This window comes from Cheilinus undulatus, linkage group 20 (genome assembly GCF_018320785.1).
Source record: "Cheilinus undulatus linkage group 20, ASM1832078v1, whole genome shotgun sequence".
Lineage (NCBI taxonomy): Eukaryota > Metazoa > Chordata > Actinopteri > Labriformes > Labridae > Cheilinus > Cheilinus undulatus.
Window position 1 is genome coordinate 41,184,925 of NC_054884.1, and position 72,089 is coordinate 41,257,013.

The following is a 72,089-nucleotide window of genomic DNA, read 5'->3' on the forward strand; positions in this document are numbered from 1 at the left end:
TGAGTTGTTGTGAGTCGTGTTGCAGTTTTCTTTTCACACTCCTTTTGATGTTCTTTTTTTCTTGTGTTGAATGATCTGCCTGTCTCCCCGACGTATGTGTTATTGCAAGAGTTGCATGGAATTTCGTCTATGATGTTGCACGTGTTTTCCTGCTCAGTTTTGTCCTTTGGGTGTACCAGGAGTTGCCGTAATTTGGTGTGTGGTTTAATGGCCGTGTCGATCTTGTGTTTCCTCATGATACGTTGAATGGGTTCTGTTATCCCGGATGTATGGTAGTGTGACTGTGGTTTTATTGCTGTCTTGGGTTTCTTGTTTTTGTTTTGTTTGTTGTTGTTTTTTTGTTTTCTGTTTGTTTTTGACCTGTTGTTTTCCTTCATGATGGCCCATCTGGGGTACTGGCAGCGTGTGAGAGCCTGCTGTATGTGCTGTTCCTCCTGTTGTCTGTCCTCTTCCTCTGTGATGAGACCGGTTCGTTCAAATAAAGTCCTGACAACAACATTTGTCTGGACACAGAAAGTGAAAAATGTAAGTTTGAAAGGTCAAAATATGAGGTCAAATTTGGAATCATGAATTTAAAAGACAAAATATGACTTAAGAAATGTGAAAAGTTTAAACTGTGAGTTTTATAGGTCAAAATATTGTAATGAAAGCCAAAATTAGTAGTTGAAAGTGTCAAAATAGGTCAATTCAAAATGATGACTTTAAAAGTTAAAAATATGACTTAGATTTAAAATTGGGAGTCTAAAAGGTTGAAATATAATATAAAAAGTAAAAATTATTAATTTAAAATGTCAAAATATGAGATTAAAAAGCCAAAATAAGGAGTTAAAAAGGTCAAAATATGATTTAAAATTTAAAATGGGAAATCTAAAAGATAAAAATGTGACATATGAAGTCCAATTATGAGTTGAAAAGGTCAAAATATGACTTGAAATTTAAAACTGGTAGAAATATTCAACGTTTTTATTATAATGAAACTGAGTAGGGAATAAATAATTAGTTAAAACAGACTTTTGATTTTATATAAGGACCTTATTTTTGCAGTTGACCTTCATGGCCACCGTAGCACTGGTCTTGACTTCCTCTTTGCGGTTTTATGGGTTTTATGCATCCGGCCGCATGGTGGCATTAATCCCCGCTGCGCATGCGCTTTATTTGAAGCAGGAGGAACGGACCGTTAATGAAATCTGTGCCGTCTTTGTTAGTCCACATTTAGAGGATATATCTCCTGGTAAAGAAGGCTAGTGAGTGACTGGTCCAGGTTTGTATCGTTACATGACTGCCCGTTGGTTTTACCCGGTTAAACTGACGTAAAGCTGTCCGTTTCCAGCGTTAATACGTGATCACGTCTAAAATGTCGTAGTCCCGCCTCTACCCTCTGCCGTGGAGACTCTTCAGCGTGCTCTGTTAAAGGTAGGAGACGACTTTGTGTTTAAACTACACTTATTTACGGTGTTTTTACCGAATATTCACGGTTAGAAAGCTAAAGCTACCATTAGCATACAGACCGTCCGTTTGTCGTGTTCAGTGCTGGATTTCATTGGTCCGTTGCGCCGTCATGTTTGCTGAAGCTCAACGCTGATTGGCTAGAATCTGACAGACACACGCCTGTGCGTTTAAATAACTGAATACACCTGTGAGGTGACTCAGCGTTAGTGCTACATTAATTCTGGATTATTCTATAACCTGACTGGTGGAAATCATAAATATCCCGATTTATAATTTATTTATCTTTAATTCGAAAATGTAGGTGAAAACATACAGTTTAAAAAGATCAAAAACAAGGCAAGAAAAACAATACCTTACCTATAAAGAATACTAAGGCGTCTCAGTTTACATGATCAATATTATTAAATATATAATATATAATATATAAGTCCATAATCCTAAAGTATTATTATTATTATTATTAGAACTGAAATCTAAAGATTGTCTCATTTTTACCATCAGTGCAGAAACATTACAATCAAAAATATAAATATTTTGGTCAAAATTTTCTCAAAGATACAGGCATGCAAACGAATATAAAGCCTACTGGTCCAAAAGCAGGCTAGTCTTCCAGGTGTAAATCACTTTTTAAACTGTTGTCTTAATCTAAATAGACAGGCAGTGGGTAAGTATAGCATGGTTGGTAAATCCAGATTAATTTATATAAAAACACAGAGTACAACAGTAAATGCAGATTAGTAATAAACCTCAGTGCTCCAGAGTATTCTGTTTCCAAAGATTTAAAGCTGTGGTGAAATACACTGTAGTCCAAAAGAGGCTGAAAATGGCAGCAACAACTCGTCTTTTTGTGTATTTAAAGAAAAGGGAAACTAGTTTTTGAAATAAACCCAGGATGATTTCTGACCTTAATTTCCAAATCAGTGTTACTCAATCCTGCTCGACCAAAGAGCCAAACTGTTGAAAAATATCTTTGCTAGAGCCTCAATCTAAGTGGGGAAAAGTGGCAAAAACAGCTTAAGTAGCAATAAAAAGACATTAAAGGTGGAAAAAAATGGTTAAAAAAAAGGGGGCAAAAACGTGACAAAAAAATGAGTGGAAATTGACTAAAATGGGCAAAAAGCAGTGAAGTGGCAAAAATGGGCAAGAAATAGGAAACAAGTGGTATTTAATGGCAAAAGGTAGCTGAAATGGGTAAAAAGTGGTGAAAAGGGGCAAAAATTGAGAAAAACAATGGCAGAAAGTGGCAAAAATGGGCAAAAAATAGGAAACAAAGGTATTTAATGGCAAAAAATGGATGAAAAGTGGGGAAAAGGACAAAAAGAGAAAAAAACGGCAAAAAGAAGTGGCAAAAATGGGCAAAAAATGTGAGAAAGGTGGTATTTAATGGCAAAAGGTAGCTGAAATGGGTAAAAAGTGGTTAAAAAGGGCAAAAATTGAGAAAAAGTGGCAAAAATGGGCAAAAAAATAGGAAACAAGAGGTATTTAATGGCAAAAAGTGGGTAAAAAGTTGTGAAAATGGCAAAAAGAAGTGGCAAAAATGGGCAAAAAAGGGAACAAAGTGGTAGGCTATTTAATGACAAAGCTTAAATGGGCAAAAAATTAACAACAAAAATTACAAAGAGAAGTGGCAATAATGGACATAAAGTAGAAACAAGTAGTAGGCTATACAATGGCAAAAGTTAGCTCTATTGGGCCAAAAGTGGGAAAAAATTTTGAAAAGGGGCAAAAAAGTTTCCCTTTAAGGTTTTCTGGGGGAATAATATTTAAAATTAAGACGCCAAAGAGCCACACGGTGAGTATCACTGCTCTAAATACTGATGTAATCACAGAATTCTGTCTTAAAATTGCAATTGTGACTATAATCTCAAAATTCTGACTCTTATCTCAGTATTGGAACTTTTTAATGTCTCAGTTTTGTCTCTTCTCTCAAAATTACTATGTTCTCAGAGTTCAGATTATAATTTCAAACAGGGCGGGGAAATTAACTGCAAATGAGATTAAATCGCAGTATGGCCTGCTGCAATTTTCAAATCGCAGACAGTGCAATATTTCTTTGACTTGAAATTTGTGGCATAATACCATTTCTTTTTTTTTTCTTTGCAGCGTAGAATTTATTTTTTTACATGTCATGCGATAATTTTAGTGGCATATTTTTTAAATAATGTACACAAAGATCTAGCCTAATTTTCTTCATTTTTGTATGTTTTCTTATTAAATATGAGAATAATCTTAAAATGATCACTCCCTTTAATTCACCATTCATATCCAATTTGCAAAATGATCAAAATCATCACAATAACATATTTTTTCTAAATTGTCCAGCTGTAGTGTAATCTAATATCGTGTTGATTTTGTATAAAAGGAATTTTTGCTTGTTTTTTTTTTTTTTTTGAAAATACATGTGATGAGGGACTTTTAAGAAATAATCACATTAAATTGCAATTGCAAGATTGGTCAAAAAAATCGCAATTAGATTATTTTCCCAAATGGTTGAGCCCTAATTTCAAAAGGTCTGACTTTAATCCAGAAATTCTGATTTTAGTTTCAGAAATCTGACCTTAATCTCAGAATATTTACTATTATCAAAAGTTCTTTCTGTCAGAATTCTGATTTTAGTCTCAGAAGTTTGACTTTTTATTTCTCTGAATTCTGACGATAATCTCACATTTCTGTCTGAAATCTCAAATTTCTGACTGTAATCTCAGAATTTGGACTTTAATTTCTAAGACTCCAGACTTGTTTCAAACTTGTGATTTTAATCTCAGAATTCTGACTTTTTCTCAGACGTCTTAGATTAAAGGTGGAACTTTGACTCTAATCTCAAAATTCAGACGTTAATATTAGAATATAGACTTAGCATTAGTCAAGACCCCACTATCTGGGACCAGAGAGTGCACCGAGACCAAGAGAAGACCAAGACTTATGGGGGTCAAGACTGAGACAAGCTGAGGCTGAGACAAGACCACAATAAACCATAATCATGAATCCAAAAATCAATGTAAAAATAATCATAAAGTCTAACAGTAAAAGAGCACTCTCTCTTTAATTTTAGTTATTTTTAAAATAAATCTGTCAGATGTTTTCGAAGCCCCACGACTCTAAACCCTCATGTCTGTCTGCTCTGATGGCTCCCTCTGCAGGTCAGCAGGGGTCCCTGCAGAGTCCATAATTAGCTCGAGCCGAGGGCTGCTGGGTAATCCAGAGAGGCTTACAGAGGCTGAATAGAGTTCATCACAGAACAAGTGATCTGTACACCTGCTCACCTGTCCGTCAACACACGGTTCACCTGCAGCCACAGGTGAGTTCTGCTCTGTTTGGGTCTGATACAGGGTTTATTGATCCTGAATTTAGGAATTGTTGTCTGATAGTAAAACATGGATGAGAGCTGCACAGTAGATCGGAGTTCTCTAGGTACTGTGGTGTGAGGATTCAGGACAAACACAAGGCAGTAGTCTGAATTTCTCACAGTGAATAAGAAGAATTATCTCTGCGTCTCACTCAGCATCAGCACATTTCACCTGTTAAACCATGGCCTGAGTTTTACATCTGGTTATTTAGATTCAGTCAGAAGGAGCTCAAGCTAGGGCTGGGTGATGTGGACCAGAAATCATTTTTAGGTTAATGGTGATGCACTAAATGCCTGTGTCTGGATATTTTCCTCTCTAAAGAATGACTGTGGTCGGTGCTATTCCAGGATCATCAGCAGTGACGGTTTTAGCAAAAATAAAGCCATAGTGAGACAGAAGTCATACACAGTCAGTACTGGGCGTTTATTCCTGCAGCCAAACTCCTGCACGCTGTCTGAACTGCACATAAACACTGACGCCTTTGTGTCTGGTTGTCAGTGTTTCTGCAGTGACATGCTTTGAGTTCAGAATGATCAGATCTGTTATTTAGATTATCAGTGCTATCAAAAAGTACAGAAACATCATGGTCAGATCTTTAACTCCAGAGAGAGCAGAGTCTTTAAGGCAGAAATATGCAGCCAACTTTAAAGAAGTGGATGTAACTGAGGAGCTAGAGTTTCTCCGTACCCATCCGTCCAGTCTTACCCACTAGTGCTGCAGGATTTGGTAACAATGTGCGATTGTACTGAACAATATTGTGATTTGGGCTGGGCAATTAATCACAAATTAGATTAAATCTCAACATGGCATGCTGCAATTTTCAAATCAGAGACTGTGCAATATTTCTTAATCTGAAATTTGTGACAAAATAGCAGTTTAAAACTTTTTTTTACAGCAGAGACATTATGCATTACGTATCATGCGATCATTCTAGTGACTTATTTTTAGAAGTGTACAAAACAATCCTATTTTCGTCATTAGGGCCTGAGCACCGACTAAGGGTCGGTGAGGACCCTCTTGGATTTCATTTGTCCAAAGAATTCAGGCAATTCGAGGCTTGTTTTTGGGGCTTCAGTATATGTAAAAAGTCCATCTTTTTTTCCTCAAAAATCACCCCCTTCAGAAATAGTGGTGGTGGAACAATGCAAGTCCGCCACACAGTTTTTCTAGAGGGTGCCATAAGTGAGATAGGGCCGTGGGTAATACCTATGTGTATGAAAATCAGTACACATATGTATCACAATGAGACGAAAAGAAAATTACATTATGACCATCCTCTAAAACGTAGAGGAACCGAACTACAGACGCCGAAAGGTCAAAATTTGGTGTCGTTTGGCCTTTTTCACTGATGGACACTTGAACAATCTCGTCCGAGGGCTTTCATTTGATTGACTCCAGAATTTCTTTACTCAAACTAGACAACCTTGAGATCCAAAGCTGTGCTCTTGGTGAGTTTTCCCCATAGGGCGGCGATGTTATCGGAGCACAAACTTAAACTTTGTTTTTGTCAGTTTTCAGCTGTGAAATTACACTGATATTGCCTTTTAAGTTTTTAGTGTTTATTTCAGTCATCACCAAACTTCACAAGGATAAACGCACATTGGTCCTGAATACATCCATGCATCAATATCATCACTTTGTCACAGCGCCCCCTTCTGTCAGTCGAACATTCGCTCCACTGATTTTTCATGTGATGTAAACAAAAAATGAGCCCCAGCACACTGATCTGCTCAGGGTTATTATTTTTGGTATGCATGTAGGTTGTCATCAGACCTACATAAAAGCTTCTCGGACCCATGTCAAAATCCCAACAGGAAGTCCACCAGCTTCATTGCAATTACACAATATGACTTTTGATGGTGCCAAATGACTTTTACCTCAACTTACTTTTCAAAAACGTCATCTTAGTTCTTCAAAATTCTCTAACAAGACAACAGTGACTCATTGAACATGCCTACATACAAAAATAAAATCATAGTGCCCCTAACTGATAACAGGAAGTGGAAAAAATGAGTCCTGTCTCCGCTGATTTTGTCTTTGTTGCCGCCAAAAAAAAAATCAGCCACCGTTCAACCCAGGCTTCTGAATTTTTGTGTGCATATAGGTCATCATCAGACCTACAAAAAAGCCTCTTGGACCCATGCCCAAATCCCAACAGGAAGTCCACCAGCTTCATCGCAATTTCACAATAAGAAGTTTTTGATGTGTCAAATGAATGTAACACCTTCTAACTTTTTAAAAACTTCATTCTATGTTCCTCAAAATTCTCTAGCAAGACAACAGTGTCACATCGAACTCACCTACATACAATTAAAAAAACACATCATAGTGCCCCCTACTGAGAATTATGTGTAACTCTCATACTGAACATGTGATTGCCTTCAAATTTCCCATATATAATCAAGGTCATAGTTTTATCTTCTTATCACTGATTTCAACCAACCAAGTTCAGATTTAGATAGAAACGCCCCAATATTTGTTCCCAACACTGACATGACATGTATTTAAGTATTTATTCCTTTATCTATTTAATTATTCATTCTCTTTTCTTATTCACAAAATAATGTCTTTTCCTCCTGAGCAAAATCTAAGGTGGAATAAGTGTGTGGTAACAGGGGGTTTCTTAAAGGTGCAGTGTGTAATATTTAGCCTAGTAGCATTTAGCAAAACAAGCTTGGTTAAAATGAAACATAACATTTATAAGTGGATTGATCTAAATTAGTGTTGACATCTGATAACACATTTTTTAAATTTATGTTTTAAATTAACTCAGAATAAGCCTTTTATTCATACATAGGGAGGGTCCCCTCCAAGGACGCTGCCATCTTGGATTTTTGCATTTTGCCTGTTTCTATGGCACCATAGAAGGAACCAAATAACAGTTAAGCATGTATTGATTTTTAAACTTCACTGGTTCCCACAGTTATCACCAGAGAAATGAGCATCACACTCCAGAATTGACTGTTAGATGCTGATAGTCCCAATTTTACACACTGCACCTTTTCAACTGAAAGTTAGGCAGTTGCACAATGAATTTGGCATATTTGAGAATGCTTTTATTTTGAAATTCTGTATTAGATCTCCTGGTTACTGCGCCGGATATATTGTGGGATTTTCAACTATCACTCAAAGGTGGAATGAGTCTGTAACAGGGGTTTCTTCATTATTTCGATTGAAATTTGGGCAGTAACTCACTGCACGAGTTTGCTAACACCCCACTATAACAACACGGGGGCCGATGGCATGCGCCGGGGTGCGAGGGCCCTTCAGTGCTGCTGGCAGCCCTGGTCTTTTATTGCATCTTGGCTACACAGAAACATGTGACAACGATACAAAGACGTCTAGTGAACCACAGCGCTAATGCTAGCAGAACTGTGAGGAGGAAATATCCTCCCTTTATTCTGAGCTGTTTTGTGCGGTGAGGGGATGCATCGCTACAGGAGACACGCAGAAACATCTTCTCTGCCAAGATGAGCTTTGTGTGTGGCTCTCTGCTCTGGTTTTAACAAGGAAAGTGGTCCAGGCGTTCCTACAGCAACATCCAAGCTAACTGCTAATGCGCTAGCAGGCCCTGAATATACCGGACAAGCCGACAGAAATGATGGGAAACCCCGTACCAAAGCAGACCAGGAGTGGAGGGAAAAACACGTTTTCTGTCGTGGAAAGCTTTCAGTGTTGCTCTCTGTGCGTGTTTTAATGAAGACGTCCATTTCAGACAAAAGAGCTGCTGCAGCTAAGTCCACGCTAATCACTCCACTAGCAGGCCTTGTACACAACCACACGCAACAACCGAGCCTTTCCCCGTAACTATCACACTCTCATGCTGAAGCAGAAACATCGTTCCCAACATGAAAAGCTTCTAGGGTTGTTTTTATTCTTTGTCGTACAGAGACGTGGTCTAGTTCTAGTAAAAAGGACGCAATGCTAAGCTAAATCTGAGGTATTTCTATCAGTGGAGGCAGCCATTACTGACAGCGTTCAGTACAAGCAAACCCAACTGTGTATGTATGACTCTGAAAGTAGCATCACTCACTCAGTCACTCAGGTTCCTGGTCCACTTCCTGGTCAGGGTCTCTCTGTGCATGTGAGGTCTCTCATGGTACTCCAGCTTCCTCCAAATACTAAATACATGCTCTTTAGGTTAACTAGTCACTCTGATTGGCTGTAGGTGTGTGGTGGACCATAACAGCTCTGCTGCAACAAAAAGTCCCAGACTGGTATTGGGACTCATATTTTAGGTGTGCACAGGATTTGCTGCAATGAAGGCTGGCCTTCCACCAGAAGACTTTGCTAAAACTCTTTAAAGACTTTCTAAACACTAAGATCTGAGACCCTCTCACACCTAAAGACCATCTGTCAGCCAGTCTCTGAGTTTTTAGTCTCACACTAAGATTCTGCAGAGACTGGGGGTCACTGACTAGAAGACCAGAAGAAAATCCCTTTAGAAAAAAATTAGGCAAATTTAAAATTTACTGCAGCAACCAAAGAACTTTCCCAGAAACCCTTCAGAATAAAAGTAGTGGAAGCTTCTAGAAGCAGAGCTGCTGAGAAGGTGGGTGTTTTAAGTGAAATGTTTTACATTTACTGTCATATTTCTGGGTCTGTTTCCTTAATTCTCTCTATCAGGTGTTGAGGATAGCGGGCAGGTATGAGTGTCAGGTGTGTGCATGTGTTTATTTATGGGCGGGGCCTATGCAGCTCTAACAGGAAGTGCTCCAAGTAGGTTTACGGTGAGCTCAGAGCATGCTGCTGCCACACGGCTCGCTGCATGTGTGTGTGTGTTTCCTGTGTGTGTTACTGTGTGTTCGTGATGTGACGGTGTAGAGGATGAGCGTCTGTGACGATGGCGAGGAGCTGCAGAGCTGGGGCTGGACTGACCTGTGGGTATCCCCCTCCTCCTGTCTTCTGTCCTCTGTGTGTGTGTTTAGAGCCGCTGTGATCAGGTTTAAAGTCTGCTGCTCCTATCAGACTGCTTTAATCGCCGTAGACACTGACGTGGCTCCTGTTGGGCTCTTTCTAGACTCTTCCTCTATTTCTCTGTAAATCTAGACCAGGATCCAGGCTGTTAAACAGAATAGATCCAAAGTCCACCCCCTGTGCGAGTATCACAGAAGGCGGGATTACTCCGACAGATCAGGACTGAGACCCTGCAGGCTTTAGCTCATGTCTCTGCTGATTACTGAGTATTGATTGGATAATTATTCACTCCTCTGAGTGTAACTACAGGCCAAAGGACTCACTTTATACTCTGTTTATGAAGGATCATCTGTGTCACTGTCTCAGACTAGTGCTGCGTGCTGATAGGCTGATTCTGAGTGTGTTTACATTGACTTTAGTGTCCCGTTATTAGGACCGGGCAGTTACAGCAAAAATCAGGATTTATTTAAGATTAAGATTGAGCGACTATTCCACCCTAAAAAGATAAAGTAGCTACAACGTTGTCTTTACAGTTTTGTGCTCCTGTAGTAATTAAACCAGAGGTGGACTGGTTCCAGTGCTACTACAGCTCCCATGATGCAATGCAGAACAAAAACAAAGCATAGTGGCTACATTTACATGAGAGCTTTAATTCCCCTTTAATTCAGAATTAAAATTAAATCCTCTTTAAAAAGATTAAAAATCACCTTGTAAACACCGAATTCCGAATGAAATTGACCATTCTGAATTAAACTTAAATCCGAAGTAAGTGGCTGGTTTATTCTGATTTTAAATCTGAATAGAATAATTCCTCGATCATGTGTACGTTCATTCCGCTTTAAATTAATTCCGGTCATTCTGCGCACGCTCGTTCCCTTGTCCTGTCGGGATGACGTACATATTCCAGGCTAGCAGGCAAATATTCCAGGATGGCCGCCCAAAGCAAGCGTTGGACTCAGGCCGAGACTATTTATGAAATAAGAGCCTTAGAAGATATGGATACATTGAAAAGAGCGGATGGACGGAAGCAGACGGAGTTTGTTTTCTTCCAATCCGCCCACTGTCCAATCAGAACCCTTCCCAACCCCCAGACCTTAAGCAGAATTGAATAAAGGCGATTAAACTTGTTTTCCATGTAAACCTCAATTCAGAATTACTATTTCCATGTAAACACGAAGGAGAATACTTTAATTCCGAATGATTTAATTCTGAATAATTAATTCAGAATAAAAAAAACATCACGTAACCGTGGCCAATGTTGCTCTGTGTCCTCTTCTGTTTCCATCTCTCCTTTTCTCCCTCGCCTTATTCCTCCTCCTCCTCCTTTTCTACTCCTTTACACTCCTTCTTTTCCTCCTCCTCTTTCCTCTCCGTCCTCTTCCTCTCCTTCCTCTCTCTCTCCTCCTCTTCCTACCTCTCCTTCCACTCTCCGCTCTTTCCTCCTTCCTCTCTCTCCTACTCCTCCTCCTCCTTCCTCTCCTTCCTCTCTCTTCTCCTTCTTTCCTTTCTCTCCTCTCTCTCCTCCTCCTTCCTTTCTTTCTACACTCTCTCTCTTCCTCGTCCTTCCTCCTCCCCCTCCTCCTTCCTCTCTCTTCCTCCTCTTCCTTCCACTCCTTCCTCTCTCCCTTCCTCTCTCTCCTCCTCCTCCTTCCTCTCACCCCCCCTCTTCTCTCCTCTCTCTCCTCCTCCTCCTTCCTCTCACTCCTCCTCCTTCCTCTCTCTAATCCTCCTCCTTCTTCTCTCCTTCCTCTCTCTCTTCTTCCCTCCTTTCCTCTCTACCCCTCCTATTCCTTCCTCTCTCTCCTCTTCCTTCCTTTGCTCTCTCCTCCTCCTCTTCCTTCCTCTCTCTCCGTCTACCTCTTCCTCCCTCCTCTCTCCTCCTCCTCCTCCTCCCTCCTCTCTCTCTTCCTCCTCCTCCTCCTTCCTCCCTCTCTCCTCCTCCTCTTCCTTCCTCTCTCTCTATCCTCCTCCTCCTCCTCCTCCCTCCTCTCTCTCTTCCTCCTCCTCCTCCTTCCTCCCTCTCTCCTCCTTCTCTTCCTTCCTCTCTCTCTCTCCTCCTCCTCCTCCCTCCTCTCTCTCTTCCTCCTCCTCCTCCTTCCTCTCTCTCTCTCCTCCTCCTCTTCCTTCCTCTCTCTCTCTCCTCCTCCTCCTCTCTCTCTTCCTCCTCCTCCTCCTTCCTCCCTCTCTCCTCCTCCTCTTCCTTCCTCTCTCTCTCTCCTCCTCCTCCTCCTCCCTCCTCTCTCTCTTCCTCCTCCTCCTCCTTCCTCCCTCTCTCCTCCTTCTCTTCCTTCCTCTCTCTCTCTCCTCCTCCTCCTCCTCCCTCCTCTCTCTCTTCCTCCTCCTCCTCCTTCCTTCCTCTCTCCTCCTCCTCTTCCTTCCTCTCTCTCTCTCCTCCTCCTCCCTCCTCTCTCTCTTCCTCCTCCTCCTCCTTCCTCCCTCTCTCCTCCTCCTCTTCAGCTCCAGTTACTCCTCTGCCTTGTTGGACTCGGAGAAGGAGCAGCACGTTGATTGGTTCATGCAGACTGGGATCATGTCCAGACGCAGCCTGCGGCTCGATAACGGCCTTTTGGACCGCACTCTGCCGCACAACAGCGCCTCCTTCAGCGTGGGAGGAGCTGAGTGGAGGAGCTCCAGGTAAGGAGAAGTCTCTCTCCTGCATTAACAGACTTAGTGTTTGGATTCTCCTCATTTCTTCTTCTCCTAGGTCGCTGAAGTCTCGGCGCTCCCAGCAGCTCTCGGTCTCCTGCTCCGAGTCTCTCCTCCACACGCCTCGTAAACAGAACGTCCACTCGCTCCACAACAGCAGCCTCCACAGCGTGGCCTCCGACGCCTCCCTCATCTCCTCGCTGCTGGACGAGTCCTCCATCCAGGAGACGACGCTGGTCGACACGCTCTGGGGTAAAACTCTGCTCCTGCGCTCGTTTAGGTCTGGGCGGCCCTTTACTGCGTGTTTTTGCTGACCACAGCTAGCCTGAGAGGGCACAGTTTGGTCTTTGGCAGTAGAACTACACTACCCACAATGCTAGAGTGTCACAGTGACATCTTTGATTGGTGGAGCTCCCTGTTACCGTGGAGATGTTAACAAAACTGCTAACACTGGCTGTCAGCTGTTGGTGATGAGAATGCATGCTGCTAAACTATGAAACATTTTAATTTTGATGACTCCTGATGAGAAAAATACCAAAACTCTGAAAAACGACATGTTTTCCTGCAGATAAATCTATTTGAATCTCTGCATCCTCACTGTATAGCACTTCAATACAAACTGTTCTGAAAAAGCTTTTTAAATAAAGTTTACCTTGGCATAAATAATTTTGAAAGTTACATTTCTGCAGGTATTTTTTCACCTTTTAGTCAGGACAGAGACTGTGTTTGATGGTTTTCTCCTCTGTTCTTTCAGGTTTGGATCAGGATGTAGATCCTAAAGGTGAGTGCCTCCTCCTCCTCCTCCTCCTTCTCCTCCTCCTCCTCCTAACAATAACATCAGTTTACCACTGGACATCTATAAAACTGCAAGATAAGGCTGGGCAATTATGGCAAAAAATGAGGATCAAGATTAATCTAACTTTTTTCCTTGATTATGATTACTGAATGATTATCCCACCCTGGACTCCATTTCTGCTGTGAAAAAGTCTATTTTAAAGTTTAACACTTGAGTCTTCTGTACTTCAAGAACAAAATTATGTGGCTGTATCTATAAGGGGGCACTGGTTAGACTGGGTTAAAAAAATCAAATCTCCAATATGATATCGATTCATATAATCCAGAGGTCAATCTATTAACAGATGCCTTCTCCTCCTCCTGGCCTCTACAAGCCTTTAGACCAGTGTTACTCAACCCTGCTCAAACCTGTTGGAAGATACCTTTTCAAGAGCCACAACCAAAGTGGAGAATAATGGCAAAAACGGCTTGGAGTAGCATTAACAATAAGTTCAAGGTCAAAAAGAGACATAAATGGATAAAAGGGGGTAAAAATAGAGAGGAAAAGGGGAAAATGGTCATAAAGTAGCAAAAATGGTTGAAAAGTGACAAAAAAATAAGTTACAGTTGGCATAAACCAGTCAGAAAATGGCAAAACCGTGGCCACAAAATGAGTTAAAGTGACTAAAATGTAACCTTGCAAAGCAGATGGATATGCCCGTTTCCTTGTTTTTCACTGGTGAATCCATCTTGCAAAGCTCCCATCTGAACCGTTTGGGCCCGGTTAGAAAGTGACAGGACCAATCAGCGACGAGGAGCAGTGCTTTCAGGCGCGGCAGAGTCGTGACGTAAACAAGCAGCAGCAAGAGCTGGTGCAGTTATGGAGGAAGAGATTAGCGTGGATGCTGCTAAAGAGCCAGTTTTATCAGAACTTGACAACATTTCTTTGTTAAAAGAAGAACAAAGAACAGCAGTGAGCTGTTTTCTTTTCAAAAACAACTAAAGTCGAGTACTGACATGTCTATAGTCGCCATGTTTCGATAGTGGCTGCATCATGTGTTTTGTTGCTCTGATTGGCCTGTAGAGATGTGACAGACAGAACATTGACCCCATCACGCTCCAAGTTTTTTTCAAAGCCTCTGCCTTTTCTCAAACTTTTCCTGTTGAAGCTTCTTCCCAGATGGATGTGTTTCACACATCCATCTGGGAAAAAATGTCTAAAAGTGGCGAAAAGAAGTGGGTAAAAAAGAGGAAACAATTGGTATTTAACGACAAAAGGTAACTTAAATGGGGGAAAAGTGAAAAAAAAATGGTGAAAAAGGGCAAAAATTGGATAAGAGTGGCATACAGAAATGGCTAAAATGGGCAAAAACTAGGGAAAAATTGGTATTTGATGGCAAAAGATAGCTTAAATGGGTGAAAAGCAGAAAAAATGATGAATAAGGGCAACAAAGTTTCCCTTTTAAGGTTTTCTGGGGGAATAATATTAAAAACTAAGACATTAAAGAGCCACACGTTGGCTGTCACTGCTTTAGACTCTGATTTGAGATTTTAAACACCCAGACTTTATATTTTGAACACTGAAGCATGTTATCGATATGAGCTGGATGTCTCCTCCTCAAACGTAAACCTGAGGAGTTGATCTCTGGACGGAGAGCGCTTAAGCCGCCGCTGTTACAGACTGGGCTGACTCACAGACACGATACACGCCATGGTCTGGGGTGTGATGAAGAAATAACTGAAGTCCACCTTCTTTAGCTGGTCCAACTGAGATTTATTCACTGTGCTGTGGAGAGAAGAAGCTCACAGCGTGGCTGCTGAGGTTCTCTTCTGCTGAGCAGGTGTGAGAGGATTCTTTAAAGCAGGTTTGGATGTGACAAAATGCTGATCACAAGAGGATGCAGTCAATAGGAAGATACAGTCGACAGCCAACATTTGCGTTTCCATATTTCCTGGTGAGGTGGCTGAGAGACTGTGCTAACGAAAGGGAGTGAAGAATGCTCAGGAGAAAGTCGTCTGACTGAGAACATTTGGTTTCTGATTAAATCACCAGGTGAAACCTGGACGTAGAGCTAGAGTTCACTTCCACAGCTGAGTGCTGCCTCACTGTTTCTGTTAAAGCCCCTATACTAGGTACAATATACAGTACAATATTATCACCATATTTTGGCCACAAATTCTACATTATTGCCATTTTAAACATTTTGCATCACACTGAGTGGTGTTGAGTGAGGCGAGGCCTCGTGTTTGTCGTATCTCTGCAGTATTTTATTTTCATGCATCACTGCTTACAAACCCAGAGTGCCATGTCCGTCTCGTTCCTGCCTTGCCTGCATTCCCAGGGCTTGACGCTAACTTTTTTCCCCAAGGAGCACATGTGCTCCTAAGTTGAAAAAGTTAGGGGCACAATGAAAATTGATCAAATAATGTGTTTTCCGTAATAAATGTGATGCAGATAGACATTTACAAGCAAAATTATTCAATGAATTTGTATACAAAATGTACAGAAAGGTAAAATCATCAAGTTTTGAAAAAGTATTGCAATTTAATTTTGTCTTTAATGTTATTAATTTTTAGAATATCTTACAGTAATCAGGGGAACAAGAGCTCCAGCTATCCTAAAACATTCTCCAGGCCCTCTGAATATTAATAATAGTTAACGTAAAGGAGCCCAGGAAAGGTTTTTTTGTCATTAAGGATTAAACTTGTATGTCCTACTGGTCACACCAGCGGTGGAGGACGCACTAGGATGGCCTCCAGGGGCTTCAGTTGACGTTAACATGACGTCTTCGTCACCTTCATCGTTGCCCTCCTTCTCAGCGTCAACTGCCCCAACTTCAGTCGGAGTCCGCCTTCTGAAGAAGTGACTAATAGGTTTCATTTTTGCGTGTTTTGTTAACTAACTTGCCTTCTTTCTGTTCTCACTCACCGACTTTGAGGAAAGTTCGCAGGCTTCCGCTGACAAGCAGATCACGTGATGCTTCTCTATGGACCACGCTGGTTCAGCACAGTAAACTCTTCCCTCCTGCTCCCTCTTTCTCCTCTCCTCCATGGATCTCTCCTTTTTATGCACACCTGTGCCCCTAAATGTTATTTTTTTACAGTTCGCACACACCTATTTTTAGGCACAAGTGCAAGTGATACGCTTGCACTGTTGAGCCCTGATTCCTAATATTCTGTCCCTGGTGCTGCCATATTTGTTCTTTCTGCTGCACTGTGACCTTTGCCTCCGCTGACCTCACTGGACAAACGGTGCCACAGCTCCATCAAGTGGACAGAGAGCAGTTGGTTTTATTTTCCAGTATCATAGACTTCAGTTCATATTAGCAATTAATGTGAGGAAGATCGATACTTGGCGGACGTGAATCAATACGATATCACCGTACGTCCTTCCTGTTTTCCTCTGTTTCACTGTCACACTAACACACGGTCCCCGCTGAATGAACTCTAGTTATTTAGAAAATGAAAGTTATAAACTCTATGCTCATGTAGATTTTCTCTACAGTTAGCATAATCTGACATCGACAACGACCTAAATTATAGATACCATGATGCACCTTTCTTGTAATAAGTGCTGTGGGCTTTTTCATTTTATTTATACAGCACAGGCAGACAGACGGGCAGAAGTCTATGATGGAGGGACGGATAAACATGACACACTGCATCACCTAGATCTGAAAATGTGGCTATTACTACTACGCTGTAAGCATAAGCTTCTGGTGGTGTGGTCAGGTATGCAGACCTGCTGATGTAAGCAGTTTTCATTGGTCTGACATGCCACTCTAAGCCAGTGGTACTCAGCCAAAAAGCCACATTGTTGAAAAATACCTTTGCAAGAGCCACAATTGAAGTGGGGAAGCAAAACAGCTTGAAGTAGCAGTAACAGTAAGTTAAAGGTGGAAAAAATGGTCAAAAAGCAACAAAAATTGGTAAAAATGGGTGAAAAGGGGTGAGGGTGGGGAGGGAAAGTTGAAAAGGGGTCAGAAAGTAGGAAAAGAGTAACAACGAAATATCAGTTTTGGGTGACATAAAATGGTCCAAATGTGGCAAAAAATGAGTGAAAAGTGACTAAAAAAGGCAAAAAGCAGTCAAGAGTGGCAAAAAAGAGAAAACGAGTGAAATTTATGGCAAAAGGTGGCTTAAATGGATGAAAAGTGGCAAAAAATGGTGAAAAAGGGAAACTAATACATAAAAGTTGCAAAAAGAAGTGGCTAAAATGGGCAAAACTAGGAAAAGTATGGGATTTAATGACAAAACATAGCTTAAATGGGTGAAAGTGGCAAAAATGGGTAAGAAGTTGCATTAAAGTGGAAAATGGGCAAAAAGTAGGAAAAAGTGGTATTTGATGGCAAAATATGGCTTAAATGGGTGAAAAGTGGCAAAAAATGTTGAACAAGGGGCAAAAATGGGATAAAAGGCAAAAAGACGTGGCTAAAATGGGCACAAGTTAGGAAAAGAATGGTATTTTATGACAAAAGGTAGCTTAAATGAGTGAAAATTGGGAGAAAATCGTGAAAAATTGGCCAAAACTGTCTCTTTTGTAAGGTTTTCTGAAGGAATAATATTTAAAATGAAGACATAAAAGAGCCACATTGAGCTCTAGAGCCACACGTAGACTATCACTGGTCTAAGCTCAGTGGGACTTCCCTCTGATAGCTTCCTGTTTGAAGGTACTGTTGATGGATTGTTGGGTGTTTTCTTGGTCTCATGATGTTAAAATGTAAACAGCGTGATGAAGAGGACTGTTTGAAAACTAACTGGCAGTGAACTAAACATTTAGTGGTCGATTCATGTATCAGATCAGCTTGTACGAGAGCAGCAGTAAGTACCCAAACAAGAAACAGCTGGACATGTGCATTCAAAAGTTAAGAGAAGTTCAGAGTAAGTTCACCTGTACAGGTTATCGTACATTTTAGGAGCCAGATATCCCTAACTTTTAGTGAGTAGTGTATATGAAACACATCTGGGCCCAAGGGCATGGCAAAGAAGTACAAGTACGCCTAAAAACCACTCAATTGCAGAGTGTTTGCAGCTAATGCTGATTTTTAAAAGGATTTCTCCTCCTGGTCTGCCACAGAGAGCACCGTCCTCTCAGAGCAGCGCACCGCCATCGAAGACCGCACTCTGATTGGTTCAGACGGCCACTGTCCCAAACACGCCCCGCACACGCTCGGCAGGGTTTTCTGCAAAGACTGCGAGGAGAAGTCCGACAGGAAGGAGTCCACGTTCTGCTCCCCCTCCGCCCCCCAAGAGCCCGAAGACCCGGAAACTTCCATCATCTACAGCCGAGACCGCATCCGTAAGGGCCACATAGGTAAGACTGTAGATTTAGAGAGTCAGTCTCAGGTTCTTCAGTTTTTATATGTTGTACAGTTCAACTAATTCACTCTAAAGGAGGTTTGTGCTCCTTATTCAACACCCCAGTGATGGATGAACTCCTCCCGCAATGACCTTCATAAAAATCCAACATCATGTGATCTAACATCGACTTGGTTTCTCTCAGCAGCAGTGAGAAAGTCTTTCAGATCCAGACCTCATCTTTGACTAACCACAGCTCACCTTGGATCTTTTCTTTGTTTGTGACATACGTGTGTCGACCTGCAGGCATGCTGGCGTCTGTGTGGGACAGGTCAGCAGCCGGCGTGATCTCCCTGCTCGCTCTGCTCCACCATCACATGATGCTGCACAAACACGCAGATCTGACAGGTAGCAGAGCTACCAAACATTCAAACCTCTGTACCAGTAAGGCGAAAATTCACCCAAACATTGGGAGAACTTCCTGTCCTGTTGACTTTCTCTCTACATTCAGGCTGAGTCCACAAAGGCAGGTGTTTTTGAAATAGAGATTTTTTTACTCCATTTAAAAGAATATTATAATCCTCAAAGGCAAGGAAGGAATGTTTAAAAATTAAAGGATGAATTATTCCTCAAAGGCATGGGTGGAATGTTTAACCTTTAAAGGATGAAATAATGTTCAAAGGCAAGGATGGAATGTTTAACCTTTAGGGGTCAAAATAATGTTCAAAGGCAAGGATGGAATGTTTAACCTTTAAAGGATGAAATAATGTTCAAAGGCAAGGATGGAATGTTTAACCTTTAAAGGATGAAATAATGTTCAAAGGCAAGGATGGAATGTTTAACCTTTAAAGGATGAATTATTCCTCAAAGGCATGGGTGGAATGTTTAACCTTTAAAGGATGAAATAATGTTCAAAGGCAAGGATGGAATGTTTAACCTTTAGGGGTCAAAATAATGTTCAAAGGCAAGGATGGAATGTTTAACCTTTAAAGGATGAAATAATGTTCAAAGGCAAGGATGGAATGTTTAACCTCTAAAGGATGAAATAATCTTCAAAGGCAAGGATGGAATGTTTAACCTTTAAGGATGAAATAATGTTCAAAGGCAAGGATGGAATGTTTAACCTCTAAAGGATGAAATAATGTTCAAAGGCAAGGATGGAATGTTTAACCTTTAAAGGATGAAATAATGTTCAAAGGCAAGGATGGAATGTTCTCTAATCTAAAGACTGCATTATCCTCAGGGCAGAGGATGGAATGTTGGTGAAGCTGGGGATGTTGGGGACCTAATAGCTGGGCATAAATGTCTTTTTCCTCACCTAAACAGAGTTTTTTTCATCCTTCCCCTTGAAGCAGTTCTCCTTTAGAGGGCGCTGTTCGTGTGTTCAGCAGCCATGCTGCAGAGTAAGTGCTCTGTGTTCAGAGATGCTGACCTTGGTGTGGACCAGGCCTCTGGGCTTTCCTCTCTAAAGTCTACAGCTCTGTCTCTGTCTCTCCCCACATGTTTTGTATAAATCTGCATCTTTCGGTTGGTCGTCACGTTGAACTCACACAGAGGTGTCCCGGGTTTTCTGCTCACTATCATCATGTTGACTAAAGTCTGACTGTTCCAGATGTGCTGCAGCTGTTCTTGGACTGGTCCGTGCTGTATGTGAGGAGAGCTGCAGCCTGCTGCCTGTCTGTGCTGACTCTCACCTGGCAGGTGTGTCGGGGGTTGGCGTTAAAGCTCTCACGGACTGATGACGCGGTCCACAGAGGTACTGAGTGTTTGTGCACGCTGTGGGGACGTCTCTGTGCACGCTGGTGCTAACAAACACTCCAGTAACGAGGCTACATGCACGCTTCTCTAACTATTCTCTTTGTTTCAGCTGTTGAATCACATTCTTCCTCCACAGAGGTTCACACCTCTCTCCTAACACAGACAGACGTGTCTCACCCCTCTCACTCCTTTTAAAGTGAGTTAGACTGGATCTGAGGGTGAACGCGGTCTCATTTCTCTGCTGTGATTTTAATTTGACTCTCATTATGAGCCTGTTTAGATTAGCTGACCTCTCTCTGCTCACCTGTCGTGGTTTTTTCTCCAACCAAACAAATGTGCTGCACCTCTCCACTTTGGCTGTTACCTTGGTAAAATGCAAATCTCTCCCTCCCTCCCTGGGTGTCCTCTCTCAGCTGATCAGGAGTAGATCTGCTCACGTCTCTGACAGTTTGTTCTCTCTTCCAGTCCGATCGAGTCACTGCCGAGTCATGAGTCTGAGGGAGAGCAGCGCCAACCAGGAGGAGGGTCACCCCAACGGATCCCTGTGTGAGTAAAGTAAAACACACTCTGTTCATCCTGCAGCATAGCGTTCAGCTGAAGGTGTTTCACTGTGGAAACAGAAGCCCTCTATCTACAGCTCCTTACTGTTGGGGTTGTACCGGTGCTCAGAAAATTAGAATATCATACAGAGATGTCTACCATCTGGAGGTTTCTGCTCATTTATCTCTCGGTGCTTGGTCTGAGCTCCTTCCTCATGAATTCCTGCGTCTCTGCTCGTATCATGGAGCCGGTCAGTCCGTGGTCCTGCTGGGGGGTTCTGAAGCCTGGGTTCTCTCATAGCAGCCTTCAGCTGGTCTGGTGTCTCCCATCATCCAGAGATCCACTATGGCAGGGGTGTCAAACTCAAGGTCCAGGGGCTAAATCCGGCCTGTGGTACAGTTGTACCTGGCCCACCAGATTATATCATATTTTCATAATAACTAGCCCGCTGATCTGCAGATTTCCTTCAGTTTAAACATGTAAACCTAACCCTGATGATCTAAAATATCCTTATTCTGTCATAAAGAAAAGAAAAATAATTAGATAAAAAGTCAGGAATGTGGGAAAATAAAGTTCTGTTTTCATTTTAAATTCTGGATTTTTCATCTCAGTTATCACGCAAAGTTGTAGTTGTGACTTTTTATTTCATATTTTGACCTTCTCAATTCACATTTGACTTTTTATCTTGTTTTTTTTTTTACCTTTTTAAAACCCTCTATCTTGAATTTTTATCTAAGATTTTGAGCCTTTAAACTCCCGATTTTGATTTTGATTTATTTTTCTCATGTTTTGACTCTTTTAGCTCCTTGCTTTGACTCTTATCTCATTATTTGGCCTTTTGAATCCTCAATTTTAAATTTTTAGTAAAATTTTGACCTGTAAAAGTCAAAATTTATTTATTTTTTCTCTGCTTGTGACATTTTTAACTAATGATTTGGAAGTTTATCTCATATTTTGACTTTTAAAACTCATGATTTCATATTTATATTTCACGTTTTCACGTTTTAAAAATATGATTTAACCTTTCTTTTTTTGTATATTTGCCTTTTAAAATCATGATTTTGACTTTAAATGCCTTTTGAGCTCATAAGTTTAAATTTTTATCTCAGATTTTGAGCCTTTAAACTTCCCACATTTACTGTTTTAATCTCAGAATCGTTTATCATCAGTGCTAAGGTGTTTTTCTCCCATAATTCATTGCTGGTGAGAGTGAGGTTGACAGTTAATGGTTAAATGTTGACCCTGTTCAGCCCTCAGGTTGGACCTAAATTCAGAATTGGGCCCCTGCTGTGATTGAGTTTGACATTTCTGCTCTACGGGGTCATAGAGGACATTTGTCAACTCTTCCCCATGATTATGGTTGTATGATCCAGAGTGAGGGAATAAAGGCTCAGTGAACCTTTGCAAGTTAGACTTTTCCACAATATTGTAATATTTTTAGAGGGTGCATTTTTTTATTTCTATGACCTGTGAGCAGGTTTGATCAGTCGCTTTAGATCAGGGCTTTTCAGTGAGTGTGTGAGAGTGATCCATTCGGTGGACCCCCACCCACAAAAAGGATTCAAATTAACAACATTTCAAACATTTATGTCTGATATTTAAACATTTTTGACATTCATATTTTGGATATTTTGGTTTGCAAATGTCCTTAAACATCTGCCTTTCCCTCTTACTCAGTTATAATGCCATTAAATACCCCTTTTTCATTTTTTGGGCCATTTTACCACTTCTTTGTGCTTCTTTTTCCCCATTTTTTCCACTTTTATCCCATTTTGCCCTTTTTAACCTTTTTGTCCATTTAAGCTACCCCTCATCATTTTATATCCCTTTTTATCCCAGTTTTTTTGCTCATATTTGCAACGTCTTTTTGCCACTTTTATCCCATTTTTTGCCCTTTTTTTCTTTTTTTACCAGTTTTTGCCACTTTATGCCCATTTAAACAACCCTTTGCCATGACATACCACTTGTTTCCTCTTTTTTTGCCCATTTTTGCCACTCTTGACTGATTTTTGCCCATTTTTAGTCACTTTCCACTCATTTTTTTGTCACTTCTCACATATTTTTGCTACTTTCTGACCGTTTTTGCACTTTCCCTCCCCATTTCCACCCATCTTTTACTGCTTTTTGACCATTTTTGCCACCTTTAACCTGTTTTTATTGCTACTTCAAGCTGTTTTGCCTCTTTTCACCTCTTAGATTGTGTATTTTCAGTCATGTGGCTCTTTGGTTGAGTAACACCGCTCTATAGCACAGTCCTTTCAGTAACTATAAGTTTATCCATTTAGCTCCATGCACAGCAGAGGTTAGCAAAGCAAATCACATTTTTCTGGTTTATGGTTCCCAGTTCCCCTGAAGCTCTGTGGCGCCCCCCAGGGGAGGCCTGCCTCACACTTTGAAAACCACTGCTGTAGATTGTTCATTAACCCTTTAGAGATCCTGGGGACGTTTGTGCCATTCCATGTTTTTATTAAAGCCATTCTGGCTGTGATGAATGGATGAAGCTCTGATTTGACAGAGGATATTCATTTTAAAGAAATGTTCTCAGTTCCTTGAATTAGCCTAAAATAGCTAAGCTACAGGACCAAAAATGTCCTATTGAAAACCTTTGAAAATGACATTTTTGATCGTACAGTTATCTTCACATAGACTCATGCATTTCTTTATGTGAAAATTTCATTTTGGACTACTGGCCTTCAATTTATGATTTTTATATCTGTCCACCAGATGGCACTACTTGTACTTATTAAATAAAAAGTCTTAAACTTCTTCACTTTAGATGAGATGAATCTAAAATATCTGGACGTGTTTTTTCATGGTATTCTAATGTTTTGTATGTAGTGTTGCAGGTTTGATCAGTCGTACAGAGGATTTATGCTGTTTTTGTTTTCTGAGCCATATTGATCTGGTTTTTGTCAGTTGCATTGTGTGCATGATTTGCAGCTGTTTTTTTCTCCAGATAATGCAATAATTGTTTCTTTGCATGGAGAATTCTACACCCCAGTGTTGCAGATTGTTGTTTTTTTCTAGCACAGTCTCCCTGAACTCGCTGTAGAATATTCTAGCCGACATTTAAACCCTCAGATTGTTTGTCGTCCTCTCCTGTTGACCTGTTCCCTCCTCGTGACGCTCAGTTAAACACACACCTGCCCTGCTGACACCAACAGGTGACGACTGTAAGGAGAAACAGCGCTCAGAGGTCGGGGCCGTCTCCCCGGCTCCCTCTTCGTGGTCTTCAGTGGCTTCATGTTTGTGTGGGCTGGTTTGGAGCGCTGCTGTCTTCACAGGTTCAAAAACTCTCCTCACAGTTTTCTAACACATGTCCACTTTAAAAAACTCAACAACAACCTACAGGTGCTTTCACATCAGGCGCCCAGATCAGAGCTCACTTTGCAACCAGGCCTGAGTCTGCTGGGAGAGTTGGTGTCAAAGACCGACTCAGTTAATCAGAAAATAATCAAAACTGACATTTACAACAACTGTCGTAAACCTGCCGTGTCGGTTATTTAGTTTTTTCCTTGCAATTCTCTCTCTATTAATGTACCCCTGTTAAAAACACGACTGACCATGTAGTCACGTGACACAGGCCATGTAGCCGGTCTGGAAACTCCAAAAAGAAGTAGTCACATGACACCGCCCCATCCAGTCCACTTTGGCACAGACTTTTGCAGGGATCAATGTTTTATTAGATTTAGCTTTGATTATGTTCTTGAAATGCACAAGGTTGATTATCAACCTTTGAAATGCACAAAATGTCAGTTATGTTCAGAAGTTATCCAAATATTTACAGCACAAACCGAGTGGAGAGTGGGATAATCAAGGTACACTCAGGTCATAACCTGAGGTTGCCATTGTCCCTTAGTGGTGGGCGGTAAACTGGTATCAGTACTGTCACCGGTAAAATTCCTGCCACAGAATTGATTTTTGCCACACAAGCCTCAGTGGTTTGACTTTGTGCTTGTGCTGTTGAACCCATGCAAGGCTGAACCGATGTAAACATTAGCATAGCAGAGAGATGAGTGACAGAGAACGGCTTCATCTGAGTCTAGCGTTATGATCAGAACATCACTCTCTCCTGCCACTATACTTAACGTGCAGCTCTGTAAACGGGTAAAACTGGGAGTTTTTCCCTCTCCAGGTTTGATGTCTGTAATAACGGGGACATGGCGACTGTGGTTGGAGAGTGGATCCGTCTGTATCTAACAGCCAATGTGTGGTCGAATAATCTCCTTTTTTCAAGCGATGGTGGGTAGCCAACAGAACGGCCTAGCGGGCTGTGACTATACGACTAATCAGTAGAACCGTCAATGCCAAGTCAACCAAGCGTCCCAACAGCTGATGCCTAGTTGGCTAACTGTTTTAAGTGGTGAGGGGCAGTCGGCCAAGTGTCCCAACAGACCAGTGTTCATTTTCATTTCAGATTTAGTCTCTAAATGAAATGTCTTTTAGTTTTAGTCACTTTTTAGTCATTTCTACCCTTTTTAGTTTTAATCTAGTTTTAGTCGACGTAAACTCAAGACATTTTGGTCTAGTTTTAGTCCATAAAACGTCCTCACATTTATTGCAAGCATTTATTCTCTTGCCTAAATCCCGTACCAAATCATGGCAGTGTGTTCTCTGCACAGATACAGATGCATTGTTTTTTGACAGATTTACCAACAGTGGACAAATATCACAGATTTTGAATGTCTGACAAAAACTGCATTACATTTTAGTCTACTGTTAATCATCTTGACAAGAACTAAACTCAGTTTTTGTCAGTTTTAGTCATCATAGATCTATTTTTGTTAGTTTTGGTCTAGTTTTTGTCATGGAATAAAAGGCTGTCGACAAATAGTTTTAGTCATAGTTTTAGGTGACAAAATTAACACTGTAATAGACGGTGTCTAGTTGACTAATCACTTCAAGCAGCAATGGTCAGCTAATCAAATGGCCCAATATCCGATGACCCGTCAAGTGATCGCTTAAAATGTGAACAGCCCACTTTTATTTTGGCAGGTCTTCCTTGACTCAAGTGCTGTTCTTCTTCTGTTCAGTAATCAGAATCAGCACACCTTAAATACACATTATTGCTATCAGGTTCCAGTGTTTTGATAGAACAGAGGCTGTAAATGTGCCAGAAACCCTCAGAGTTGGACTGAAAAATGTCTTAGTCCTGAACCATTTAACATTTTATAAAGAGGACATTAAATCAGATAAAATTCAGTCATCTGATCATTTTACTTCTTCCTCCTCCTGTTACTGATCAGTCTTCTCACCCTGGCTCCTCTCTACCTCCCTAGCATCGTCTCTCCTCCAGCTGACTCTCAGAGCCGCCTCGCTCCTCTGGCCTCTCACCAAAAGCGTCTTTTGTGCTTCTGTGAGCGCTGGACGCGCTGCAGGTTAATGCCGTCCCGCCCTGTGTGCGTTTGATGGAAACTCTCCTGATTGGTTCCTGGTCTCTGCTTGTGTTGCAGCATGCTGGTGCCGAAGCTCTCCGGGTTTTGTTAGCTAGTTTTATTTTCCCTGCTGTTTCTTCAGCTGTAGTGGGTAACCTCTCCTTCTAACCATCATAGCCGTCTTTTTCCCTCTCCTCTTTCTCTGCCGCCTGCTGACGTGTTTCTGCCGGGTCCTCTGGTCAAAATAAATGTGCGGTTATTTAAAGCTTGTGTTTTTGTGTGTTTTTAGGTAAATCAGCTGCTGATGTTTACTCGTGGCTCAGCAGACGATGGCGCCACATGAACACCAGCCTCCCTCTAAACAGGCAAGTTAGATTGTTCATTAACCCATTAGAGATCCTGGGGACGTTTGTGCCATTCCATGTTTTTATTTAAGCCATTCTGGCTGTGATGAGTAGATGAAGCTTGATTTGACAGAGGATATTCATTTTAAAGAAATGGTCTCAGTTTCTTAAATTAGCCTAAAATAGCTAAGCTACACAAAAACCGACTCACTTGCTCCTCAGGACCAAAAATGTCCCATTGAAAACGTTTGAAATGACATCTTTGATCCTACAGTTATCGCCACATAGACTCATGCATTCCTTTATGTAAAGATTTCATTTTGGACTACTAGCCTTCAATTTATAATTTTTATATTTATCCACCAGATGGCGCTACTTTTACTTATTCAAAGCATGCTGTCAGTTTTCCCACTCTTTACTGTTTTCTGCGAGGGTGCCTTACTACTGACTGTTTCTGTTTCTATTGATGCTTGATTTTTAACAAACTGTTGGTAAAAGCAGCTTCAGCCTTTAAATCAGACTGATGTCCTCTCTGCACATTAAAAACCTGCCTGTCACACATTTATGAGAATATTTTGGTGTTTTTAGAGCGGATAAATGTGGATGGTTACTATTGAATATGAGTCTTTGCTAAAGAAATGTGCACTGTTTGTTTTAATGCGGTCGTTTTAAATCATTAAGTTTATCCCCAACATTGAATTATATGTAATGCAAGCGAGCTCCAGTGACAGAATCATTGTGCTTAATCTCCTGGCAGCATTTTCCTCGTCGCCGTGCTCCTTTTTTCTCTCATTGAGATGAAGAACAAGGAGAGAGGGAGATGACGAGGCATCAGGAGTGTCTGACAGGGAGATTTTCCTCCACTTCTCCTGCTCTGCAGAGCTTGTTTTACACTGTGGAGATGGTTTTTTATTTATAATCATGGGCGTAGCACGGGGGGGGCTACTGATTTCCAGGGCCCACAGTAGGGAGGAGCCTTTGAGATGCCAGTATGGAAGCCCATTTATGCCAAATAAAAAAGCAAAAATGTGAAAGTACGGCAATTCTTGAAAAAAAAATCTTAAGTCATTATTACGAGATAAAAAGTCATTATTATAAGAAAAAGTTAAAATTATGAGTTAAAAATTCTTAATTATGAGATAAAATTAGGAGATGAAAATTCCAAGAAAAAATCATAATTGACTGAATGACTTCTCATATTTTTTTATTTTTTCATATAATTACTGTTTTCTTCTCATAATTTTAACTTTTTATCTCATAATTATGACATTTCACCTCAAAATTTTGACTTTTTATCTTACAATTATGACTTTTATTATTTTGACTTGTCTCCCATACTTTTGTCTTTTTCTCTCATAAAAATGACTTAGGATTTTTTGTCAAGAATTACTGTACCTTCACATTTAAAAATTCATAATTATGAGATAAAAATACATAATTGACAGAATGACTTTTTATCACATAACTTACTTTTTATCTAATAATTATAACTTTGACTTTTATGTCATACTTTTGTCTTTTTAACTCATAATTTTGACTTTTTCTCTCATAATAATAACTTAGGATTTCTTTTGTCAAGAATTGCTGTACTTTCACATTTAAAATTCATAATTATGAGATAAAAATGAATAATTGACTGATTGACTTTTTATCACATAACTGGCTTTTTATCTAATAATTTTGATTTTATCCAAAAATTATGACCTATGATTCTTTTTTTTATTTCCTTACTTCCACTTTTTTTTTTTGAGATGCAGAAATGGGCTTCAGTAAGCCTACAATGAAAAGTGTGTTTTTATTTTTTATTTTTTTTTAATAATTAGTGTAGTTATTGAATCTAAAGTGGCTAAATGAATGGGTCAACAGACTGAAATTTGTATCAAATAGAGTAAAGTACAATTCTGGGGGGGCCCTCTCTTAAAAATGTCTAAATAGTGTGGTCCAGTACTAGAAAATAATGCAAGTAAATTTAATTTAACCATAGTAAAAATATTGCTCAGAAATAGGGAAATTATGCTTGAAAAATGTATCAAAATGCATAAATATTAGTAAAAAAAGATGCAACATTTTTTGCTTAGCTAGCTGCTAAGGGGAGCCCTGTGTAGTATTCTTTCTGGGGACCCTAAATCCTGAACTACGACCCTGTTGATAATATCATCCGTGTTTAAATGTAACTTCAGTGTTCATGGAGACAAAAGTCCTCAGCTCAAAGCCGTCAAAGTGTCCTTACGGCAAAGCTCAACACTTCTCTGCTTTCAGAATAAGAGGGCTAAACGTTGTACCTGTCAAACTTTGCCAGGATTGCCAGCAACATCTGCATGTTTTCCACGCCCCAACCACACAAATTAAAGTTATTGTCGAGATTTTTGTTGCTTTGTAGCAGAATTTTTGCCCTGAAACGTCTGTATTCTTTAAAACAACGGCCTGTAAGGTAATCAGCAGGGCTGAGTTGGGTTGATGTTGTGATTGAGAGACTCTCGGTACTGTACATTTAAGAAAAATGAACATTAGTGTTGTGAACGGTAGTTTATTCAAAGTTCAGGCTTGAGTTAGATTATTTTTTCCTGCTAAGCATCTATAAACAACCTGAAAGATGATTTTTGTTTTCCTTTCTGCAGGTTTCTCCAACTCCTCGTGCTGCTCCTCCCTCTGCTGCTCCTCTTCAGTAGGTTCATGCCCGCTTTAGCTACTTTCACACTGCCTCTCTTTTCCGTGTCTGTTACGCCTTCGTTCCGCAACGCCGTTCTGCATGAAAGCCACCGTTCCGCAATGGGGGGTCGATCACGTCCCACCTCTGATCCGGATCGAGAGGTAGTATCAGAGCCGTAACAAACTTTTCCGCAACGAGTGTGAAAGGATGTCACGGCATCCCGCGACGTCGAGTGTGCGCTGCTGTCTCCATAAATGGGAGATTTAAAAACCAGCGCGGATTAATCGAGCCGCATTTAATCGGAGAAAACAACAGCGGGATAAAACAAAGAATAATGTGGATTAACTGGAGAGACTGAGGTTAGAGAGCTGATCACACTCTGTACAGGAGAGGAGAGAGCAGACACATCTCTGCTCACAGCAGCGTCTGAAAAGTGCCACGATGTGTTCAAGTGAGCTCGGTACTCTGAAGTTTCCGACCTCTGACGTAAATACATGCGCTGTGACCCTGCTTAAAGTCGGATGTCCAACTCAGAAACATGGAGGAAAAAAAGTCTATTGGATCTAATCGATCAAAATGAATGTTATTTTCCCCGTAGTTCATTTGGAAAATTTGAACTGAGAAATCCAGAGTTTTGAGTTTCATAAGAAGCAGCAGCATGGGCAGCGGCTGCCATCTGATTACGGGACGCTGGGGTGTGTGTGTAAGCGTGGGCGTGCGTGGCTCTGTTACACCTTTGTGTGAATTGCTCGTTGCAGAACAGAGACGGGGATTCCTTTTCACCTTTATTGCAGAATCTCTGCGTTAAAACGGCTTTTGTCTCTGTGTTTCATGGCTGATCAAAGATCTGGTTTATTAAATACTGGGGCGCACTCACATTAGGCGGTCTGTGTCATGCCTAAACATGTTTGACTCCAGTTTATTTGACTAGTGTAAGTCCTTTTAGCAGTTTTATTTTAGGTGAGACAGAAGTCCAAACAGATGTGTTTTGGTCTTCTTCAGCGTTGTGAACAAAGAATTTAGGATTTAAGAAAAGGGGGCGATGACTTTTCTCATAGAAGGTCTGATGGCTCTGTTCCTTAAGTAAATAAAATTATTTAAAAACACTTCAGTATTTCCTCAGGCCAGTATCAGAGCTCCCTTCATGCCTGCTGTTTCCTCACACATCTCCTCCCCCCTCCAGGTCTGTGTTGGTTTGGTCCAGCCAGTCTGCACTCCTGTCTTCCAGCCGTGAAGCTCACAGAGTGGAGCTCCGTTCTCCCCGACGCCCCCATCCTGTCCTCCATCTACAGCTCCAGTTACCCACAGAGCCCACCAGCAGAGGGCGCTGTGGACCAGAGGGCGGAGGAGCAGACTTACGAGGAGCCGGTCCACAGTCAGCCTCCTCCTGCTGATGCTGAGAGGGAAGAGGTGAGAGAAAGGCGACTGACCTCATAAAACAAATACATAAACTCACCTCTTAAAAACAGATATGAGGAAAGGAGCCTGACAGTCATATGTGTTGGATCAGTAGCATTGGTGTTAGCATCCTGTCCAACAGTTCCCTCATTCTGGAGCATTTTTATGGCTTTTTTTTCTTCTTTTAACATTTTTGCCACTCAGTAACCAATCTTCACCACTTTTTCAACCCATTTTTGCCACCTTTAAACTGCTTTTCACCATTTTTCTTGCCTTTTTGCCACTTTTAGCCAGTTTTTGGCCACTTTAACCAATTTATGCCAAATTCTGCCTTTAATTTGCATTTCTTTTAATAATTTCCTTAAAGTTCTTCTGTTGTGAGGCACCTGAAAGCAGCCTTTTTTAATCTGATGGATATTTTTCATGTTTTTGTGACATTTTTCACCCAAGAATTCTTAAATTACTGATAAAATCTCTAAAACTCTCAGCCATCTGCCGTATAAATCACGTGTCTCTTTAATCAGAAGTGTGATGTCTAAGTTTCTGTTCGCAGTCAGGCTTGGCGGCGGCGGAAGAGTCTGAGCGTCTCGTCCGTCTGGAGCGGAGTCTTACGGCGCTGTGGGAGCGGGTGGAGGCCGGCGGGCGGCGTGCGGAGCAGAGACACAAAGAGGTTCTCCGTCTGTACGCAGACCTGCAGCAGCAGACGGTCTCCGGGCGGAGGGACGGAGACGAGGAGAAGAGGTGGCTGAGTGAGCTGATGGAGACGCAGCTGCAGCCAATCAGGACGCGAGTGGAGGAGGAGAGGCGGAGCAGGGAGCAGGTGAGACGCCTACAATTCTGATCTACACAACTGAATTCTCTTTAGTTCATCCTAATGGATCAAAAGTTCAAAAACACGCTGAAATGAAGCTTTAACTCCAGTAGTCTGTTAAAGAGTCTTCTAACCTGAAACTTCAGGGCTGATTCCTTAGAGTCAGTCCCAAAGCATGCTGGGAGTCTGAGTTTCTTCATGTTTGTGTCTCGTAGACTCGTCAGGAGGACTTGTTGCAGCAGCAGAGCGAGTCGACTCGTCTGGATGAGCTGGAGAGGAAGCTGCAGAGTCTGGCTGCAAGAACTCAGGTACCTAACAAACATTAGAGCAATTATACCCAGCATGCACTGCAGACTGAGGGGGCAGAGCTATACAGGCACTCGCAGGCACTCACAGTGGAGGCTGATGAGAGAGACAGGGTCTGTTTACTGAAAAAACTCAACAGAGGAATGTTCTCTGTTTAAACTAATGCAGATATTTCAGAGCAATAAATCTACGGACTAAATCTTTAACCTCCTAAGACGCTCTGCGCACATATGAGGACTTTACTTTCTGGCTTTACATCAAAATATCAGCAATTTCTGCTATTAAATTTAAATTTTACTTTTACTATCAAAATGAAAACTGTCTGTAATGCCCATTTAAGTTTAAATTGTTCATTTGAAATATTTGGAGAATTTGATTTAATTTTTTTAATGTTTATTCAGGGAGTATATCTTATATGTATATTGTATATTTTTAGAGCTTTAGTGGAAGTGCATTTTTTTTTCTTAAATTTTAATCATTTTGGGTTAATTTAGGAAATTTATTTGTAATTTTTTTATGCTTTTTATTTATTCATTTTTACGGTGGCATATTGCATTCACTTGAAAACAAAAAAGAAAAAAATCCTGTTTTTATGACATAAATATCAGGAAACAGGAAATTCAAAAATAAATAAATTTCCTGTTTTTATGAGATGGTATCTCATAAACAGAAAAATAAATTTTAAAAAATCTGTTTTCATGAGATAGTTATGTCATAAAAACAGGGGGATTTTTTTTTTAACTTTTTGCATCACATTTGAATTATATACAAAGAAAGAAAGTAAAAAAGAAAAGAAAAATAAAAGGAAGTAAAGTTTAAATTCATATACACCTACATAAATATTTGTCCAAATTCATCCAGATCTAAGAAGAAGAGAAAAAAAATCAAGTATTATTTTATCATTCATGTTGCCTGGAGTGTAGTTTGTAGGGTTAGTTTTTGTAACTTTGGAGAAATTTTATTTAAATTATTTGTCGAAATTTTACTTTGAAATTTTTAGGTATGCTCATGGATCCTTGGGACATCTATTTTTCAATTTTTGGAATTTGAATGGGAAGTGGGAAGTGCATTATCCTTTGAAAATTGTGGAATTTAGTAGGATTTTCAAAGTAATTTATTGGTGTTTTGGGGGGAATTTTCCATCATTTTTCGTGGAACCTTAGGGAATATAATTTCGTGTTTACTTTTGAGAATTTTTCAGGCATGTAAATAGAACTTTGGAGGATTTTTTCTTTAATATTTAGGCTTTTTCATTAAGTTTCATTAAGTATTTAAAGAAGTTAAGAGGGTTTTTATGGATACTTAAAAAAAAACTGTTTTTCAGAACTTTCACAGAAACTTGATCGTGATCATATTGGACTTAATTTTTACTTTCTGTTCAGAGTCGAGGCTGAGCTTTCAGACGTGTGAGGTCCAGATCATCCCAAACAGAAGCTCAGGTCTCAGAGGTTCAGATTAGTCTCTGTGTGCCGTGGTGACGGTTTGGTGCTTAGATCAGGATTTAGAATCTGACGCTTAACTTCAGATCTTTAGTGCGTGTATAAGCGTTGGTATAAGTGGATTCTTATTTCTGCTCCTTTACATTCACATCTGAAGATGTTGCATTTCAGTTATAGATGAATAAGAATAATGAGTATAAATCTGTTATTAAAGGGTTTTAAATAAGAATAAAGAGTATAAATCTGTTATTAAAGGGTTTTAAATAAGAATGAATATAAATCTGTTATTAAAGGGTTTTAAATAAGAATAAAGAGTATAAATCTGTTATTAAAGGGTTTTAAATAAGAATGAATATAAATCTGTTATTAAAGGGTTTTAAATAAGAATAAAGAGTATAAATCTGTTATTAAAGGGTTTTAAATAAGAATGAATATAAATCTGTTATTAAAGGGTTTTAAATAAGAATAAAGAGTATAAATCTGTTATTAAAGGGTTTTAAATAAGAATAAAGAGTATAAATCTGTTATTAAAGGGTTTTAAATAAGAATAAAGAGTATAAATCTGTTATTAAAGGGTTTTAAATAAGAATAAAGAGTATAAATCTGTTATTAAAGAGTTTTAAATAAGAATGAGTATAAATCTGTTATTAAAGGGTTTTAAATAAGAATAAAGAGTATAAATCTGTTATTAAAGGGTTTTAAATAAGAATGAATATAAATCTGTTATTAAAGGGTTTTAAATAAGAATAAAGAGTATAAATCTGTTATTAAAGGGTTTTAAATAAGAATAAAGAGTATAAATCTGTTATTAAAGGGTTTTAAATAAGAATGAATATAAATCTGTTATTAAAGGGTTTTAAATAAGAATAAAGAGTATAAATCTGTTATTAAAGGGTTTTAAATAAGAATAAAGAGTATAAATCTGTTATTAAAGGGTTTTAAATAAGAATGAATATAAATCTGTTATTAAAGGGTTTTAAATAAGAATAAAGAGTATAAATCTGTTATTAAAGGGTTTTAAATAAGAATGAATATAAATCTGTTATTAAAGGGTTTTAAATAAGAATAAAGAGTATAAATCTGTTATTAAAGGGTTTTAAATAAGAATGAATATAAATCTGTTATTAAAGGGTTTTAAATAAGAATAAAGAGTATAAATCTGTTATTAAAGGGTTTTAAATAAGAATAAAGAGTATAAATCTGTTATTAAAGGGTTTTAAATAAGAATGAATATAAATCTGTTATTAAAGGGTTTTAAATAAGAATAAATAGTATAAATCTGTTATTAAAGGGTTTTAAATAAGAATAAAGAGTATAAATCTGTTATTAAAGGGTTTTAAATAAGAATGAATATAAATCTGTTATTAAAGGGTTTTAAATAAGAATAAAGAGTATAAATCTGTTATTAAAGGGTTTTAAATAAGAATGAATATAAATCTGTTATTAAAGGGTTTTAAATAAGAATAAAGAGTATAAATCTGTTATTAAAGGGTTTTAAATAAGAATAAAGAGTATAAATCTGTTATTAAAGAGTTTTAAATAAGAATGAGTATAAATCTGTTATTAAAGGGTTTTAAATAAGAATGAATATAAATCTGTTATTAAAGGGTTTTAAATAAGAATAAAGAGTATAAATCTGTTATTAAAGGGTTTTAAATAAGAATAATGAGTATAAATCTGTTATTAAAGGGTTTTAAATAAGAATGAATATAAATCTGTTATTAAAGGGTTTTAAATAAGAATAAAGAGTATAAATCTGTTATTAAAGGGTTTTAAATAAGAATGAATATAAATCTGTTATTAAAGGGTTTTAAATAAGAATAAAGAGTATAAATCTGTTATTAAAGGGTTTTAAATAAGAATAATGAGTATAAATCTGTTATTAAAGGGTTTTAAATAAGAATAATGAGTATAAATCTGTTATTAAAGGGTTTTAAATAAGAATAAAGAGTATAAATCTGTTATTAAAGGGTTTTAAATAAGAATAATGAGTATAAATCTGTTATTAAAGGGTTTTAAATAAGAATAAAGAGTATAAATCTGTTATTAAAGGGTTTTAAATAAGAATGAGTATAAATCTGTTATTAAAGGGTTTTAAATAAGAATAATGAGTATAAATCTGTTATTAAAGGGTTTTAAATAAGAATAAAGAGTATAAATCTGTTATTAAAGGGTTTTAAATAAGAATAAAGAGTATAAATCTGTTATTAAAGAGTTTTAAATAAGAATGAGTATAAATCTGTTATTAAAGGGTTTTAAATAAGAATAAAGAGTATAAATCTGTTATTAAAGGGTTTTAAATAAGAATGAATATAAATCTGTTATTAAAGGGTTTTAAATAAGAATAAAGAGTATAAATCTGTTATTAAAGGGTTTTAAATAAGAATGAATATAAATCTGTTATTAAAGGGTTTTAAATAAGAATAAAGAGTATAAATCTGTTATTAAAGGGTTTTAAATAAGAATGAATATAAATCTGTTATTAAAGGGTTTTAAATAAGAATAAAGAGTATAAATCTGTTATTAAAGGGTTTTAAATAAGAATAAAGAGTATAAATCTGTTATTAAAGAGTTTTAAATAAGAATGAGTATAAATCTGTTATTAAAGGGTTTTAAATAAGAATGAATATAAATCTGTTATTAAAGGGTTTTAAATAAGAATAAAGAGTATAAATCTGTTATTAAAGGGTTTTAAATAAGAATGAATATAAATCTGTTATTAAAGGGTTTTAAATAAGAATAAAGAGTATAAATCTGTTATTAAAGGGTTTTAAATAAGAATAAAGAGTATAAATCTGTTATTAAAGAGTTTTAAATAAGAATGAGTATAAATCTGTTATTAAAGGGTTTTAAATAAGAATGAGTATAAATCTGTTATTAAAGGGTTTTAAATAAGAATGAATATAAATCTGTTATTAAAGGGTTTTAAATAAGAATAAAGAGTATAAATCTGTTATTAAAGGGTTTTAAATAAGAATAAAGAGTATAAATCTGTTATTAAAGGGTTTTAAATAAGAATAAAGAGTATAAATCTGTTATTAAAGGGTTTTAAATAAGAATGAATATAAATCTGTTATTAAAGGGTTTTAAATAAGAATAAAGAGTATAAATCTGTTATTAAAGGGTTTTAAATAAGAATGAATATAAATCTGTTATTAAAGGGTTTTAAATAAGAATAAAGAGTATAAATCTGTTATTAAAGGGTTTTAAATAAGAATAAAGAGTATAAATCTGTTATTAAAGGGTTTTAAATAAGAATAATGAGTATAAATCTGTTATTAAAGGGTTTTAAATAAGAATAAAGAGTATAAATCTGTTATTAAAGGGTTTTAAATAAGAATAAAGAGTATAAATCTGTTATTAAAGGGTTTTAAATAAGAATAAAGAGTATAAATCTGTTATTAAAGGGTTTTAAATAAGAATAAAGAGTATAAATCTGTTATTAAAGGGTTTTAAATAAGAATAAAGAGTATAAATCTGTTATTAAAGGGTTTTAAATAAGAATAAAGAGTATAAATCTGTTATTAAAGGGTTTTAAATAAGAATAAAGAGTATAAATCTGTTATTAAAGGGTTTTAAATAAGAATAAAGAGTATAAATCTGTTATTAAAGGGTTTTAAATAAGAATAATGAGTATAAATCTGTTATTAAAGGGTTTTAAATAAGAATAAAGAGTATAAATCTGTTATTAAAGGGTTTTAAATAAGAATAATGAGTATAAATCTGTTATTAAAGGGTTTTAAATAAGAATAATGAGTATAAATCTGTTATTAAAGGGTTTTAAATAAGAATAATGAGTATAAATCTGTTATTAAAGGGTTTTAAATAAGAATAATGAGTATAAATCTGTTATTAAAGGGTTTTAAATAAGAATAAAGAGTATAAATCTGTTATTAAAGGGTTTTAAATAAGAATAAAGAGTATAAATCTGTTATTAAAGGGTTTTAAATAAGAATAAAGAGTATAAATCTGTTATTAAAGAGTTTTAAATAAGAATAAAGAGTATAAATCTGTTATTAAAGAGTTTTAAATAAGAATGAGTATAAATCTGTTATTAAAGGGTTTTAAATAAGAATAAAGAGTATAAATCTGTTATTAAAGAGTTTTAAATAAGAATAAAGAGTATAAATCTGTTATTAAAGAGTTTTAAATAAGAATGAGTATAAATCTGTTATTAAAGGGTTTTAAATAAGAATAAAGAGTATAAATCTGTTATTAAAGGGTTTTAAATAAGAATAATGAGTATAAATCTGTTATTAAAGGGTTTTAAATAAGAATAAAGAGTATAAATCTGTTATTAAAGGGTTTTAAATAAGAATAAAGAGTATAAATCTGTTATTAAAGGGTTTTAAATAAGAATAATGAGTATAAATCTGTTATTAAAGGGTTTTAAATAAGAATAAAGAGTATAAATCTGTTATTAAAGGGTTTTAAATAAGAATAATGAGTATAAATCTGTTATTAAAGGGTTTTAAATAAGAATGAATATAAATCTGTTATTAAAGGGTTTTAAATAAGAATAAAGAGTATAAATCTGTTATTAAAGGGTTTTAAATAAGAATGAATATAAATCTGTTATTAAAGGGTTTTAAATAAGAATAAAGAGTATAAATCTGTTATTAAAGGGTTTTAAATAAGAATAAAGAGTATAAATCTGTTATTAAAGGGTTTTAAATAAGAATAAAGAGTATAAATCTGTTATTAAAGGGTTTTAAATAAGAATGAGTATAAATCTGTTATTAAAGGGTTTTAAATAAGAATAATGAGTATAAATCTGTTATTAAAGGGTTTTAAATAAGAATAAAGAGTATAAATCTGTTATTAAAGGGTTTTAAATAAGAATAATGAGTATAAATCTGTTATTAAAGGGTTTTAAATAAGAATAATGAGTATAAATCTGTTATTAAAGGGTTTTAAATAAGAATAAAGAGTATAAATCTGTTATTAAAGGGTTTTAAATAAGAATAAAGAGTATAAATCTGTTATTAAAGAGTTTTAAATAAGAATGAGTATAAATCTGTTATTAAAGGGTTTTAAATAAGAATAAAGAGTATAAATCTGTTATTAAAGGGTTTTAAATAAGAATAAAGAGTATAAATCTGTTATTAAAGGGTTTTAAATAAGAATAAAGAGTATAAATCTGTTATTAAAGGGTTTTAAATAAGAATAAAGAGTATAAATCTGTTATTAAAGGGTTTTAAATAAGAATAAAGAGTATAAATCTGTTATTAAAGGGTTTTAAATAAGAATGAGTATAAATCTGTTATTAAAGGGTTTTAAATAAGAATAAAGAGTATAAATCTGTTATTAAAGGGTTTTAAATAAGAATAAAGAGTATAAATCTGTTATTAAAGGGTTTTAAATAAGAATGAGTATAAATCTGTTATTAAAGGGTTTTAAATAAGAATAAAGAGTATAAATCTGTTATTAAAGGGTTTTAAATAAGAATAATGAGTATAAATCTGTTATTAAAGAGTTTTAAATAAGAATGAGTATAAATCTGTTATTAAAGGGTTTTAAATAAGAATAAAGAGTATAAATCTGTTATTAAAGGGGTTTAAATAAGAATAATGAGTATAAATCTGTTATTAAAGGGTTTTAAATAAGAATAAAGAGTATAAATCTGTTATTAAAGGGTTTTAAATAAGAATAAAGAGTATAAATCTGTTATTAAAGGGTTTTAAATAAGAATAAAGAGTATAAATCTGTTATTAAAGGGTTTTAAATAAGAATAATGAGTATAAATCTGTTATTAAAGGGTTTTAAATAAGAATAAAGAGTATAAATCTGTTATTAAAGGGTTTTAAATAAGAATAAAGAGTATAAATCTGTTATTAAAGGGTTTTAAATAAGAATAAAGAGTATAAATCTGTTATTAAAGGGTTTTAAATAAGAATAATGAGTATAAATCTGTTATTAAAGGGTTTTAAATAAGAATAATGAGTATAAATCTGTTATTAAAGGGTTTTAAATAAGAATAATGAGTATAAATCTGTTATTAAAGGGTTTTAAATAAGAATAAAGAGTATAAATCTGTTATTAAAGGGTTTTAAATAAGAATAAAGCTATAAATCTGAATCTCCTTAAATTAATCAGGTAACCTTATCATTAGATAAATCTGTTATTAAAGGGTTTTAAATAAGACCTTTACCTCAGACCATAAATCTGTTATTAGACCATGACCTTTAAATCGAATGACCTTTAATCAGACCATGACCTTTATAATGACCTTTATAGACCAAGACCTGTTACCTTAAAGGGTTTTAAATAAGAATAAAGATAAATCTGTTATTAAAGGGTTTTAAATAAGAATGAGTATAAATCTGTGGTCATTAAAGGGTTTTAATCGAAGTAGAGTGAAGTTTTTGTTGCACTTCCAGATAGCACACCCCTCTCTCACTTAAAGGGTCCTTTAAATAAGAATGAATAAATCTGTTATTAAAGGTTTTAAGACCAATTCTAGTATAAATCTGTTATTAAAGGGTTTTAAATAAGAATGAGTATAAATCTGTTATTAAAGGGTTTTAAATAAGCTGAGTATAAATCTGTTATTAAATTTGAGCAGGAATAAACTCATAGTCCTCTTTTAGTTCCTGTCCAGAATGAAACCCTGTCACTTTTCCTCTTGGCATGTCTTTGAACCTCTCAGTCGTTGGATGACTTTATCCTGTGTCTTAAAGGTGTTTTAAATAAGGCAGTCCCATAAATGCCTGTTATTGGCAGAGGTTTAAATAAGAATTGGAGGCGGCTCTAGAGGATGTGAAGCGGGACGTGGAGGGTCTCTCAGCTTGTATAAATCTGTTATTAAAGGGTTTTAGATGGATAAGCAACAGTGAGAGACACTGTTATTAGACAGGGTTTTAAATAAGAATGAGTATAAATCTGTTATTGAGGTTTTAAATAAGAACAGGAAACTGATCTGGGATCTGCTGTCTCTCAGCTTTCTGCTCAGGTTTCCTCTCAGGTCCGTGAAGAGGTCCATACTCTGCTCTACGGTAACGGGCTGGCATTGAGGGGCGGAGCCTCTGCAGACCTCCCTGACTCCCTCCTGCAGTGGCTCTCCCAGCGGTATGTGAGCGGGGTCGACCTGCAGGGGGCGCTGGCGTCTCTGGAGCACAGCATCCTGCAGAACATCAGCCTGCAGCTGGAGCAGCGCCACAGCGCTGACAGGCTCAGAGAGAGCGTTGTGGACGTCGCTGGGGCTGCTGGGGCCGCCGTCACCAAGGAGGTGGGTTAAGTTGGGTTTATTAGTGGGGATGCTGAGTAAGCATCCACACTATTTATATTCGCGTCGGCCATTTTGTTTTTCTGTACGTTTTTTAGACCCTATCTGCTCTTTCACTCTTTGAGCTCTACTCATCATTCTGAAATCGTTCTATTCAGCTCATGATGGGGCATGATGGCTATGACTTTTCTTATTTATAACTTTAAAAATGTTTGAAATATTTAAAATTTCTGTGAAATTTTTCCCATTCAAATGAATGTTTTTTTGTTTTTTTTTTAAATTGCACTTTTTACAACTCCTCATAACTTTGGCATTTCTTGGGCTATTGCCACTGTTCTACTATCATACTCTTCAGCTCTTTTTAGCTATTTATAATACTTTCTTATTCTATTTATGCTTTTTTTTTTTTAACTATTTTGCTTTTTCTAGAACTAAAATAACATTATTTCAGATGGGCCAGCTCCTTAAATCCTCTAAAACTGTTTCATCTTCTAAGGCTTACAACTTTAGCTCTCTTCCACATACAGACTTCATTTTTGCTTTAAAACATAGACAAACTTTTCAGCTATTTGGGACTGATTCACATTATTGATATCTTTTACAGATTTCTTATTATCACTGATCAAACTTCATGAATATTTGAGCTCTCTCAGACGTTTACAATGGAGGTAAATGAAGAGCCTTAGAGTGATGATGTCACACTTAGAGCACAGAAGCTGTGTGAAATAGAGGCAGAACTTCCCAAACAAACTGCTCTCCTGAAAAAAATATCTGGTCCACGGTTATAATATAAACAACAAAATGTAGCCACACTTCTCCTCTTGCTCACAAAAAAGACTTGAGGTCAAAAGTATCAATGGTTTTGGCACAGTAAGCTTCAAAGTGTGACCGGCATCCCTTCGGAACCACTTTTTTAACTTGCTCTTGAAGCGTGATTTTTCGCTTCCCACACATACAATATATATCATCGCGTTCAGCAACTTCTGCTGATTCTCACGATATCTTTGGATTTCTGCTAGGTCTCACAAGTACAGCTTAAATTGACTTTGAGTGCATGTTCTGGCCACTCAACTCAGTTTTCTGAGCTGCTTTTACAGAGGCTTTCACAGGTGTGACTAATTAGCTTTGATCTCAGCTGTGACTGACAGCTATGATGTCATACAGGCTTCAATCACCATAGCAACCTGGGAGTCATTCAGACACACACGTCACGCATCAGCACATACAAGTGGCTTTAGATTATCGTTTTTTAAAAAGCGCTCATCTGAACAATATTATAAAACAATGTGCTGAAGTGTAAATTTTGAGACAAAATTCTAAATGGCTCTCTTTAAATTTTTTTTTTTTTTACATTTTTCACTAATTAGGTATTGCACTCTTCAGCTTTTATGCAATTTTCAACCATTTTTATGCTTTTAAGCTATCTTTATGCCTTTTAGCTATTTATTCTATTTGTATGCTATTTTCAGCTATTTTTATGCTATTTTCAGGGATTTATGCTATTTTTAGCTGTTTTTACGCTATATAGCTATTTAACGTTATTTTTAGAGATTTTTTTAATGCTGTTTTCAGTGTTTTTATATGCTATTTACAGCTATTATTTAGCTTTTCAGCTATTCAGCAGTTCTTCCACAGTTCAGCTCTCAGCATCCCCACACAATTTCGGCTGAAATTGCATTTGTATCTAGTTTATTCTGAAGAAAGAGTCTGTAGGATGAGGATTAAACAGGTCAAATTCCCTCCTCTCTTCATAAATTTGAAATCCTTGAATATTAGAATGAAAAGATGTCTGATTTTTAAGTTTCCTCCTGGTGATTCTTGAACCTCTCTATTCTCTCCAGGACGTGAATGCGATCGTGACGAACGCGCTGCGTCTGTTTTCTCACGACAGAACCGGCCTGGCCGACTATGCTCTGGAGTCTGGAGGTCAGAGATGTTTTAATCTTTGGATGTCAGACCAGCCCGCCTGGCATCGCTGACTGATTTAAACTAGTTAGAGCAGTGTTACTCAACCAAAGAGCCAAACTGTTGAAAAATACCTTTGCCACAATCTAAGTGTTGTAAAGTGGAAAAAAAGGCTTAAGTAGCATTAAAAATAGAATAAAGGTGGCAAAAATGGGCAAAAAGCAGCAAAAAATGTGTGAAAAGGGGCGAAAATGGGGAGAAAAGTGGGAAAAGGTTTGGAAAATAGCAAAAATGGGTGAGAAATGACAATAAAAAGAGGTAAAGATGACAAAGATGGTCCAAAAGTGGCAAAAATTTGACATCAAATGAGTGGAAATTGACTAAAATGGGCAAAAAGCTGTCAAGAGTGGCAAAAATGGGCAAAAAAATAGGAAACAAGTGGTATGTAATTAAAGGTAGGTTAAATTGGTGTAAAGTGGTGCAAAAGGGCAAAAATGGGAAAAAGTGGCAAAAATGGGCCAAAAATAGAAAATAAGTGTAATTTAATGGCAAAAAATGGGTGAAAAGTGGTGAAAAAGATCAAAAATAGGAAAAAAAGTGGGAAAAATAAGCTGCAAACTTGTGCAACAAAAACAAGAAAACAAATGCTATTTAATGACAAAAATGGCCAAAAAAAATAGAAAATAAGTGTAATTTAATGGCAAAAAAGGGGCTAAAAAGTGTAAAAAACAAAAAAAGTTGGAAAAATAAGCTGCAAAAATGGGTAAAAAAATAGGAAACAAGTGCCATTTAATAGCATAAATGGGCCAAAAATTATGTAAAAGGGCAAAAATAGGATAATAGTGGCAAAAAGAAGTGGCAAAAATGGGCAAAAAATTGTGATAAAGGCAGAAACAAGTGGAATTTAATGGTAAAAGTTAGCTTAAATGGCAAAAAGTGGTGAAAATGGCAAAAAAGTGGAAAGAATTAATTGCAAAAATGGGCAAAAAAATAGGAAACATGTTATATTTAATGGCAAAAGGTCAAAAAGTGGCAAAAAAGGGGAAAAATTGGAAAGAGTGGCAATTTTTTTTTGTTGCAAAAAGGAGTGGCAAAATGGGAAAAGGAAGCTCCAATGGGGGAGAAGTAGCAAAAAAATGGAAAAAAAAAGAATAGAAGTGGCAAAAATTGGATAAAAGTGGAAATAATTTGCCAAAAGAAATGGCAATAATGGGCAAAAACAGGAAACAAGAGATATATAATAGCAAAAGGTAGCTCTAATGGGTGAAAAGTGGTGGAAAATTGTGAAAAAGGCCAAAAAAGTTTCCCTTTCAGGTTTTCTGGGCGAATAATATTTAAAATTGAGACATAAAAGAGACACACGTTGAGTATCACTGAGCTACACAGATAACAGGAAGTGGCTGTAACACGTCTGACCTCTTGCCGTCCTGCAGGGGGCAGCATCCTGAGCACTCGCTGCTCTCAGACGTACGAGACAAAGGCCGCTCTGCTCAGTCTGTTCGGGATTCCTCTTTGGTATTTCTCTCAGTCTCCACGGGTCGTCATCCAGGTAAGACACTCTTCAATCTAAGCAGAAAACAAACATGATTGGTGACTTTTGGGAGAAGTGGGTGGAACTGGCAAGAAGCGAGGGTTTCCCTCAATTCTCGCCAGTTCCACCCACTTTTCCAAAAGTCACCAACAGAGGACAGTCAGCGGTCATGCTCTCTTGTCTCTTTCGTCTCATCCTTTAGCCTGACGTCCACCCGGGAAACTGCTGGGCTTTCAAAGGCTCCACAGGCTTCCTGGTGATCCGGCTCTCTATGAGGATTGTCCCCACCGCCTTCTCCCTGGAACACATTCCCAAAGCGCTGGCGCCGAGCGGGACGCTGCGCAGCGCCCCCAAAGACTTCAGCGTCTATGTAAGAGAGAGAAAGATGGAGGCTGATGGCAGAGAGAAGCTGACTTCGGTTTAACGATGTTCGTTTGTCGTCTTCAGGGTCTGGACGATGAAGGCCAGGAGAGAGGGAAGCTGCTGGGAACGTACACGTACGACGACGACGGTGAATCTCTGCAGACGTATCCTGTTTCCGTGAGTACTGAAACGTTCCAGTATGTAGTCTTTGTCGTTCCAGCCGCCACTTCCTCTGTTTTTCTGAATAGGAGGAGAGCGATGAGGCGTTCCAGATCATCGAGGTCCACGTGCTCTCAAACTGGGGTCACGAGGAGTACACGTGTCTGTACCGCTTCAGAGTGCACGGGACGCCCGCAGACGTCTGACTGGACATTTTAAACACGAACCGGAGACGCAGAGAAACACGTGGATCGTGTCCGCTCGCCGCTCGGTCTGCTGCTACCGTGTTACTGTGCCTGATTTTACCCGTGCACCGAGGCGAGATCGAAAGTCGTCCTGCTCTCCTGTGGAAAGAGGACCGCTGTAAATATTTGTGTTGATATTTTGATATCAGTGTTTGGTTTCTGTGAAAGGTCCGTCATGTTTTGGCCTTTTTATTCGTTATGGCAGAGAGGCGGCGCAGCTGTGAGTGGGGATGTCAGCTTTGTGGTCATAACGTGCTCGCCATGCTGAGAGTTGTTAGTGCGCCTTAAAGTCAACCAACTCCATCTTTAGGCTGTAAGCTGGACTCTCCTCACATCCAGGAGACTCGGCTAACAAACCAAACCTCCAGATTTCTCTATTTGTGTGAATATTGCTCAGAAAAAGACTCGTATATTATCTGTTGCATCCCTAGTTGTCTCTGAGATGACTTTCTCTGTTTAATGATAGAAAAGCCAAAGACTTTCCCACACAAACGTTAATTCCCCCGCTAAAGGGTGACTGTCCTGCCGGGGTTTCTGCTCACAGCGGCTAGCACTGAAATATAAAAACTCACCTTTGGTTGAAAATTTTCAGTGTCAGACTCCTCAGAAGAATCAGATTTCAGCTCACAGGTCTTTATGCACTGATCAACTCACCGTCACAAAGTCTGTACATTTATGAGGTAATTTATTCTTTTGGAGTTACTGAAAACTTTTATTTTTATAATTGATTTTCAGATATTGAACTGTGTTGGGACCATTTTTATACGTCGTATGTATCTTTTTGTTTTTCTATGTGATTTCTGAAGATAATAAAGATGAGGAGGTTTTAAATGAGCAGTTTTTCCTGTCTTTGTTCCTCTGGGCTGGCTGTACACGAGACTGGAGACTGGAGGTCCGTTCGAAAACAGGGCTGGGCAATTAACCGCATATTAGATTAAATCGCAATATGGCGTGGTGCAATATTCAAATTGCAGACAGTGCAATATTTCTTTAACCTGAAAAGTGTCAAAATACCAGTTTGTTCCTATCTTTTTTCTTTCATTATGCTTTATATCAGTGTTTCTCAACCCTGCTCAACCAAAGAGCGACATAAAAAAAATACCTTTGCAAGAGCCACGATCTAAGAAGTGAAAGGTGGCAAAAACGGCTTGAAGTAGCAATAGAAATAAGTTAAAAGTGGCAAAAATGGTCAAAAAGCAACCAAAATGGGTGAAAAGGGGAGGAAAAGTGAAAAGGGGTCAGAAAGTAGCAAAAATGGGTGAGAAGTGGAAAAAAAAAACGAGTTACAGTTGGCATAAAATGGTCAGTCCCGAAACTAAAAAAAAAAGAGTGAAAGTGACTTAAATGGGCAAAAAGCAGTCAAGATTGGCTAAGTGGGCAAAAAGTAGGAAAAAGTGGTATTTAATGACAAAAGGAGCTTAAATGGATGAAAAAGGGCAAAAATAGGATAAAAGTAGCAAAAACTGGGTAAAAAGTTGCAAAAAAGTGTCAAAAGGGGCAAAAAAGTAGGAAAACTGTGGTTTTCAAAGGCAGAAGGTAGCTTAAATGGGTTAAAAGTGGGAAAAAATGGTGAAAAAGGGCAAAAAAGCTTCCCTTATTTAAGGTTTTCTGGGGGAATAATATTTAAAGTGAAGACATAAAAGAGCCACGCGTTAAGTATCGCTGCTTTATACGAAATTCAAACCTTCAAGTATCTTTTTTATTTTATTTCATTTTTTTTACAACAATCTTACTTTTCTTGATCATGCATTTATTTTTCTTCATCAAAATGAGAATATGAGAAATGATCGTCCCCTTCAATAAAGCAACTGATATCAAAATTTCTTTAGGAGCCAAAATGGCAGTAAGATATTTTGATTCTAAATTTAGCCCTAGTTGAACTTATCTAATATTGTTCTTGTTATAATATAGGATGATTTCTTGTTGATGTTTTTTTCGAGCAACAGAGAAAACTGAGGAACCTAAATAATCACATTTCAAATTGCAGGAAAAAAATTGCAATTAGATTATTTTGCGTATCCTTCGATAAGTCCAAAAAATGACCTCCTGAGTCCTTTCCTCTCCACTTCTCCTTAACCCTGCTGAAAAACGTCTCAGGGTCAAGGAAAGGTGGGAATCAGAGGATAGGAAAGGAAGGCCGCGGTTATTTGGGAATCTGCCCTTTCCCTCTGCGGATGTTCCGGATGTGGCATGTGTTAGTTGAGTAAAAACTACAATTTAATGTTGGACTACAAAATTGACACCTACCACTCAGTGTGTTCTCCTTGTTTTTATGTGCAGCGAATGAAACGTGAAAACCTCGCTGATAAATATATGAACTCATTAAGATTTTTATATGCTGAAGTTTTTTCAGGATGAGGAACTGTGAACGTCTGAACATCAGAAACCTTTCTCTTAATCTGAACTCAGCAGTCAATACAACTGAATCATATTCAAGTCCTTTTATTTCACAATGATATTAAATTTTGTTTTGTACCCTACCTATTCATTTTCTTTAATTTTCTCGTCTCCGTTAACTCTGTTAGTCCACTCTGTGAAAAGCTCTAAAACCGCGTCTTACTTGCGTAATTATGATGATAATATAATAATCACAGTTTAGCAACACGCCGACTTGAATGCTTTAACTGGATGTGATTTACAAATGTTTATCACATTTACTAGCAGTGTGAAATAGCCTACTAACTGACCAGTTTACTGTTTTGATAAAAATGGAAATGAGAAGAAATAAAATCGCATTGCAAGGCAATAAGAAGCAAAATGAGTAGAAAAAAAAGGTGAAAAGTGGTTAAAAAGTGGCAAAAATGTGTGGAAAAATACACGAAGAGGCAAAAATTTGATAACTGGCAAAATTGGGTTAAGAAAGGCAAAAAGTAGTGGTGGGCGATACTGCAAAATTTAGTATCGATCTGATACCAAGTAAATACAGGACCAGTATCACCGATACCGATACTTTTTACTTTAAAAGCAGCAGTATACATAATTATTAAATTGATATGAATAAGGCCAATAAAAACTCAAAAAACATAATGTATCATTTATTTATCAGTTTTAATGAATAGAAATAATTCTTTTCAGAGTTATCTTTAACTATAAAACTAAGTATTCAGGGTAAAACATATTACAAGGCAAGAGTTTAACTTTTATATTTTTTGTTACATGGGACTTGTTTTTAGCTGTTTTGTTTCCCCACTGTACCTAATGATTAGACTGTTTAAAATAGTTAAATAATCCGTGGACTACTTAATGTGTGGTTTGAGAAAATGCTGCAAACAACCTTCTAAACTTTTGGAAAAGGCAGTTAAATTATAGGAGAAAAACTATTAAACAGTAATGAAGAGGAACAGATTTAGAAGTACACTCTCAAAGTCAATGAAAATGAATCGCATATTCATCAGAGTCAGCTGCAGAACTTCTTTCTCTCCTGGTTTTTATGACTAACAGCACTAGCTGTGGCTTTGGCTCAGTGAAAAACACCGTCAGTGTCTTTAGTCTGAAAGTGAGCGGTGCAGATTGACATGAGGCTAACATCCTCTTCATGCATCAGTTGTTTAAAACTTTGAAATAAAAACTTGTTAGACGTAAATGCTGACTCACCTTTGCATTTTTGTGGAAAGTTATTCCACAAAGCTGCAGCAGTTTATTTCTGCCATTCTCTCCAGTTTGATACAGACATGAGGACTCTGGATAACCGTGTGTGTGCTGATGCCTTAAATGTGTATGTGCGTGTTTGCTCTATCTGATTGGTCGCTAAAGTCGCGTGACACGGAAAATAGTGCAGCCGCGGACTTTTGGCACAACAAACAGATGGGGTGCATGGTTAGATGTTTTTTTAAAGTACTCATTTAATATAGATACTTTTAAAAAGTACTCGATACCAAATGAGTACTTTGTAAATACCGATACTTTAGGATCGATACGCCCACCACTAGCAAAAAGGGACAAGATGAAAACAGTTCAGTGGTTAAACTAGGTTAGAAAAATGGCAAAAAATAGGCTGAGGGTGGTAAAAGAGGGGTGGGACATGCTGAAAAGCAGTTAAAATGTGGTAAAAATAGTTGTGACTAAAAAAATGGCATAAAAAGGCAAAAAGGGGTCAAACAGGAGTGGGGAAATGGAGAAAAGTGGTTAAAAGAGCAAAAAAAAAAAAAAAAAATTACATTAAAAGTGGACATAATGGGTTACAGAAGTAACACATTCAAAAAAAACTGCCAAATTGGTAAACAGTGGGAGAAATGTACAGCAACTGTGATGAAAGGCTCTAAAAGTGGTCTGAATGAGGACCCAATAATAGCCTGAGACACTTCCAGCTCTGAAATGAGGGAACTGTTAGCTAGCATGCTAGCACCAAAGCTAACGATCCAGCACACATCATTAATGAGTCAGAAACAGGACAGTCCATTCTCTGGAATCACTCTGTTGGGTGAAGGTGTTTCAGGTTGAGCCCAGGTAACCAGCCAACAAAAACAGAGACTCCATTAAAGTTGGGACATTTCTAAAGTTTATTTCTCATAGCAGCAACCCTGTGTCGGTCAAAGTCAAAGAGGTGAAATTACAGGAACACAGAAATAAATCAACATGTTAGGCTGGCTACACACAGATGGTTTTCTCATCTGGACTGATTTTCTTAACGCCCTGATCGCAGCACAGAGGAGAAACCATACAGCTGTCTGATCTCAGAAACGCGGGATCAAACGTGACTTCAGGAGTAAAACAAACATGCCAAAGTTTCTAGAACTCTTCTGATGACACGCCATCTGCAGCCCTGCTAAAGAGCTCCAGTGTTTCTCACTTTCCTCCAATGATTACCTGCCGCTGCTTTCACTTCCTGTCCTCCATCTGACTTTCTCACGTCATCCACATCACGCCAGAGTAAAACATTTAAATTTACATTTAATAACACAAGAGCAGCACTGATAAAGGTTAGAACTGTCCCTGTCCCTCACCTTGTCTCTCCACTACTTCTTAAAACTCTGATACAAAAATATAAAACGCTCTTATATCTAAATTTACATCACACTGACCGCTGATATGTTAGGAGTGTTGAGGGTTTGAGAGCAGGAAAGCAAAGGGTTAAAATTATAGACATAAACGTGACTTAAAAGGTTAGTTTGACTCATTACGCCAGCCTGAAAGAAGCAGGAAGCACGTTAGTGCAAGTGGTTTTTCATGAGAAAAAATCGGTTAAAAGTGGCGAAACAGTGCAAAAATGGAAAAAATAGCAAAAAGTGGTATTTAATGGCAAAACATAGCATAAATGGGCCAAAAGTGGCAACAAATGTGGAAAATGGCAAAAATTTGGACAAAAGTGGCAAAAATTGGAAAAAAGTCGCAAAAAAAGTTGGCAATAATGAGCAAAAATTAGGAAGTAAGTGCAATTTAATGCCTAAGGGTACCTTAAATGGGCAAAAAATTGCAAAAATGGGAAAAAAAGTAAATTAAGTGGCAAAATTGGGCAAAAAATAGGAAAGAAGTGGTATTTAATGGCAAAATGAGGCATAAATGGGCAAAAAGTGGCAAAAAATGTGGAAAGGGGAAGAATTTGGGTAAAAGTGGCAAAAATCGGAAAAAAAAGTTGAAAAAAGAAGTGGCAATAATGGGCAAAAAATAGGAAATGTGCAACTTAATGGCAAAGGGTACCTTAAATGGGCAAAAAAATTGCAAAAATTGGGTAAAATGGTAAATTAAGTGGCAAAAATGGGCAAAAAATAGGAAACAAGTGGTATTTAATGACAAAAAATGGGTTGAAAGTGGTGAAAACACGCAAAATCTGGAAAAAAATAGGAAGTAAGTGGTATTTAATGAAAAAAAAAGTGTAGAAAAATGGCAAAAATGGCAAAAAAAAGGAAAAAGTGGTATTTGGCAAAACGTAGCATAAATGTGCAAGAAGTGGCAAAATGTGATAATATGGGAAAAATTTGGATAAAAGTAGTACACATTAGAAAAAAGTTGCAAAAAGAATTGGCAATAATGGGCAAAAAATAGGAAACAAGTGGTATATAAAGGCAAAAGGTAGCTCGATTGGGTGAAAAGTGGTGAAAAATTGTGAAAAAGGGCAAAAAGTTTCCCTTTAAGGTTTTCTGGGGGAATAAAATAAAAAAAAAAGACATGAAAGAGCCTCACGTTGAGTATCACTGACTTAGTGAGATCTGGTCTGTTCTGATGGAAGGTGTCCAGGATGGTAGACTACACAGAATAAAACCGTGGATTTTGGGGGTCAGAGCGTCCTAGAACCCTCCTGATAGGCTATGATGGTGCGTGTAACGTTTAGTTGAATAACCATTTTAAACTTCACGGTTCAGGTTTAGTTCAGCCTTCTTTGGCCCACTCTCTGATAACTTTAATTCTTTAAATCAGGAAAAGTACCAAAAGTACCAAATTCCCTGGAGGGTACTTTACTCTGTTAAGCCTATTGGGGTTCCTGCTAGCTAACCAGGTATCGCTAACTCTCAGCTAGCTAGCAGCTCAACAGGAAGCTGGTCGTGAATTTATTTAGCAGCTCGTCTGCCACCCTCGTTGCTCATTAGCGGGTCGTCCAATCACAGTCCAGCTAACGTCCCGCGCTGATGTTGCAGATCTTGCAGCTCGGGTCCTTCTTGGCGTCGAGGGTGGACTGGCTCATCAGCTGATGTCCGCTGATCCTCGTCACCGTCCCTGAATCCAGATCCACGGGCTCTGTGTAGATCACCTCCAGGATGACGTCCTGCGCGTGGCGGAAAGTCAGCGAACCGTCCTCCTCTTCCGTGCAGGTCAGGAAGCGGTTGTTGGCCCGGTCCAGGGCCGGCAGGATCTCCTTACAGAAGACGTCTCCTTTGGAGCCGTCAGGAGCCAGGACCAGGATGACGTAGTGGTACGACGTGTACATGCAGTAAAAATCCCCGAAGTAGATGTTGGTGGTCCGGCTGAAGAGGACGTCTGCTCGGATCTGTGCCGGGAGAAAGGACCAGAGACAACGCTTAGAGCATTCTGAACACTGGATGAAGATCCCTGCTCTGATTGGACAGAACTGATGATCCAATCAGCTGTGACCAGCATCTCAAGGCCGTCAGAGCAGGACTGAGTCGGCACCGGGATCTCCAAACACTGGGTCCTCTTATTCTCTCGGCTTTTCACCATTCTTACTTTTCCCTTCTGTAACCCATATTACCCACATTAAACTTAACCCACATTAAACTCAGTTTTGCCTCTTAAACCATTTTTGCAACTTCTAACTATTTTTAACTACTTTCGCTGCCCAATTTAGCCACTTTTCATTGTTTTTATCACCCATTTTCGCCACTTTGAGCCAATTTTTTCAGTTTTTAACCCCTTTTCTCCATTTTTACTGCCCGCTTTGTAAGTTTTAGGATAATTTTTGCCAATTTTAACCCATGCTAGCCACTTTTTAACTGCTTTTCACCATTTGCCATTTTTACCACTATTTCCATTTTGTAACTCATATTTGCTGCTCATCCCTTTTGTTGCCTCATTTTTACCTCTTTTAGCCACTTTAACCAATTTTTGCCTCTTATTTTCTGCCAGTTTTTACTACTTTTGAAACATTTTTACCAATTTTGAACCATTTTACCTTGTTTTTAACATCAGTTTGTCCAACTTTTAACCCATTTCCTTCCACATTAGACCAGATTTGCCACTTTTAGCCAATTTCTGCAACTTTTAACTATTTTTACTTCTTAAGCTGCACAATTATCCGTTTTTACTACCATTCACCATTTTTACATTTTTTCCTCTCTTAACCCCTGGTTGCTGCTTATCCTGTTTTGGATGCTCTTAACCATTTTTTTCCGTTTTCTTTTATTCTTTTCTCTTTTTTTTTTCTTCAGAAATCTTTACATTATTTTTCCCTTAAAGATTTTTCAAAAATAAACTTGACTATGGCCGGGATTCTGCTGACCTTCACGGCCCCTGTTTGGCTGAGCCCCAGAATGCTTGTCCCTTTGCGCCCCCTAGTGGGCGGCCTTGGTTCCTCCCGTTTTTCCAAATGTTGCCAACAGATCAGAACGATTTAGACAAAAGTCCGGACCCTCAGTAGCTCCACCCACTGAAGGAAACGTCGGAAACATATTTGCATTTTAGACAAAACTCAGTTCTGGACGGTTCAGCCTACTTTACCAAAAGTTGCCAACGTGTTCATGCAGTTCAAACCAAACCATTCCTAACCAGCTCCGACCTTTTTCCAGCTGTTGCCGATATATTTGTGCAGTTTAGACAAAAACTCTCAGAACTTTCTCGGATGTTGGCGGTGAACTCATGCTGTGTTTGTGAAGATCTTTCTAAGTGTTTCCAATGATTAGGAGTAATCTAGTTAAAGCAGAGTCCTGGCCAGGTCCTCTAGCGAGTGTTGCCCCCGTATCTGTGTCTCCTGGATTCTGACTCTTTTTTAAGAGTGATTCCACCAGCTGAAGAAATCATGATGTCAGATGGAGGTTTTACCGTCTGCATGGCGTCCTGTAGGCTGCTTTGCTAAGCTAAAGGAAGACTTCTTAACTCCCAGCATGCAGCTGTCTGACAGAATATTAACTGCTATGTTTTGAAATGCCCGTGGTGTCCGTGCCACCCTGCTGGAGCCCTGCTCCGTTTGGATGCCAGGGAGCAGCGGCTTTACTCCGGCTCCCTCCTGACATCTGAGCTCCTCATCTCTAAGTCTGCGCTGGGACGTCCCGCAGAGGAAACTTTGGCTGCCTGGATCTGCCATCTCTGCAGATTTTCACTAACCGAGGATCAGAACGGCACGGTGAGGGCTGGAACCTGGATCAGCCGGCAAATCAAGACAACAAGGTGGCTTTGACCGTCTCAGCTCTTCAGTTCTGGTTCTTTTTGAACCAGGTTCCAAAGATCTGGTTCATAAGACACTGAAAGCCTGTCTGTCATCTAAAAGCTGACTGCAGCATGAATAAAGGTGTAATAATTACACTAATGAAGGGATTTTACAGTAGTCAGTGCTCCTTTGACCTTATGCCAGAGTCCTGGCCTCGTATATTTGACCATAAAAACTAAAGTGGGGCTGCCGGCTGCTGATCATCAGGAATAAGAGTGAATGTTAATATTAACCATTCAGATCTAAAGAAAACATTAGCATGGAGCTCCGTGGTCTGGAATGGAGGTTTCCGGCATTACCTCCTCTATTTACCCATCATCCCCTCCATGCTGACCTCAGCAGAAATACTCTAGAGCACTGATCATCAACTAGCGGCCCGCGGGCCATATCAGGCCCCCCTAAGCTTCCAGTCCGGCCCCTAGAAGATCACTAAATTCAGAAAAGGAGGAAAAGAAAATGTTGGTTTTAAGAGGATCTTTTGGCTTTAAATGTCTGCAGCTGTTAAATCCACCCAAAAACAACTAATATTCACATAGTTTTAGAATGACTACCCATTTGATCTGTTTTTACAGAAATTCATTTGTCAGCCATTATTAGTAAATATTTAAAAATGGGATAAAACTGTCAACAATGGCCAAATAAAGTGATGAAAAGAAGTTAAAATGTGGCAAAACATTAATACAAAAGGAAAAAGGGGCAAAGAATATATCAGTATATTAGGTTTAAAGTGGCAAAAATTGTGGAAAAAGTAACAAAAACTGGCTAAAATAGATGAAAAATAGCAAAAATGGATTGATGTGGGATAAGACAGGTAAGAAAAGTGGTTTAAAAGAGTTAAATAATGGCAAAAAAAAGTGTGTTAAAGAAGCAAAAAAAGGGAAAATGTGTCAAAAATGGCCAGATAAATTGGTGAAAAATGGGTTAAAGAGTGGCAAAAATGATCGATAAGTGCCCAAATGGGTTGTGGAGTGGCACAAAGGGACAAAAACGTGCAGGAAAAGTGGAGAAAAGTAGTTAAAATGTGGAAGAAGATTAAAAGGACAAAAAGGGCCAAAAGTATATCACAAATGGGTTAAAAGTAGCAAAAATGGAAAAAGGAGGGATAAGACAGGAAAAAAGTGGTTTAAAGGAGTTAAAGAATGGCAAAAAAATGTGTTGAAGAAGCAAAAAAAGGGCAAAATGTGTCAAAAATGGGATAAAAGTGTCAAAAATGGACAGATAAAGTGGTGAAAAGGGGTTAAAGAGTGGCAAAAATGTTCGATAAGCATCCATATGGGTTGTGGGGTGGCACAAAGGGACAAGAACTTTTTTTAAAAGTATTAAAAGGTCAAAAAACATTTATAGGACAAAAATAGCCACTGGCAGAGCAGTGAAAAGGCAGGAAAATGTGTTAAAGAGTGATGAAACAGCAGAATGTGACAAAATGGGTTAAAAGTGGCACAAAATGTCGCAGAAATGTCAGAATGAAGCAGTGAAGTAGTGAAAAGTGTGAAACATGAGTTCATGTTGGTGATAAATCATAAGTGCTGAGGGTCCAGTCTCTGGGATTTTCAGGGGCCCGGCCGGGTCTGCTGTCAGACCTGTCTCCTTGTGGTCTACGTCATTATGGGCCGAATAGATCTCAGTGGTAATGACTAAAAATGTCCTGTGATTTGACAGAAAACACAAATACTACAACAATAAGATGTTAATCAGAACAAAAAACCTGCCTTAATTTTTCTTTACATGAAAGTCCGGCCCCCAGAGACTCTGTCAGACTAAATCTGGCCCTTGAGCAGATGTACTTGATGACCCCTGCTCTAGAGCTCTACCTGGAAGCGGTAAGGTCCGTATGGGGAGTCCTGGGGTGGCTTCCCCGTGTTGAACTCTGTGTTACAACTGAAGAACAGTCCCTCCAGTTTACTGCTGATGGGCGAGCCGTGGCTGCCGCTGTCGTCTTTGACCGCCGGTAACATCCGTGTGCACTGGGCGTCTCTGGAGCGATAGGAGGAGCTGTGGAGAACAACGGGGAGAGAGTTAACTCTTTGTTCTCTGATTGGAAAGAGCGAACCTGACACGCCGGATCGACTTGTATCCGTTGCATGAATAAATTGGGCATTCATCTGGGAAAGCTCCCATAGAAAGCATTTTCAAAGGACGGGACATTTCAGAAAATCTTCTAAAGGTGATTGGAGGAACGTTCTGTCACATTCATGACGGGCCAATCAGAGCGACTAATTGCGTCATGCCCATGCGCCACTCTTGTGCCTTAGATTATTAATGGTGGAGCTTTATCTGAAACAGACGCCCTAGGTCAGGAGACTAGTGATGGGAATTCCAGCTCTATTCAGAGATCCGGATCATTCGACTCAGTTCAGCAACAAGAGACGGCTCTTTATCCGGTACCACTTCAGCTTTTAAATTAGACAAATTAAGCATTTTTAAATTTACCCATGATTGATATAACTGTATGTTTTTTTCCAAAAAAACTGTTGGACTACATCCTTTTATTCTCAGCAAAAATTTAAATAATACTCGATATAAAGCTATATTTTATCAGACAATCAAGCACTGCTTTGTCAAAGTATTTCCCAAATAAATCAGGACAGTGGGACAATAAATAAACCAAAAACTTAAAGAATGACTACATTTTACATAATGGTTAGTATAAAAGCTGTTACACAGCCTGGTACCAGTCCTTATTTCTAAGGAATTTATTGTAACTGGTTACTTAAATCTAAATAGCTACATCTCGTGTTCTCTCTCTGCAATTTGTGAAAGAGAAATGGGGTCCAGTTCTGATTAAACTGCAGCTTTGCTACAGCTACACTCGAGCTACCGTGGCGGCAGGCCGTGGATATCCCGGACAATTCCACCATATTGATCGCAAAGCCATGCTGATACAGAGTGAAGAGAGAAGCATTCACAGTTGCTCTCAGCTCTCTAATAAAGACACATTCTCAAGTTCAGATAAAACCGCCGCCGTGGCTAAGTCTGAGCAATCACTCTGCTATCGGGCCTCGTATACAACCACTCGCAACGACTAACCCTTTCCCTGTTACTCTCACACACTTATGCTGAAGCAGGTCGGCAGAAGAGCGACATCTTTCCCAACATGAAAAGCTTTTAGGGTTGTTTTTATTTCATACAAAAACATGGTCTGGCTTAGGAACAAATGCGTTGGACCAGTGTTACTCAACCAAAGAGCGAAACTGTTGAAAAATACATTTGCAAGAGCCACAATACAAGTGGTGAAAAGTGGCAATTACAATAAGTTTAAGGTGGAAAAAGCAGCAAACACTGGGAGAAAAGTGGCGAGAACGTGCAGAATGTGGCAAAAATGGGTGGGAAGTGACCAAAACACGAGTTAAAGGTGAGAAAAAACTTTCAAAAAGTGGCAGAAATCAGAAAAAAAGGTGAGAAAAGGGCACAAAGTGGCATTTACTTTCTAAATGCAGCTTCAATGGGTGAGAAGTGGCAAAAATAGCCAACAAGGGGCAAACACTGGGGGAGAGGTGAAAAAATGAGGAGAAAAAGTGGCAAAAAAGGACAGAAAGTGGCAAACATAGGTTACAGGTATAGGAAATGGTCCAAAAGTGGCAAAAAAATGAGTGAAGAGTGACTAAAATGGGCAGAAATCAGTAAAAAGGTGGGAAAAGGGGCAAAAACACATCAGAGTAGTAAAATGGGAACTAGATGGCATTTGCCTCTCTTTCTGTCTGTGTCCTTTAATGCCCTACAAACTTTTTCAGAACAAAACGGCAATATATCGTTTTCATCTCCGTGTGGACGGGGTCTTACTCCAAGCTTCATTAGCAAAGATGCTGTTGAGCCACAAACGTTTATGTCAAGCCCAGAGTCAAATTTAACACGTGTGCCGCTCAACAGCATCTTTGTTGTCCAGGCCTTTTTACCGGTAAAACATCTCCACCCTCAGATATCAGGGAGATTTCACTGATGTGATCAAGTTTCTATGTGGAGTAGGGATGGGACCGATCTGACCCAATATCAGTATCAGGTCCGATATGGACGTAATTAATAGATCAGATATCTGACTGACAGCACCGATCCAAGTGACCGATCCAAATCCATCCTACAGTTTGCGGTAGACCATGAATGCAGCGCAGTCTAACAGGAGACAGTCTGTGTGTAACTGAGCTAGTATTAGTTAGGATGTTCTCAGAGGTATAACCCTAGTAGATTAAACGTAAATCTATATTTAGAATAGTCAAAACTAGTCTAAAGATGAGAGAACACAAAGATGAGTGGCTGTGACGTTAGCCTGATAACAGGCGGCGCTAGCATTGAAAGCTGGCGCCGCTAGCGCCGTCGTTCCTCTTTGCAGATTAATATCCTGCTTTGATATTTGGCCTCTTTTCCCTTTGGTGAGTAGTCATACGTGAGCTTAACCCTCAACAGCCCGCATACCACTTTATTTCCATTTACTACTTTGGAAAACTGTTGCACTGCGTCTTCCTGCTACACACTAACAGGTTAGCGCCGAGGTTCCCATTGTTGACATCCTGTGAAGGGTCAGAGAGGAAGGCTGCGGCCATTAACTGAAGCTACAGAGGCCTCTAGTGGTGGGAGGTTCATTAAAGACAGTTTAGACAGGGATTTATAACTTATGCTCAGTTGTTGCTGTTTTTTGGATAATGTTGACATTTATTTTCTAGTAGTTCAAATAGATTTGTTTGGAATACATTTAAATTCAATTCGTTTTTGTTTATTTTTTTTGCTTTTTAATAAGAGGAGCTGGGTGGTTTACTACAGCCCCATGTAACTTCACACATTATACAACAACAATAATAATTGTTTAAATGTATACATGTATTGGAATCAGTATCGGTATTGGCACATATTTATCGGAATCGGATCTGAACTGAAAAAAAGTGGATCGGCGCATCCCTAATGTGGAGGTGTCTTACCACACTCTCCCGTATCTTTGACTGTCACAGATCAGTGAAATGAGTCAGATCAGGGTTCTGCAGCAGTTACCCATGTCGATGAAATCAGCAGCAGGTTATGTGAAGGGTTCTGTATCTTTGTTTGTTTGTTTGTTTGTTTGTTTGTGTACAAGATAACTCCAGAACGGAAAGTTGGATCGTTACCAAACTTTCAGGGAATGTTGGGATAGTGACAGGAAAGAATCGATTACATTTTGGTGATGATCTGCGCACCAATTTGTTTTTTCTCTGACTTCAAAATTTTGAACACTATAGTAATCAATGGAAGCGTGAGTTCCTCGGTGGCGCTGCTTAGGCGTGGGTCTGCCGCCTCAGACGGCCATTCTGGTTTTAGATAGGAGGGATCCTGGTTGAACCCACCCAGGCTGCTGGAAGTACTCCTGCTCTTGGTTTCTGTAGAAGATGGTGAACGGCAGCATCCTGCCGGCAATGGCCTCGGCTTTCTGCAGCAGCTGCATGAGATGGACGGTGGAGTAATCTGCACAGAAACAGACACAGGATCAAGACCGTAGCCCTGTTAGAGATCTTCACCAAAGCAGGGGGAGTACAGACCGCCTGTCCATGGACTCAGACCGGGAGAAGGCTCTGACCTGCTGTGCAGAACTCGATGATCTCACTCCACTGAGAGACGGCGTACTCTCCATCCGGCTGTTTGGTGGCGGTCTGGACGGCGATGCTGTACTCTGTACGAGGACTCAAGAACCAATGACCTCTCACGGTCATGGGGAGGGGGACCGCCTTTGCCACCAGCTTTGTGGGGACGTCCTGGAAAATAGGATCAGGTTATGAAAACAGTTCACACTAAACATGACGCCACAATAAGTATGCGGTACGGTCTGGAGTCAGGTGGAGGGGTTTGACCCTCGCTGGAGGTTCTAGCCTGCTGTTGTTCCCACCTTGTGTTTGAACTGGTTCTCCTTCTTGTTCTCCTTCTTGTTGAGGTCGATGAAGTAGTGCGTGATCTTCTCTCTGCCTCTGCTCTCCATCTCCCAGCTGATCTTGAACGAATCACAGGTGATGTTGCTGATGTGGATCTGCTGAGGAACAGGCAGGTCGTCCACGTCGCCGATGCCGCTGTCTGAAGACTCTGTTCCTGAAAGGACAGGAAGTCGACACAGGTGCATCAGTTATGAGCTTTGGTAGAGCTGAAGGGTCCATCATTCTGTGGTTTAGGTGCCTGACCTAACCCTTAAAAACAAGGAACCCAAAGACAAGGAACCCACACTCTAGGAGTCATTTGGGTGGGCTGCCCACTCCTCTTGTATACCAAACAACACATTCTATCTTTGCTCAGGCCAACCATGGAGATTGGCTGGACCCCCTGATAAACCCAGAGAATGGACCCTGATAAACCCAGACACTGGACCCTGATAAACCCAGAGAATGGACCCTGATAAACCCAGACACTGGACCCTGATAAACCCAGAGACTGGACCCTGATAAACCCAGAGAATGGTCCCTGATAAACCCAGAGAATGGACCCTGATAAACCCAGAGAATGGTCCCTGATAAACCCAGAGAATGGACCCTGATAAACCCAGACACTGGACCCTGATAAACCCAGAGACTGGACCCTGATAAACCCAGAGACTGGACCCTGATAAACCCAGAGAATGGACCCTGATAAACCCAGAGACTGGACCCTGATAAACCCAGAGACTGGACCCTGATAAACCCAGAGAATGGTCCCTGATAAACCCAGAGAATGGTCCCTGATAAACCCAGAGACTGGACCCTGATAAACCCAGAGAATGGTCCCTGATAAACCCAGAGAATGGTCCCTGATAAACCCAGAGAATGGTCCCTGATAAACCCAGAGAATGGTCCCTGATAAACCCAGAGACTGGACCCTGATAAACCCAGAGAATGGACACTGATAAACCCAGATACTGGACCCTGATAAACCCAGAGACTGGACCCTGATAAACCCAGAGACTGGACCCTGATAAACCCAGAGAACGGTCCCTGATAAACCCAGAGAATGGACCCTGATAAACCCAGACACTGGACCCTGATAAACCCAGACACTGGACCCTGATAAACCCAGAGACTGGACCCTGATAAACCCAGAGAATGGTCCCTGATAAACCCAGAGAATGGACCCTGATAAACCCAGAGACTGGACCCTGATAAACCCAGAGACTGGACCCTGATAAACCCAGAGAATGGTCCCTGATAAACCCAGAGAATGGACCCTGATAAACCCAGACACTGGACCCTGATAAACCCAGAGAATGGTCCCTGATAAACCCAGAGACTGGACCCTGATAAACCCAGAGAATGGTCCCTGATAAACCCAGAGAATGGACCCTGATAAACCCAGAGAATGGACCCTGATAAACCCAGACACTGGACCCTGATAAACCCAGAGAATGGTCCCTGATAAACCCAGAGAATGGACCCTGATAAACCCAGACACTGGACCCTGATAAACCCAGAGAATGGTCCCTGATAAACCCAGAGACTGGACCCTGATAAACCCAGACACTGGACCCTGATAAACCCAGAGAATGGACCCTGATAAACCCAGAGAATGGTCCCTGATAAACCCAGAGAATGGACCCTGATAAACCCAGAGAATGGTCCTGATAAACCCAGAGACTGGACTGATAAACCCAGAGAATGACCCCGATAAACCCAGAGAATGGACTCGATAAACAGAGGACACTGGACAAAGACCAGACACCGGACTCGATCAACCCAGATCGACTCGATAAACCCAGAGAATGGTCTCGATAAACCCAGAGACTGGACTCGATAAACCCACCACTTCTCGCCTATTTCGGCCATGTTTTACCAATTTTTTAACCACTTTAAGCCAAACTTTGCATTTTTAACCATGTTTTTGCCACTTTAATAAGCTCCTGCCACTTTTAGCCCACATTTGTATTTTTTGTTTCTCATACAGTCCACCTTTAAAAATAGTGAATTATCCCTTTAAACTCAGTGTTTTCTTCTCATATTGTGGTTTAGATGTTCAGTCTTCCACCCTAACATGGAGGACGTTTGGTTATTGAGAAAAATATCAGTTTACTGGAGCACACCAAAGATTAACCAGAGAAACATTTACTGGAAAATTCTCCACTTTCATTTTCTCTGAGCGATGTTATGATGTAAGGAGATTAAGTGTGTGGTCACAGTCACAGCAGCGAGGGATTAACCCCTTCAGGTTCAGAGTACATCGACCCCGGCTCGCATTCCTCACGTTCATGTCACTAAACATCAAATAACAGCCTGAACTGAGTGTCGGGGAAATAAACGTATGAAAATGAACAAATCTACAGTTTTTCACCTGTTATTACCAGCAGAGCAGCTCCAGGGATGCTTCTGTTCCAGGAGATGCAGAATAACTAGAATATTGTGAAAAAGTTTAGCTGTCCTGTGATTTATTTCAAGAAGTGAAGCTTCTATAGATTATAGATCAATATTCAAAGACCATGAAAGACCCTGAAGGATGAGCTCATCCCTGCTGGATGGTCTCCTTAAAACACGTTTCCCTTTCCTTTCCATGAATCTGCTCTAAAACAGTCTCTGAGAACAGCCTGACCTCTCAGCAGTGACCTTCTGTGGCTTCCCCTCCTTAAATATCTCTGATACAGCCTCTGAGAACAGCCTGACCTTTGACCAGTGACCCTCTGTGGCTGACCCTCCTTAAATATCTCTGATACAGCCTCTGAGAACAGCCTGACCTCTCAGCAGTGACCTTCTGTGGCTTCCCCTCCTTAAATATCTCTGATACAGCCTCTGAGAACAGCCTGACCTCTCAGCAGTGACCTTCTGTGGCTGACCCTCCTTAAATTTCTCTGATACAGCCTCTGAGAACAGCCTGACCTCTCAGCAGTGACCTTCTGTGTCTTACTCTTGTTGAAGAGGATGTCAGTGACTTCTTCTGGACATTAGTCCAGTCACAGTCTTCCTCACGATGAACTGAACCAGAGTGAGAGAATGAGGGCTCACAAACCTGTGTACCTGGACTTTTCCGTGGTATTCTAATGTTTAGAGATCGTGGATTTTAGATTTTTATTGGCTGTAATCACCAGGATTAAAAAAAGCCTTAAATATTTCACCTTCCGTGAGATGAATCCAGGATAAATGGAAGTTAAACTTTTTCATGATGGTCTTATTTTCTGAGATGCGGCTGTATTAATGGGGGTAGTCACTACAACAGTATTGTAGACTGGATTTCCAGGGACCCAGGCCTTGATCTGAGTCCACTTCACCCATGGCTCATTTCTTAAGGTAAAATAGGATGGTAACTGTTAACGGAGATTAGGGTCTAATTTTGGTCCTCGTTTTTTTCTCCTGCTCTGTGATTCAGACTTGTTTACTCCTTTTCTCTCTTTGTATTCGCCTCTTCATCTCCTCCTCCTCCTCCTCCTCCTCCTCTTCGTGTCCTCTCCTCTCTGTAAGGACAAAACAAACTCAGAGAGCTCTCAGCCTCAACAAACGAGGCTTTGAGGAGCAGGACAGTCCGGTCTGACAGCGTGACGTCTCCTTACATCAGAGAGGAGCGGCTGATTAGAGCTCGACCCCAGGATGGGGGAAACCTTTGAAACACTGATCATCAACTGGCGGCCCGCGGGCCATATCAGGCCCCCCTAAGCTTCCAGTCTGGCCCCTAGAAGATCATTAAATTCAGAAAAGGAGGAAAAGAAAATGTTAGTTTTAAGAGTACAGAAACAATTAATATTCACATAGTTTTAGAATGACTTCACATTTGATCTGTTTTTACAGAAATTCACTTGTCAGCCATTATTAGTAAATACTTAAAAATGGGATAAAACTGGCAATAAGACAGGCAAGAAAAGTGGTTTAAAGGAGTTAAATAATGGCAAAAGAAAAAAAAAGGGGGCCAAAAGTTTATCAAAAATGGGTTTAAAGTGGCAAAAATTGTGAAAAAAGGAATGAAAATGGGCAAAAATAGATAAAAAGTGGCAAAATGGCTAAAGGAGGGATAAGACAGGCAAAAAAGTGTTTATCAGGGTCCATTCTCTGGGTTTATCAGGGACCATTCTCTGGGTTTATCAGGGTCCAGTGTCTGGGTTTATCAGGGTCCATTCTCTGGGTTTATCAGGGTCCAGTCTCTGGGTTTATCAGGGTCCAGTCTCTGGGTTTATCAGGGTCCATTCTCTGGGTTTATCAGGGGCCATTCTCTGGGTTTATCAGGGTCCAGTCTCTGGGTTTATCAGGGTCCAGTCTCTGGGTTTGTCAGGGTCCAGTGTCTGGGTTTATCAGGGGCCATTCTCTGGGTTTATCAGGGTCCAGTCTCTGGGTTTATCAGGGTCCAGTCTCTGGGTTTATCAGGGTCCATTCTCTGGGTTTATCAGGGTCCATTCTCTGGGTTTATCAGGGTCCAGTCTCTGGGTTTATCAGGGTCCAGTCTCTGGGTTTATCAGGGTCCATTCTCTGGGTTTATCAGGGTCCAGTCTCTGGGTTTATCAGGGTCCATTCTCTGGGTTTATCAGGGTCCAGTCTCTGGGTTTATCAGGGTCCAGTCTCTGGGTTTATCAGGGTCCAGTCTCTGGGTTTATCAGGGTCCATTCTCTGGGTTTATCAGGGTCCAGTCTCTGGGTTTATCAGGGTCCAGTCTCTGGGTTTATCAGGGTCCATTCTCTGGGTTTATCAGGGTCCAGTCTCTGGGTTTATCAGGGTCCAGTCTCTGGGTTTATCAGAGTCCAGTCTCTGGGTTTATCAGGGTCCATTCTCTGGGTTTATCAGGGTCCAGTCTCTGGGTTTATCAGGGTCCAGTCTCTGGGTTTGTCAGGGTCCAGTGTCTGGGTTTATCAGGGTCCATTCTCTGGGTTTATCAGGGTCCAGTCTCTGGGTTTAACAGGGTCCAGTCTCTGGGTTTATCAGGGTCCATTCTCTGGGTTTATCAGGGTCCAGTCTCTGGGTTTATCAGGGTCCATTCTCTGGGTTTATCAGGGTCCAGTCTCTGGGTTTATCAGGGTCCAGTCTCTGGGTTTATCAGGGTCCATTCTCTGGGTTTATCAGGGTCCATTCTCTGGGTTTATCAGGGTCCAGTCTCTGGGTTTATCAGGGTCCAGTCTCTGGGTTTATCAGGGTCCATTCTCTGGGTTTATCAGGGTCCAGTCTCTGGGTTTATCAGGGTCCAGTCTCTGGGTTTATCAGAGTCCAGTCTCTGGGTTTATCAGGGTCCATTCTCTGGGTTTATCAGGGGCCATTCTCTGGGTTTATCAGGGTCCAGTCTCTGGGTTTAACAGGGTCCAGTCTCTGGGTTTATCAGGGTCCATTCTCTGGGTTTATCAGGGTCCAGTCTCTGGGTTTATCAGGGTCCATTCTCTGGGTTTATCAGGGTCCAGTCTCTGGGTTTATCAGGGTCCATTCTCTGGGTTTATCAGGGTCCATTCTCTGGGTTTATCAGGGTCCATTCTCTGGGTTTATCAGGGTCCAGTCTCTGGGTTTATCAGGGTCCAGTCTCTGGGTTTATCAGGGTCCATTCTCTGGGTTTATCAGGGTCCAGTCTCTGGGTTTATCAGGGTCCAGTCTCTGGGTTTATCAGGGTCCATTCTCTGGGTTTATCAGGGTCCAGTCTCTGGGTTTATCAGGGTCCAGTCTCTGGGTTTATCAGGGTCCAGTCTCTGGGTTTATCAGGGTCCATTCTCTGGGTTTATCAGGGTCCATTCTCTGGGTTTATCAGGGTCCATTCTCTGGGTTTATCAGGGTCCAGTCTCTGGGTTTATCAGGGTCCAGTCTCTGGGTTTATCAGGGTCCATTCTCTGGGTTTATCAGGGTCCATTCTCTGGGTTTATCAGGGTCCAGTCTCTGGGTTTATCAGGGTCCAGTCTCTGGGTTTATCAGGGTCCAGTATCTGGGTTTATCAGGGTCCATTCTCTGGGTTTATCAGGGTCCAGTCTCTGGGTTTATCAGGGTCCAGTCTCTGGGTTTATCAGGGTCCAGTCTCTGGGTTTATCAGGGTCCAGTCTCTGGGTTTATCAGGGTCCATTCTCTGGGTTTATCAGGGTCCATTCTCTGGGTTTATCAGGGTCCAGTCTCTGGGTTTATCAGGGTCCAGTCTCTGGGTTTATCAGGGTCCAGTATCTGGGTTTATCAGGGTCCATTCTCTGGGTTTATCAGGGTCCAGTCTCTGGGTTTATCAGGGTCCAGTCTCTGGGTTTATCAGGGTCCATTCTCTGGGTTTATCAGGGTCCAGTCTCTGGGTTTATCAGGGTCCAGTCTCTGGGTTTATCAGGGTCCAGTCTCTGGGTTTATCAGGGTCCAGTCTCTGGGTTTATCAGGGTCCAGTCTCTGGGTTTATCAGGGTCCAGTGTCTGGGTTTATCAGGGTCCATTCTCTGGGTTTATCAGGGTCCAGTCTCTGGGTTTATCAGGGTCCATTCTCTGGGTTTATCAGGGTCCATTCTCTGGGTTTATCAGGGACCATTCTCTGGGTTTATCAGGGTCCAGTCTCTGGGTTTATCAGGGTCCATTCTCTGGGTTTATCAGGGTCCATTCTCTGGGTTTATCAGGGTCCATTCTCTGGGTTTATCAGGGTCCAGTCTCTGGGTTTATCAGGGTCCAGTCTCTGGGTTTATCAGGGTCCAGTCTCTGGGTTTATCAGGGTCCAGTATCTGGGTTTATCAGGGTCCATTCTCTGGGTTTATCAGGGTCCAGTCTCTGGGTTTATCAGGGTCCAGTCTCTGGGTTTATCAGGGTCCATTCTCTGGGTTTATCAGGGTCCAGTCTCTGGGTTTATCAGGGTCCAGTCTCTGGGTTTATCAGGGTCCAGTCTCTGGGTTTATCAGGGTCCAGTCTCTGGGTTTATCAGGGTCCAGTCTCTGGGTTTATCAGGGTCCAGTGTCTGGGTTTATCAGGGTCCATTCTCTGGGTTTATCAGGGTCCATTCTCTGGGTTTATCAGGGTCCATTCTCTGGGTTTATCAGGGTCCATTCTCTGGGTTTATCAGGGACCATTCTCTGGGTTTATCAGGGTCCAGTCTCTGGGTTTATCAGGGTCCATTCTCTGGGTTTATCAGGGTCCATTCTCTGGGTTTATCAGGGTCCATTCTCTGGGTTTATCAGGGTCCAGTCTCTGGGTTTATCAGGGTCCATTCTCTGGGTTTATCAGGGTCCATTCTCTGGGTTTATCAGGGTCCATTCTCTGGGTTTATCAGGGTCCATTCTCTGGGTTTATCAGGGTCCAGTCTCTGGGTTTATCAGGGTCCAGTCTCTGGGTTTATCAGGGTCCAGTGTCTGGGTTTATCAGGGTCCAGTGTCTGGGTTTATCAGGGGCCATTCTCTGGAGTGGATTCTGAAGTTAAAACCAGCTGAAACTGTTCGTATGTCTGTTGTTTTTAGTCATCTGTTCTTAAGCTAGTCTGATTTCTTCCTGAAGGAGTTAAACTTTCAGCGCGATTGGATCGGTGTCTCTTTCTTTGTCTGCTGGGTTTATTTGGGGGGTATTTTCCTGATGAACCGGTCTGTAAAGTTCCCGTGTTTGCTGGGGGTTTGTTCTATCCACAACTCTTACTGTTGCCATGGTAACTGTAATCAGACTGTCTCCACACATGTGGACCAACTGCAGTAACATTTAATGAAACACATCTAAGTCAAAAACATGTTAAAAAATGGTTTTCATCAAATTCAGTGTGACATATTTGACCCTCTGGGCCACCATACAGTCCCGTTCTGTTCCACAAAGCTACATTCAAACGTTATGAAACGAGTTATGCAAACAGGCGGTGGCGTGTTACTCCTGAACGCTCTGGTAACAGCAGGTTCACTCAGCAGCTTTTTGTTATTTTTTTCCTCAACCTGCAGAAAGTCTTCCTGATAATCCTTCACTTCCTCTGTTCCAGCTCATCCTGATGCTAATCTCTGCTAATCTGCCACAGTCTGTTAGCCGCCGCTCTGCTAACATGCAGATCATCCACATCAGCCGCGCCTTAAAGTTTAAATATGTTTACCCCGGAGACGCCGGCGTGCTGACCTCAGGAGATGTAGGCTGAAGCTGTAATAGCTGACATATTCTGCTAAATTTATTTCTGCTAGCGCTGTGCTTCCCCGGCAGTGGTGAAAGATGGAAGAACTGTAGGGCACAAATACACTATATGGACAAAAGTATTCAGACACCTGACCACTCCAGCAGCAGGGACTGTGATGACATTGTATTCAGACCCATGTACTGCAGCTCTAACAGCCTCCTCTCTTCTGGAGTGTTTCTGTGTGAATGTGTGCCCGTTCATCCTGGACAGCTTTTATGAGGTCAGGCTCTGATGTTGGACCAGAAGGCCTGGACCACAATCTCTGTTCCAGTTCATCCCAAAGGTGCTGGTGGTCAGGACTCTAGTCTTTCTAGTCCTTCTCTGGGCTCTGGGCCACAGTCCTGCTGGAATAGAAAAGGGCCTTCCCCAAACTGTTGGAAGCATAGCATTGTCCAGAACATCTTGGTCTGCTGAAGCATTAAGACCAGCCTTCACTGGAGAAAAGGGGTCTAGACCAGACCCTGAAAACCAGCCCCTTACCATGATCCCTCCTCCACCAGACTCCACAGTCAGACAGGTAACGTTCTCCCAGCATCCTCCAGTCCTAGACTCACCATCTGACTGACTAACAATGCTTGGTGGTAGGGACTTGGGGATGTGAGGCTTTCATGCAGCTGCTGCCATGGAAACCCATTTCATGTTTTAGTGTTTACCTTAATGCCAGAGGAAGTTCAGAACTCTTCAGCTACAGAATCATCAGACATTGACATAATAATAATAATAATAATAATAATAATAATAATACAACAACAACAACAACAACAACAATAATAATAATAAAAATAAGAATAATGTCATATTATTAATAATGATAATAATAGTAATAACAATAATAATAATATAATGTTAATACAACAACAACAACAACAATAATAATAAAAATAGTTATAACAATAATTCAATGATAAGCATAACAATATTATTATTATTACTATTATAACGGCCAAATACTTTTGTCCATGTTTAAAAATAACAAAGAAAGAATAAATGTCTGCAGAGTACGGAAGAGTATTGGGGCCACTGAAAAAAAAAATTCTGAGACGAAATTTTTTTTTCACTTGTGAGATTAAAGTCAGAATTCTGAGATTAAAGTCAGAATTCTGAGACTTTAATCTCAGAATTCTGACTTTAATCTCACAAGTGAAAAAAAAAAATTCGTCTAAAATTTTTTTTTTCCAGTTGCCCTAATACTCTTCCGTAGCAGAGGATGAGAAACAAACTGCATCAATGAAAACCTGCAGAGCTGTCAGGATAGCTGAGATCAGACAGGATGGTTGTTAAACTTCACTGCTCAAGAGACACAGGAGACCCCACCCACCACGCCGATTTAACCTTTGACCCTCTGAACACACACACTTCATATGAATATACAGTCAGATCACACCACTGCACTATTCTAGAAACACAGGAGACCACACTCACCATGCCGATTTAACCTTTGACCCTCTGAACACACACACTTCATATGAATATACAGTCAGATCACACTATCGGCCTCCACTACAGCTAAACGCTGCCTAGCTACCGCCTCCTACCGCCTACTGCCACCATGGCTTCAGCTTTGGAGGAAGATCAGCCTGTCGACAGACATGGATCTGGAGGATTTAGAGGTTGTCTTAGTCACTCTCCACCCCTCATTGGACCCACGCCTTAGTTACCAACAGTAAGGTGATGCACACCTATGAGGGCGCAGTCAGACGTCCCAGTCCTCTACAACCTTTGACACTCCTCTCGGATCCTGAACCTGGAGCAGGGCTAGGGTTAGGGTTAGGATACCGACCTTCTCTGTCACACAGCTGCAGACTCTTCAGCTCCACGCTGGGGCTGCTGAGGTGAGACTCACTCATGGTCACGTCCAAACACGAAGACAAGCGCTGAGACGAGAGGGGAACATCCGAGCGTCCAGCTGCTGAGAGGATCAACTCATCTGACTGCCGCTCGCCCCACCACTCTCTCTCTCTGTCCTTGATCGCCCCATGTCACCCAGGCAGAGAGAGAAAGAGATTTTCATTTAAAGCAGCCACAGCTGAAATTACAAAGACAACTTTTTAACCGCTTTTCACTTGTTTGGTCATCTATTTTGCCTCATTTTTGCAACTTCATGTACCACTTTTCATATTTTTTCTGACTTTTGCCTCTATTTTATTTTATGAACCCAAATATGTTGCCTTTTTCCATTTTTGACACTTGACCACATTTCAGCCACTTTGTCCCTCTTTCTAAACCCACATTTGCTGTTTTTATCTTTTTTTGGCCTTTTTAAACCAATTTTGCCCATCTCTGCCAGTTTGTTTTTTTTAACCCATATCTGTAACTTATAAAAAAATTTTTAACCACTTTTTCCACAGTTTTTCACCATATTTCTGCCCATTTTTGCCTTTCATAACCCACATTTGCTAACCATAACCTTTATTTAACCACTTTTTAACAGTTTTTCACCATATGTCTGCCCATTTTTACCTTTCATAACCCACATTTGATACACATAACCTTTTTGTGGCCACTTTTTAACAGTTTTTCACCATATGTCTGACCATTCTTGCCTTTCATAACCCACATTTGCTAACCATAACCTTTATTTAACCCCTTTTTAACAGTTTTTCACCATATGTCTGACCATTCTTGCCTTTCATAACCTACATTTGCTAACCATAACAATTATTTACCCCCTTTTTAACAGTTTTTCACCATATGTCTGACCATTCTTGCCTTTCATAACCCACATTTGCTAACCATAACCTTTATTTAACCCCTTTTTAACAGTTTTTCACCATATGTCTGACCATTCTTGCCTTTCATAACCTACATTTGCTAACCATAACCTTTATTTAACCCCTTTTTAACAGTTTTTCACCATATGTCTGACCATTCTTGCCTTTCATAACCTACATTTGCTAACCATAACCTTTATTTAACCCCTTTTTAACAGTTTTTCACCATATGACCCTCTCATGACCTTTCATGACCCTCACTTGCTAACCATAACATTTTTAACCACTTTTTAACAGTGTTTCACCATATTCCTGCCCATTTTTACCTTTCATGACCCACATTTGATACCCATAACCTTTCTGTGGCCACTTTTTAACAGTTTTTCACCATATTCCTGACCATTTTTGCCTTTCATAACCCTCATTTTCTACCCGTAATCTTTTGTTGCCTTTTTGTTAACCCATTTTTGTCTTTTAATGTTTTTCATCACTTATTTCTGCCACTTTAAACCCCTTTTTTCTCAGTTTTTGCCTTTATTTTATAACTATTTGAGGTTTAATCTCTCAGTTCTGACTCTAATTTTAGGGGGCCAGCGGCAGGCCTGTGGACCGTTCATGTTAGAGGGGCCAGAGTGAAACTTTCAGGATCTTTGGCTGTAAGATGATAAAATACTGACAACGACTGATCAGAGGTTCTAGGCTGAACTATGACACACCTGTAATAAATGAATTCAAACCTATTTAGCCCCCAGTGAGATTAGAAAAATATACGTACAGCTACATGGAGAGAAAGAGTTTTTAGTTTTGTTTGTTTGGGTCTTACACGGCCTGAAACCTCACTCTATGTTCTGATCATGTGATTTATCAGTCAGAAAGGACAATAAAACGTGGTTTAGGTCTTAAATCTTCAGATTCTCCGTCATTTAAGACCAAACATGTTGCATCTTTTATTCTTCAGAGGAACAAAACAAGCTTGACATGAGAATAACGGACGCCGTGATGTCATCATGTGGATTAAAACATGCAGTCAGAGCAGCAGCAGGACGCCGGATTACAGGACGCACTGAAGTGAATTAAAGCAGCACTTATATAAGGAGATTAAGCAGAGAGAGCAGCCTGGCCAGCTCACAGAGACCCTTTAGTATGCAGTGAGGACCCTCACTCACACAGAACCTTGTCAGACCCCCATAAGGCTTCACCCAGGGTCCCTGATCAGTGGGAAGAGAGGACGGTCCAGAATTCATGCTCTGATTTTTAAAATCACATTAACTGTGTGAAGTTTTAATTACAGTCCTAGCCAAAGGAGTCTAAACCACAGATTCAGGCCTGGCCAGGGCTGCCTCTCTGGGGCCCAGCCAAACTGGGCTCTGAATAAATACTACTCTTATCAGAGCAAAAAAAGGACAAAAAAGTACCAAAACTGAGTCAGCGTTACTGGAAAAGAATTAATCACTCATAAAAGGAGACAAGAAAGTGGTAAAAAAAAGTGGTAAAATGGGTAAAATATGATAAAAATGTTAGATTAGTAAAAAGAATTGGCAAAAAAAGGCAACAAATAGGTGAAAAATAAGTTTAAAAAAAGTGGCAAACTGGGCAAAATGAGTTAGATTGGCAAAAAAGTGCAAAAAGCAACAAAATGGGACAAAAAGAAATGGTAAAAAAAATGTTAAACAAAAGGGGAAAAGGGGCAAAAAAGAAAGTTTAAAAGAAATGGCAAAAACTGGGTAAAAACATCAAACACCAAACATCATGGCTTTACAGTGGCAAAAAAATGTAAATGGGGGCATAAAGCAACAGCTACTGGTGTAAAATGGTGAAAAGACGTGGCAAAACTGTACTGGAAATGTGGGCTATGAGTACCAGACCTCAAGGGTTGAATTACTGTGAAAAAATACAAAACACATTTGTTAAAAGTAGGAAAAATGGTCAGAAGTGACAAAAAATCCGCAAAAATTAATACAAACCCGCTAAAACAAGTGGTAAAATGGGCATCAAGGACCAAGACAGTGGAAAAAATGGATGAAAAAGGGCAAAAAATGGTAAGAGCTGGGTTAAAAGTGACAGGAAGTAGTGACGAAAATGGTAAAAAGATTCAAGAATCAGTAAAAGACAGATCTGGTTGGGAAGGCTGTGA

At 39.5% G+C, this 72,089-nt stretch overlaps 1 protein-coding gene and 1 pseudogene across 1 annotated transcript; one reads left to right on the forward strand and one right to left on the reverse strand.

Annotated features, from left to right (window-relative positions):
- Nucleotides 1-1,118: 1,118 nt before the first annotated feature.
- LOC121528807 lies at nucleotides 1,119-45,314 on the forward strand (annotated as a pseudogene).
- A 4,965-nt stretch (nucleotides 45,315-50,279) lies between these two features.
- Nucleotides 50,280-69,149, reverse strand: LOC121528740 (phytanoyl-CoA hydroxylase-interacting protein-like). Its single transcript, XM_041816309.1, has 6 exons — nucleotides 69,025-69,149; nucleotides 59,138-59,334; nucleotides 58,832-59,006; nucleotides 58,602-58,719; nucleotides 55,107-55,287; nucleotides 50,280-51,402 (listed from the first exon to the last, which is right to left on the reverse strand). The coding sequence occupies exons 1-6, from the start codon at nucleotides 69,089-69,091 to the stop codon at nucleotides 51,028-51,030; spliced, it is 1,113 nt and encodes a 370-aa protein (XP_041672243.1). The 5' UTR covers nucleotides 69,092-69,149; the 3' UTR covers nucleotides 50,280-51,027.
- Nucleotides 69,150-72,089: the final 2,940 nt, after the last annotated feature.

Coding starts and splice junctions, on each gene's coding strand:
- LOC121528740 (XM_041816309.1), bottom strand. CDS start 69,091: ATGAGTGAGTCTCACCTCAGCAGCCCCAGCGTGGAGCTGAAGAGTCTG. Junction 55,288..58,601: donor GAGTACTTCCAGCAGCCTGG/GTGGGTTCAACC, acceptor TGTTCTCCACAG/CTCCTCCTATCGCTCCAGAG. Junction 51,403..55,106: donor ACGGACCTTACCGCTTCCAG/GTAGAGCTCTAG, acceptor CTCCCGGCACAG/ATCCGAGCAGACGTCCTCTT.